This window comes from Ascaphus truei, chromosome 2 (assembly GCF_040206685.1).
Source record: "Ascaphus truei isolate aAscTru1 chromosome 2, aAscTru1.hap1, whole genome shotgun sequence".
Lineage (NCBI taxonomy): Eukaryota > Metazoa > Chordata > Amphibia > Anura > Ascaphidae > Ascaphus > Ascaphus truei.
In genome coordinates, this window is record NC_134484.1 from 379,557,220 (window position 1) to 379,629,308 (window position 72,089).

The 72,089-nt window shown below is 42.9% G+C and overlaps 1 protein-coding gene across 2 annotated transcripts; it reads left to right on the forward strand.

Annotated features, from left to right (window-relative positions):
* The first annotated feature begins 7,703 nt into the window (after positions 1–7,703).
* LOC142488741 (ferroportin-like) lies at positions 7,704–32,909 on the forward strand. 2 transcript variants are annotated; one of them, XM_075589117.1, is made up of 9 exons: positions 7,704–8,085; positions 8,852–8,960; positions 12,298–12,365; positions 13,434–13,593; positions 17,650–17,765; positions 20,169–20,295; positions 28,402–28,656; positions 30,136–30,849; positions 32,452–32,909. In XM_075589117.1, the coding sequence occupies exons 2-9, from the start codon at positions 8,861–8,863 to the stop codon at positions 32,721–32,723; spliced, it is 1,812 nt and encodes a 603-aa protein (XP_075445232.1). In that variant the 5' UTR covers positions 7,704–8,085; positions 8,852–8,860; the 3' UTR covers positions 32,724–32,909. The 2 variants fall into 2 exon arrangements, with proteins under 2 accessions (XP_075445232.1, XP_075445231.1); XM_075589116.1 differs by lacking the exons at positions 7,704–8,085; positions 8,852–8,960; positions 12,298–12,365; positions 13,434–13,593 and adding an exon at positions 14,727–14,856.
* Positions 32,910–72,089: the final 39,180 nt, after the last annotated feature.

Sequence of the window (72,089 nt, forward strand, 5' to 3'; positions counted from 1 at the left end):
GTATAATAAAGCTTCATTTTATGTAGTGTTGGCATAATATGAAGTGTAGTACAAAGTCGGTTCCTTCACCCAAATTCATTTTCTAAATTCATAAAATGGTAAATCATAAATAGTATATTGTATTGTATTGTATGTCTTTATTTATATAGCGCCAAAAGTGTACTCAGCGCTTCACAAAGAATACAGTACAGGGAATTATAATCATACAATAAGTGCAGCAAAACCAGACAATAGGAAAGGAAATCCCTGCCCCGAAGAGCTTACAATCTAAGAGGTTTGATGGGAAACTTACAAAGACAGCAGGTGAGGGAGTAAGTGCTGTAGATGGCAGTGCTTGGTCACAATGGGTGGTAGGAGTTACTGAGTGTGGGACAATAGCCATGAGTGCAGGCTATTGGCATACTTGATTTGTGGGGTGAGAATTAAGGCTGTTCAGTATTAAATGAAAAGGTTAACACCATTTACAGGGGAAGAGATGGCAGGGAGGCATGAGTGAGATCAGGTGTGTATATCTGGCTTCAGGCTATGGGGAGATCCCCAGCAGCGGGAAGGAGTACATAGAGGGTGTGAATATAGGATTTGTGTGGGTGTTTTTTGTTGCGGGGTATAGAAGTTGTTGGGAGAGAGGTGTATAAATAATGGTGCAGTGGGGAAGTTGGAGAGAACAAAGACATTCACAAATGTTGTGAGAAAACAGTAAACAGAAAAAGCAGTAGGGAGGGCATAGTAAGATGCAGGAGGAGAGACTTCACAGGTAATGGAGGATAAAAGTGAAAAAATAATCACAGATGTTAAAAGTGAATGTCTCACAGTGGCAAAGTTGTAATGCAGAGTCCACATCTTCCTCCAATCTTCACCTCCAATTTCAACTCCAAAATTAACTCTTTTGGACACTTTAGGTATGACACTTAAGATGTGACTCTTTTGATGTTACATAGCCATATGGCTCATAGCCAAGTTAGGCTGAGGCCCCAGTGCCTCCGCTGCACGCGCGCCTGCGAGGCTGCTGGCGCGTGCAGCTGATTCCCCAGTCTGCAGTGAGCTGCAGGAAGAGAGACTGGGGGGGAGGGGGCGTGGCAGGGGAGTGACAGGGGCGCGGCCATGACGTCACCTGGCAGGTTTGCCCTCATTGGCTGAACCGCCGGGGGGCGTGGCCTAGCGCTCAGTCACGAGTCCTGCTCTCAATTCTATTGAGAGCAGGAGAAACTCTCACCACAGCGCTGCGCCCCCCCCTCGCAGCGGGCCCGGCACCATTGAGGGGAGGGCTCTCGTCCGTGCAGCGTCCGCCACAGCGGGCATTGCAGTAGCATGCGGGGCCTCAGCCTTACACTGATTTAAGTACCATAATCACAGGCATTTGACTAACACTTAAGGGAGGAGTTTGCCTAATCAACTCAGACATACCAAATAGTTAATTAGATTATCATTTCTCTCTCAATTGATTGGAGTCAGCACACAGACACATACCAAATAGTTAGATTATCAATTCTCTCTCAATTGGAGCAAGCACCTTCACTCAGTATAAAACAAAAAATAAAACCACATGAATAAATTGAGACATACAACTTGAAAAATGCTGCTAAATAAACATTCTTTCTTATGCAGTGTATTCTAGCAATATGAATGTATTAATTAGGTATTTATTGGAAGAATGTTACCACGGCTGCTAATGTTTGAATTCCATCTCCTTATCTGTTAATTGGAACAAATAACATCGTGTTTTTCAAGGCAAAGAAACCAATAAATTATACAAAATCAAATGGTTTATCATGTTAGACTGTTTCCTTCAGAAATGACGAGGCTGACCTACTTGTAGCAATAAAAGCAGCTTAATGAGGGTATGATCTGAACAGTTACTCTCTAGACTGAAATTAAAGAACATATGTTACTGAGTAGGGTTTGTAAAGAAAAAACGGTTAGGGGAGGAGGAATTGCTGCTTTTTTTCTATTCAGAATTAAAACCGGCTGGCCCTCCATAACTGAATGTGCTATTTTAACTTCCAGAGGACCACTCCCAGTTTCCGAGATTCTTACCTATGGGGCAATAGAAAGCCACAGCATCATTAACAGGATGATGTTGCAATTTCTTATTGGATGACTGTTTAAATGTCTAGAAAGTAACACTGGCAACTAAACGGAAAGTATCTCGGGAACCAGGGGACGCATGGAGGTAAAAATATTGATGGTTAGCTCTGGGGGACTTCCTGGTTTGAATTATGTTAAAAAAAAAAAAAATCAGTACCCTAAATGGGCGAGATTTAACTTCTTCCCACGGTGCCAAGGATTTCAGGTGGGTGTTGCAAATCAATGCATCTGTCATCTATGGTAAGGAATGAACTAATCTAATCGCAGAGAATGTATTAAGCAAGCACTTCTATCTCTTTTTGTTAATTATTTAGGGTGCAGTCCCTCCTAGAAACTAACGTAGACCAATGGTAGTGATGCGTGACTTATTTCCGAAATCTGTCTCAGCGTCTCCCCTGCTGAAATCACTCCTGCTGAAATCACTCCCCTGGCTTCCTATCAAATCAAATCAAATTAATAATTGTAGCTCTTGCTCCACCGATTTACTACTGTACTTAACACTTGACTATTTTTTGCCAAGAACAACAATACTCTGCCCCTGCATCCGGCGCAAGCAACTGCCGCACTGAACAGCCGGTATCAATAGCCAAAGATGGGTCGGACATCTAGTTCCACCAGAGTGTCACGACCACTCTGGCACTTGCAATCACATGGGTGATTTGTCGCGTTAACAGAACGAAAGAGGAGCCTCCTCTTCCGTTCCTCTTGCTGTAAGATCATGTTGAGCGTTGAACACAATCTCCCCTACAAAAACGAGCAAGTCGATTATGATGTAGCTGTTGCATCATGGGGCCCCTGGAGTGCCAGACCCCGTGATATAGTACCTATGTCCTTGGACTCCTGAAGGGTTAAATGTCAGCGATTCCGTTTTTTAAAACCAGGAATATACCAAGCCCTAAACTGAATACGATGGGATAAACATTCATGAATAAAATGTATTGCCAATGGCGAATTAACAGCTGGCTCTGCACCCATATTACCCAAGCTAAATGTAACATCCTTATTCTCAAGCCAAACACCACATAATTAAAATAATAAAAGGAGAGAATTCCAAAACCAACCCATACCTTTCCACGACTATAGCCACTGTTCTGCACATCCGTGTGCCTTAAAATATACACCAAAACCAATCCCTCCAGAAAAATTCGCCATACTTAACGCCACATCAATCTTCCATTATCAATGTTCAAAAATGACTGCCGTACCCTCAAATCCTCCTTTAATGAACCTGGTAAACAAATACAATGGTGTGGCCAGAGCAAATTGTCGGGAAAATATTCAAAGATAGATGGTAGTGGACGCACTCAGTCACACTGGTAAATGAGGGGTACTTAGCTGCCGGTGCATTGGCTCTAGGGAGCTCCTGACGTCCCAAAGTAGTCCAGTAGGTAATGAAGAAACAGGCACACGGTCTTAATCAGCAACAAGAAGGTTTAATGTGCCATGAAAACCAATGTTTCGGCAGTACAATACTGCCTTTCTCAAGGTGAAGGCTCAACCCATAGGGAAAATAACCAAAGCAAAAGCTGAATTACATTATAAAGATTGCATAATGTGTAATGTTATTTTTCAAGAACTCAAAACTGTCTTTATCAGACCACGCAACCTATCGATTTGTTCCTGACAAAGACAAAATACTATATAAATGTTATCAATCTCGAGACCAACCAAAGTTAGTACCGTATCTGGCCTTCTGTCTTCCCATCAGTGTTTGGTACGTCAAACTGATTAGCAACTCTACATCATGATAACAAATGGACACAAGTCCCTACTACAGCTGGACCCACAAATAGAAAATTGTGCAGGTAGTGGACGACGCATGACAAATCAGTCATCTGAAAAACCAACTCTAAATAACTCAAAATATGAGCAAGATGTGGCACATCCCATGGGCAAACATACATCAATATAATACAAACATTTGAAACAACACCCCAGTAAATGAATCATAATGGATTGGTAATAAACAGGAGTCCGACTGGATATTTTTGCCATAAGAGAACTGTGACCACATTTATGTACAAATGCTGCAGAATTGTCAAAGGATGCAGAACTCACTGAAGTAATCTCAGGAGGAATCCCGTCATTCACTGATGCCCCATCCTGATAAGTTACATGTTGTATGAGAAGAAAAGAACCTGGCTCCTCAAGTACTAAACCCAGCAGAGAAATACAAAGACCAGAAATAGGCAAATAAGCAAATGTGTAAGTCATACGACCCGCCAATACATCCTTTTTTAACTTTTCATAGACTTATTTCAAATTCATTTTACAATCAAGCTGAACACACACAACATTAGGAAATCTAAAACTAAAACCTAAACAAATCACCTAGGTCCGGAATGGCTTTGAGCACAGCCCTTCCCAGTTAAAGAACGGTCTCCAGCTGGCAAGCGTAGAATAAAATAATCCTCATAAATAAAGTGGAGTAAAGTTGGAAAACGACAGGCCCACCTTGCCCTCGGTAAGATTCAGCCATAGCAATTAAGTAACTGCTTATTGTGAATATCCACTGGGAAGGGCGGGGGGGGGAGGGCGGGCTGGTCAGCAGTAATGGGGTTAGAGCTCAGAGAACAAGAGTTTTTTTATGTATATCTTTGTACTGACGGGGAATTGCTTAATCAAAATGCTTGCTCGGATTGTCAATATCACCAACGAAATACACATGGACACACCCACACCAATTGTTAGTCAAATATTGTTTATTGAAATACTTAGCTTTGGATTTCATATGCCGTTTACATCAGTCAGGATATTATATACGGTTTACCAGGGATACCCCCACATCTCTCCTCAGATGCCTGGTAATTAGAGTTGTTTTTCTGCGATCACGTATTCCCGGGCATAGAAAATTTCAGCAGCAGTTCTATTCGGGTGAAGTCCAACTTCTCTATTCCCAGGACAAAGCTTATATACCCTTTTCGCAGGAAAGAGGGGGGGGGCTCGCTTGGGGGGTGGCAAAGGTGCGGAGTCGGGGTCACAGGCAGAGGTCAGCAACAGGAAATCCACAGGCAAAAGGACAGGGAATACACAGGAACAATAGATAGGACTGTGACAGGAACAGAACCTTGCAGCCTTGAATAGGTAGCTGCTATGAACCAAGATTGCCGCAACAGCCAAGTGAGGGCAAGTTCCAGCAAAAACCAGGACCGGAATGCAAAACCAGACACGGATCAAGTGTAATCCTCACATTGGTGCAGCGGGCTATTCGCAAATGAGTTACGTTTTTACGATTTGTTTATACTTCTACCTCATGCTCGGCACCCTCCGAAAAGTTTCCCAATTCAAGGAACGCAGCCCGGATAGCTAACAGTTTTTTCTCCATAATAGTGTAATTAAGTTCAGCACTGGCCAATTTTCGCGACAGAAAGGCGATTTGGTGGATGAAGTAATCCATACGAGATGTTGGGGCAGAGCTGCTCCAATGACTGACTGAATCCGAAGCACCTGTTTCAACAATGAAGGGCTGCTGAGGATCGGGGTGTGTACAGGTACAGTAGTACATTTTTATTTTAATTCCAGAAAAGCGGTCTCAGCTTTGGTTTCCCAGGAAAACAAAAGACAGGGGTACAAAAGACAGTAATAATAATTACTTGGTTATTTAGTTAAACCCTTTGGCCAAAGCGTCGTCAGCCTGCATACCAAACATCAAGGTATAACCAAAAATGCAGGTCCTACACTACATTGTGAACCTTTTAACTAAATAACCAAGTAATTATTATTATTATTATTGAAGTATTTAAACTTTATACTTATTACCAGTGTTCGACAAACCTATACATTTGCTCGCCCCAGGCGAGTGGATTTAACATCGTGGCGAGCGCCTATTGGCCCAAGCAGCATACGTTTGGTACTAGGTGGCGAGTAGATTTTTTTGTGTGGCGAGTAGATTTTTTTGGTGATTTGACAACCACTGCTTATTACCATATATGTTTTGTCAATTGGATGTAGCATTGGGATCCCCTGTCGTTTGTTGTATACATTTGCCAGGCTCAGTAGCTCTCTTTTTTGACATAAATATATATTCATGACGTGGTGGCTGTAGGAGTTTGAGCTAGCTGGGAATGTGTGTTAATCAATTTCTGACTGGTAACAGCTGTATGGAGGTAGGTGGTATCTCCCCCCAGAGCTCACTCCTCCTCACCTTTTTAACTTGGGAGGTCTTTTCACTTTGCTGCAGGAACAGGACCTACTATGATTCTTCCCCCTCATACAGAGGTAAAGGGAGGGTTCACAGTGTAGTGTAGGACCTGCATTTTTTGGTTATACCAATTGTTTGAGTATCTTTGTTGGAGTTATATTGTTATCAATGCGGCAACTTTTTCTTTGGAGAATTACTTTATATTTGTAGGTCCGAAGGGTATAGATGTTTGTGTTCAATTAGTTCATAGATCAATAAAACAATCTAAAAGTTTTGGGGGTTCCATGAGCTGTTGAAAAATCAAAAGAACCAACAACTAAATAGTTTTTTCATGGTATTGAAATTGACTTGTTCGGTAAGGTTTATTATTTAGTTGCTGGTTATCAGTGGTGTTGTGAATATACTTGTTTGTATACTTAAAGACAATGACAATAATGCATCTATAAGATGATTCTTACGTAAAGCAAAGTGTGTCCCTCGCTCTTTTGTATTTTATTCGCTTTTTGTAAAGTTCTGTGGCATCAGGTTTCCCCTTTCGCTGACACAGGGACCAGCCATCCCCAGCAATGCCGGGCTCTTTGGCAGTGAAGATGTTAACAGGAAGCATCTGAGATCCACATAGTAATAATAATAATAATAAAAGGAGGGTGTCAGCAGAGCAGGTCTGAAAATGAATTCAGCTCCTCTGACATACAATGGCACTAAATGGCAGGCACACAATTGTTTGAAGTGTTACAAAAATGTCAGATCCTGGTTTGTTCACGATCAGCAGATAGCAGAGTAGATTGATCAAGGAGGCGCTGGTTCCTGAGACTGCAGGGTTCACAATATTTAGCAAGACTCTTAGCAGAACGGCTGCAAATATTCTTTCATGTTGAAACAATTTTGTAACTACAAATGTCCAAAAAATGGTTTGTACAAGCTTTTGCTATTTAACATTTGCACAAATATTCGGGAACTGGTGTAAACATTGCACATGTCTCTGGTCTCTCTTGCTGGATGTTGGCCAACCTAGGTCAATGGTACAAAGACCTGCAACACATTGCAGTCGTTGAAAAGTGATCAAATGAAATTATTTTGCAGGTTGTGCCAGCTTTTAAACCCCCGACATTAGATGTTTTACATTTCAGAATCTCACTGGTCAGTTTGGAGACATGCAGAATTACAACCAGTAAAAATATATTATTTTCTCCAAAACAAATCACTATTTGATAAAGTAAAAAAACATTTATTAATGCAAATAGTTTTTCCTGGTAAAATCCTACATTTTATTTGAAATTGATTTTATTTTTTATTTCTAGCGAAAACCATGAATTCTTAAATTGCTGTGCATTTTGTTATTTTAAATTTGCAATGCATTATATGACTCTCACTGCTTTAATGACGTTTTTGCCATATACATTTTTTTTCGCTAGCTCAACAGGTTTTTCCGTATATAATTAATTGATGTGGCACAGGCTGGCTTTTTCCCCCATTGTGTAATAATAATAAAATAGTCTCCGATTCTAGATGAACTCCCAGGCCTGCTTAATGCATAGCTTGTCTCCAGCGACTGCATTCCCATAGCTCAGAATGACCCCAGATACAGCACATTGTACTAGCCTGTCACGTGTGACAGAAAGTGCTGGCTCTCCTTTTCACAACAAACATGAAACATTTGCACCTCCAGCATTTTTACACAATGGGGTACATGTTAGCAAGTGTACATGTAAGTTTCCTAAAGTGATCTCATCTCTTTTCTTTTTAAATTTCATCTTTCCATGCATGGGAGGGTCTCCCCCCGCTTATTGAACAGTTTTCAGCAACCTTTCGGAGCAACACATTAGAACACATGAGAGTTTTGATTCTGCTTGTGTTTGGTGAGTACCAGGATGCTGTCCTTACAATAATGTCATGTGTACTTTACAGCTCTGTCTTATAGTCTGGAATCTGGATGTATAGTGTTTGGAGTTGGATAACAAAAAGTGTAACGTCGGCAGTGTGTTCTGGAAAACATGCATTGTTTTATTAGCTTTTAGTTTGCATTGTTGTGCTTACGTCCGTTAAATCTTAAGTAAGCAACGGATGACTGTTATCACAATGTATAGCATAGTAGTCTATGTATTTGCAGCACGAGTATGTGAGATATTTTAATGATTGGAACAGTTTAATAGCTCTGGATTACAATAAACAAATTTCTCGGATTTCGTCCAGTTTAACTGGAATTTTTTTCCCTACTGCTGCTTCTGTTAAAAATTCAATAGGTTACATTTTAATATATGGATTTAAGAAAGGAATAACTTAGTAGATGACTGTGGCTTCTATAGTGGTAATTCTGCAGACTGGCCAATATGTGAAAGGTACATATATTTCATAATATTTATTTGCCATTTATTGGACTGCAGGAACTTTTGTCAGGGATAAATCAGAAAAATTACATTTTCAGTTAGTGTAAACAGAAAATCTCCCAATAAACATGGAGACGTGACCAATATGTACAATGCAGCTCTCATTTGAGAAACTGGGATCAAATGTACAAGTTTGTGTTAAGACTGACAGATTTATTCATTTTGAAGTCACATTTTTTTCATACACTAAAATGCCTCAGTGTACAGTAATACAAATGTTTATTTGCTGTTTAAACAGTAAGCTGCAATGTTGGAAGAATTGGAAGATCTTGAGGGTCCTGGAAATGAAAGGGCAGAAGCACAGCCCCCCAGCACCAAGCCAACCAGAGGCACCAAGCGAGTATTTGGTAATTACAGATGGTGTGGGCATTGATATTTCTTTATGTATTTATCATGTATTTAGACAATGTAACCTTTTAACTTAAAATGCCATTTTATTTATTAAAAAACAAAAAAACCCTTAAAAAATAAACAAAAGCAACTATATGTCAGAAAAGAAAGCACATTTATGTATTCATCAATTGTTTAACCTGGAAATAATACATTGAGAGCTACATGTCATTCAAATATATCCTAGGCCCAGAGTTATGATAACAACACATGTTAATATATCATAAAAGAGTCATGTTGATCACAGATTGCACTTTAAATGATTATTGTTTACTTTCAGATGAAAGATCTGAAACTGGACGTAAGCAAAGTAATTACATGAACTGTTTAACTGCTGCAGGGTTTAGTAACACAATCAGGTTATAGATACTAGTCATTTAGAGCATCTCGCGATTTGTGCTGTGCTGCTTGCAATTCGCTGCTGCTGCCTTCTCAGCATTAATAGTGTGCTGTGTTTCAGGCTAAGGCCCCGCTGCCTCAGACCCCGCGCCCGTACTGCAGACAGGCAGCGCGTGGAGAGGCACTTGGGGCTTTTTCCGGTCCAAAGGGACCCTTTTTGCGAGCGGGGGAGGCGTGGCCAAAATGGGTGGGGGGGGGGCGGCCATGACGTGAGGGGGCGGGACCGCCCGTCAGCCGTTCAGCCCCTCAACTCCTCAGCCGTTCAGCCGCTCAACTGCTGAGCCCTTCAACTCCTCAGACAGAGACACGCACACACACACACCGACAGGCACTTACGCACTCACAAATACACACGTGGGGTGTGAATCGGAGCCCGGGGGAGCGGAGCAGAAGGGGGAATCGGAAGGGGGACCCCCCCCCCCAAGAGGAGAGAGTCTGTGGGAGGGAGCAGGGGGGACTTCCTTGGTGCTGCAGAGTTTATTTAAAATCGCTGCTTTCCCCCCACACTCTCCTCCCCTGCTCCTGAAGCCTCCCCTCCTCATTGGCTCACAGCCGCACCACGTGACGCGTCGCTGCTTGGGATTACAATTCTCTTGAATCCCCTGGCGGCTGACGCGTCACAGCGTGCAGTGAGCTGTGCAGCGAAGGGGGGACTGGGACCGGCTCGGGAGGATTCCCCTGCTGGTTGGGAACGCTCGTGCGGCCGCCCGCGCCGCCGGCCGCAGCGGGTCCCAGCCCTTAGTTTGCGTTCCTCTGAATCAAATGCATAGAAGTAGCTCAGCAGTGTAATATTACACAATCACACTGGAGAAGGGAAAAAAGAAATAAAAAAAAACAGCACTGAAGATCTCCATATTATTCATTTCAAAATACTGTCCTTATATAATACTTACCATGTACTGTAGCTGTAATCATACACTATTCTTTATTGCTCCCGCACATTTCACAAAACATTCGTACAGTACATGCACAGAGGTCTGGTACACGTTTATACAAATAATACCAGGTCTCGGAATTCATCTTAACAACAAAACATGTCATGTGTTTGCATTTAGCAAGGATAATTGATGCAAATATAGAGCCTCTCATTATCAATTGACAACCCTGCCTTCACGCGGCACCCCTCGTTTCTAACAAAATGGGCTCTGTCGACCCTTGGGCTTAGCGTCCCTTGGGTATATCCAGCTAAACAACTTCCACGGATCTTTTTAAAGTGACGTTTTCCGTGGAAGTCGCCTATACCCATCCGTTGTTGGTGAAGAGGCGGAACGTAAGTAAGTAAGTTTGCATTTAGAAGTGGGGGTACCACTCAGGAAATATTCATGCTTCTTATAGATCTGGGAATACTTGTTTGGCCTGAGCGCGGTATTCATTTAATTTATTTGGCTTACATGACGTAAAAGCCTAAACTTGATGAATAGATGTTGTTCTTTTGGAGCTTCAACAATTGTATTGTTATGGAATTTCTTCGGGTTTTGTGTTTGTATTTGCAATGCATGAAACAGTATTTGTTTCTCAGTTGGGCATTAGGCAGCAATATTTATGAATACGAAGAGTTTTTCCCAGGCCAGCTGACCTGAGTAACAAGAAAAAACATGTCACTATAGGTTAGAGCAGCGGTGCGCAAACTGGGGGGGGGGGTGGCGTGGGACATTTCTGGGGGGTGCGGCGGGGTCAGAGGCCCCGCGCTCTTCCCCGAGGCATTTAAATTAAACAATCTAGAATTACGTTGGCTACCTCAAGCACATAAAAAAAAATAACATTATGATAGGGTTGTCAGGTGTCCAGTATTGAACCGGTCCTGTATTTGGAAACTGTCCCGTAAACAATTAGAGGTATACTGAACATGTGTGTGTCCAGTATTACCTGTCTGGACATAGTGACCTGACCGGCTTGGGGGACCGCAGGATTTCTCTGAGCAGGGAGAGAGCAGGGCAGTTGCTAGGGGGCGGGGCAGCTTTCTCCATTCTGATTGGCTGCTGCTGGGTAATAGAGCCAATCAGGAGGTGGTGTCAGTAGCCTGGGGATGGGGCCAAGGAGAGGAGGAAACAGCATGGGAAACAGCAGAGAGGTGAGAGGATTTGTGTGTGTCACCGCTTGGCACCTTTCAGCATTGTGTCCAGTAGTTTTGGCGAAGCCACCTGGCAACCCTAATTATGAGAAGACGGCAAAACCTCTACAGCACACAACATGTAAAACACAATTTTTTTCAGAATATCTTGAAAACTATAAACTCTGGACATAAGCATTTTTCTAGAATATATATGTTAATATAATCTGTAGTTGTCCTAATTTGGGGGGGGGGGAATGCATTCAGATGTATTTTTCTTTACTTGGGTGCAACAAAAATCCACAAATGAAATAAAGTTGCATTGGGACAAATGTCCTCCAAATCTAACACTTCAGTCGTTCAGCACGGACATATGCAGCCTCCCAAGCCATAAAACTGCTCCGTGCCACACTATTTGGGACTCAAAGTTGTGTGTAAGCATATATACACAATACGACAGCATAGATATGAACTGCTTTTCCGACCCTTCTATATTCTAAAACTAGCGTTGAAATGGTAGATATGCCTCTGTGGACCAAGTGAATGGGCTGTAACATGTCTTCCAGGAATGGCAAGGGTCTTATAGAATAGCACCATTTAGTAAACATGGCCTTGTATGTCTACGTTATTTCACTTTGTGGAAATCGTTATATATATATTTTGCTAGGATTGACTCTAAAAATCTCCACGGCTGCATTTCAGTGACATTTCTCCCCGCAGTTCAGTGCAGGTTATTACTGCTAAGATAACTATTGAGTGTCCATTATTTTCAAGACGGTTTCAGCTGTTTTTGGAGACAGTCATGTTGGACGCTCATGTAACCTTTTTTGTGCTTCCTTTGTCAGGCCCAGCTTTAAACTACCTCATGGGTCCAAGATTTCTGGTCTATGTAAGCTGTGCACTATCAATATGGGTAAGATATGGATCATACATTACAGTGATATAATAAAAAGCTAATGAAACCGAGATATGCACCAACATGAGGGGGACAAAGCCTCTATTTCCATAGTGCTGAAATTATTATAAATCGTTATCACTCATTAAAAAGTCACAATCGCTATTAATTTAGACCTCATTATGTATCCCACCATGGATGAAATACCTTTAATTATTAGGGGGCCGGGGGTTTCTACCTTATTCCAAATGAAAAGAACAACTTAACCACTTGGCTGCCAGAGGAGCACTGCAGGTCCACACGGCAGCTAAAGGGTTAAATTACATTTATTTGATCAATGAAAATACATTTTTAAAAGGCTTCTATTTTAGTATGGGATGAGGCTCCTACACATGATTCAGCCAGATGGGGGTTGCAAAGACTGGCCCTGGATGAAGTTGTCCTTTAAATGAGCATTCTGGGTAACAAGAACGGGGGAGCTCAACTCCAGTCCTCAAGCCCCCTTACCTCCCCCCCAACAGACCAGGTTTCAGGATATCCCAGCTTCAGCACAGTTCGCTCAATCAGAGGTTCAGTCCAAGACTGAGGGGCTTATTGTGTAAGCTCCGTTAGCGCTTTGCCGTGCGTTCTGCAAAGAAAGCCCCATTTAAGTCAATGGAGCTTTCCGTGCAGATTGCTCGGGACAGCCTAACGGAGCTTACACAATAAGCCCCTAAGCCTCTGATTGTGCCCACCTGTGGTACAGCAAAGACTGATTGTGCCCACCTGTGCTGAAGCAGAGACTGATTGAGCCATCTGTGCTGAAGCAGAGACTGATTGAGCCACCTGTGGTACAGCAAAGACTGATTGTGCCCACCTGTGCTGAAGCAGAGACTGATTGAGCCACCTGTGCTGAAACAGGGACTGGTTGAGCCCCATGGGCTGAAGCAGGGTTATCCTAAAAACCTGACTTGTTGGGGGGGCTTGAGGACTGGAGTTGAGCCCCCCTGAACTAGAGGATGCACAGACATGTAAAATTGCCTGCGAGATAGGTCACTGTTTAGTTGGGTAATGGAACTGCCGTTTGTATTTTTTATTCTCTATTAGGGGGATCGCATGTGGCATTTTGCTATCTCTGTATTCCTGATCGAACTGTACGGACATAACTTACTTCTAACAGCTGTTTTTGGCTTGGTGGTGGCTGGCTCTGTATTAGTCTTTGGGGCTTTAATTGGAGATTGGATTGACAGGAAACCACGAAATAAAGGTATATTAAGTGTTTGTTTAAGAACAATAATCATATTTTAATCAGGCTACCTGTTGTACATTTAAAACCAGAGACGAACATGAAACACCGACAGAGCTCAATGCACATCCAGCAAAACTTTATACACGGTACAGTGCCTAAATATACATGTATAGATATCTATTAAATAAATGGTCTTTTAGTTTAACATTTTGGCCAAATTGTTGTAAGCCCCTGAGCCACTGCACGACAGACCACACCTCAAGGGTCCCTACATGGTGTGATGTCCGCGGTGTGTCTTGCCACAATAGACCCTCTAGGTCCTGGCAGGGACCGAAAGCCACGAGGGACACCGCCTTCCCCTCTCTCCGGTGCTACACAGAGCATACACTGAATAGAGTCTCGCGTGAACTCGATGATGTCAGCGAGGTTTCAGCCGGGGAGAGTTCACAGTGTAAACAGGAACTTGAATGTCTGAATGGCTGGTAGCAAAATGCTAGCAAAGCAGCAGGAGTGCAATAATGTAGATGAGTGCAAATAAAATATATATAAAACCAGAGACATAACATAAAACACAGACAAAGCTCAGTGCACATCCAGAAAAACCTATATACGGTACAGTGGCTAAATATACATGTATAAATAACTAATAAATAAAATGGTCTTTTAGTTTAACATTTTGGCCAAATTGTTGTAAGCCCTTGAGCCAAACTTCACGACAGACCACGTTCAAGGGTCCCTACGCTAATATAAATTCTTAATAACCTGTGCATTGCCAGGAAGAATGATTTATAATAAATCTGTCAAAATTAGTTGCAAAGTTCTAAGTCTGATTGAAGCTTTTATTAACCTGTACATTACCAGGAAAAGCACTCTGTATTAGAGTTGTCACAATCCCACTGCAAGCAGGCAAGTTCCCCTGAGAGTGGGAGATGCTATGGAGTGAGCTTTTAACCATTTATAAGTGGGAGGGGGTGAGCTTAAATTAATAGGAGGTTGCCACCCTCCAATCAGCTAAGACCAGATGAACAAGAATTGTAAAACATATAGAACACCCACAAGCTCATATTGAACCCTCATAATAACCACAACATATATATAAGCGTATGTGTCACAGAGGAGTGCTACTGAGCATGGCAATATAATACATCTCTGTATTCCTGATGGGACTATACGGACATAACTTACTTCTAACAGCTGTTTTTGGCTTGGTGGTGGCTGGCTCTGTATTAGTCTTTGGGGCTTTAATTGGAGATTGGATTGACAGGAAACCACGAAATAAAGGTATATTAAGTGTTTGTTTAAGAACAATAATCATATTTTAATCAGGCTACCTGTTGTACATCTTGTACAAAAAAACATATTGTTCAAAAACCTTTCAGCATAATTAGTACAGTTGGTATTCCTGTACAGTTCTTTTGTTTGGATGCTAACAGCCCTTATTATTAGTGACATGCGGGCAGAGTGTTAAAATCTTTTAATAGCAGAACTATATTAATTATTCTACCTTCTGTAGCGTTTGTGTCAAAATAAATAAAACATTTTTTCTTTATTTAAGAGTTGATATATTTAACTTTCACTTGTGCGTCTGTATGTTTTCAACATGTCCGCAAAACCTGCTTGCCATACGATCTACTATTACTACATTGCAGATTATAATCCCGTGCACAGCAGCACTTTTTAGCTTCCTATCCATTTTAAAAATGTATGCATTTGTGTGTTGATTTACATGATTTATACTGCAAAGACAGAATGCCCTTGAATGTGTTGCAGAAGCGTGCATCATTTCCCCCATATATATGTATACTGCACCGACACACTTTATTCGAGCAAATACCCAGTATGTACCTGGCAGATACCTGGAATGCGCCGCTCCTCACCTCTGACAAGCCCCGTTGCATTTGCCTTCCCAGCCTGGGTTCATGCCTGGCTGATGGGCGGCTGATCTGTTAAATGATAATGATTAGGATTTAATAGGCTGCAATGCTTCGCGTGTCTACCATATGGCATAAATTCATGAATTGTAATGCAGTATATATATATATATACTGTGCAGTATTGCAGCCAGCGGGAATAAAATGCTTCAATCCCAGCTTAGAAAATACCTCAATGCACTCGGGCAGAAAACAGTCACAAACCTCAATACACCCGGGTATACCCGAATTCGTGGGACTAGCCAAGCTCGAATAAAGTGTGTCGCCAGTGTACATTATATTGTCATGCAGAGGCTAAAATGCAGCAGACAAGGTCTCTGGGTAGTGGCTGGCAAATGGACAGCCAGTGAGTGTAAAGCCTGAAGTAAATAAATATAGAAGCAATAAGATCACTGAAAGATAGCTCATTTGCCCTTTGCCTGCATTACTGATCCTGCATTGTGGATCTGGTACTGTAGCAGGCCAGACACCTTGTGGATGAAAAGAAAACCTTTCAAATGGATCGGACGCTAAAACATGCCACACTATGAATGTTCCTTGCATGTCATTGCCCAAGATCACTGGTTACGTCCAAGGACTCCCAGTGATTAAAGTAGCAGTAAGAGAAGGTCTGTCGGAATAAGCTAAGTGATACCTCTTGTGCCCAATTCTTGTAGTCTGTCGCCCTGGGACTGTCTCCTGTCAGGGAAGCAGTAATGGACATTTCAACCAACGTGACTGCTAGATTTGTAGATGTGTTAATTACACAAACTCTTCCCATAACCTACCTGGGTGGTAATCAATAACATTTAATAATTGACTTGCAGAAATATCAAGGCTCTAATATTTATAAGCAGCTGTGGAGAAACACACAAACTGTATCTGCTTGCAGTTCTCATAGCGAGAACCAAAGAGAAAGTCATGAGCCTTGAATGGGCCCAACAATATAGTGTATTATTGTGCACAATCTGTGCGGTTCTGAATTTGTCACACTTGTTACTTTACTCAGCAGTGATGCAAAAACTCTTAATGAGAGTATATATCAGTATATTTAGCAGAAAATATGACAATTATGTTCATTGTTCACCACCTAATAATCAGTCATTGCAAATGTCACTGTAATTAGAACATTTAATCTGTGCCTGTTTGTTCTAAAATCATCACTTCTATTTGTAAAACTAACAAACATGCAAAATAATATAAATTACTTTGTATTTCCAATGGTGTTTTCTGCTGTTTTAGATGACGTAGAACAAGAGTTCTGTTTACACCAGGGGTGGGCAATTATTTTGGCGGGAGGGCCACTTGACAAGATTTGGTAAGTTTTGCGGGCCACATACGTAATGTAAAATCTACATTAAGTGTATGGCCCGCGAAGCGTACCAAAGCTCCCTTCACCAGCTTCTCCCCTACATACGCTTCTTCTCACCTCCATATCCCCTACTCTTTCTGTCTCACTTCCTTCACACTTTCTTACCCCCTCACTCACCGCCTCCTATTCTCTCACTCACTCTCCCAACTCTCCTTTCTCTCACTCTCTCCCCTTCTTTCTCACTCTCCCCTCTTCTCTATTAATCTGCTTCTCCATCTCTCTCCTCCCTGTCTTGCTCATCTCTCCCCCTTTCTCTCACTCACTTCTCTCCCCCTCTCTCTCACTCACTCTTCTCCCTTCTATCCCTCTCTCACTCTTTTCCATTCTATCTCTCTCACTCTTCTCCCATCACTCTCTCTCACTCTTCTCTCGTTTCTCTCTCACTCAATCACTCTTCTATCTCACTATTCTCCCCCCAATCTCACTCACTCTCCCCCCTCCCTCTTTCCCCCCTTCACACCCCTTCTCTCTCCCCTCACTTCCCTTCTCTCTCACTCTTCTCCACCCATCGCAGACCCTACCTGTAGAAGGCTCAATGTGTGTCCTTGCGTGGGGGTGACAGGAGCCCACCCAGGTGGTGATACCTTCCTTGTTAGGCCCACCTGGGTGGGCTCCCGCTGCGCTGCTGCCTCCGTCAGCCACACACCATGCAAACCAACCCGTGGGTCCTACTTGGCCCACCTCTGGTTTACACGTTTTGTTGGGTAGCTTTTGAGGCATGATAGTGCTATTTAAAACGTCACACTGCCTACTTTTGTAACTAGATTTATATTGCTATGTTTTCCTCTACAGTTGCTCATGCATCATTATTCATTCAGAACTCCTCTGTAACTGCCTGCTGCATAGTCCTGATGCTGGTATTCTCTTATAAAAATGAGATAGAGCAGATATGGCACGGATGGCTCACAGTAAGTCTTCTTTTTTATTCTTAATACTGAATTCCTTCTTTAAAATGTTTTCTCCTGCTTCTTGGCGTGCTGAGAGCCCCCAGCCCAATAGTGACAGACTCTTGATGTGAAGAACAACAAGGCCACGGCTATATTTTATAATATTAGATTGATTGTCTCTTCACAAACCCCCTGCCAGGCAGCCCGGCTGTAGTTCAGAGCCCAACGGCATCGCCACGGCTTGTGACTCCCGCTTCTACCCATATAAGGGGTAGCAGAATTATTCCACCGGCCCTAATGGGGGGGCAATTATCCCCGTATCCTTACACCTCTTGGACTTTCCCAGCCTGGCAGGTCAAATCCCCGCAGACAACTGTGACACAACCTATAACAACAAAACACATATTAGTATAACCGCCCTTTAAAATAAATAAATAAATAGAACAGCGACATATTGATATGTAATGTATATACAAACAGGGAGGGTGGAGGGAAATCCTGGTGTTCCAGAAGGGCCACGTGGGAAGAAGCTCCTCTCACCTCATGCCGGCCCCTATATACCCCTCTCCAACTCCCTACATGTCAAACCCCCTGCCCCCCGGGCTCAACTCCGTAGCTGCCTGGGGGAGTGGAGGGAAGGGGAGTAACCGAGAAGGGGTGGGGAGGGATCCCGCTCTCCACGAGAAGGGGTGGGGAGGGATCCCGCTCACCACGAGACTCCTGTACGACTTTTGATGTAAATGTTTCTTTTAAATGTAAGAAACCCTTTTTGTGGCTTCTTCCAGTAGACACCACATCCAGGTACTTGTAAGGGTTTGGGGTTCCAAAAATTCCTCTTGGGGGTACCTGTTATGGTAAAATGCATTAAAATATGTACGTAAAAGCAGCTGTCACTTTAAAATATGTCAACATTCTTGTTTTTCTTTCAATTCTCCATATACATACAAAACTAACTTTTAATAAAGCGTGCCAGGAATCATTGAGAAAGCGAAAATGGCTTTATAAAAGTTGAATGGCCAAAACCTGTTTATTTGGGGGTATGAGTTATTTATTTATTGAGCGTATCCCTTAGGGTTTAACTGAGCAGTTCCAATAAATAGTTTCACACCTGCTGACTCCAGGGCTCCCGGCTGTTCAGATTTATACTGATTTCTCCTGCAGCTCCGTAAACCTCCTGTGATCACCGATCAAACTTCAGCAACCGGTATATAAAGACAAATGTATTATCTAATTATTTTGGAGCGCTCCAATACTTCTTACTGTAAAAGTTTATGGCCTCCATTTGTTTAGAAAATATCCCCCTCTTGTCCAGCGAGGCGTTTAGTCTGTCAATCAATAGAATACGTAATAAGATATCAGCAATTTTGGCTATAGTAGGTGATCTGGGTCTTAGCCAGTTTATCCGAAGCTTTTAAAATTACACCGAATGTGTTAATATAGTACAGAGCTATTGCCCATTACCTGCCAGTATCCTGCCAGGACAGTCCAGCCACTCCAGGGCGTCCAATCAGCTTTTGACAGAGTTTGTCCAAACTGAGGTGTCTCCAAAAAGCATTGAGATGAAATTTGCAGAAAAAGATGATCCCACTAATTTGTTTATATATTACTTGACTCCAAAATGTCCTAATCCTCCTGCACTTCCAGAGACAACATAATAAATCTGCTAATTAAATTTTACATGTTGAACTGGAGCGAGAGGACGATGGATTGGTGTGTTAACATTTTTGAAACCGTCTAAACGATTATTGGACATAAAGTTTGATGCCATAGGAAGTAAGGACGTTACGTAATGCCTAACTTGCAAACACATAATAGAGGTTTTGTTTAACAAGGAACATTTTTCTTGAAGACTATTAAGAGGAAGAGCAAGTAGAGTATATTTATCTATAAAATTATGAATAGTAGTAGGCCAGATATGTCATATGGAACAAACTGCATATGCAACGGGCATATTACCTGGTGGGAAATTGGAAAATTAGTTCCTCCGTAGTCTATTGGCCCATAACCTAGTTACAGTTTTTCTATGCTTTTTATTATCTGTGATATTAGTGAACATGTATTGATAATTTGAACATCTTTTTTTGTAAGTATAGGGAGCATTTGTGATAAAAAGTGAGAAATAATTTAAATAAATAAATTTGTGATAAATAATTGTGAGAATAACTTGGACACTTTGTTAAACAATATTAAATCCTGGGAGCATAGTTCTCAGGGAAATAGCTAAGTATTGTAAGGCCAAGTCAAAAAGCAATGCAAATAAGGGGCATCCTTGCCTAGTGCATCTTTCCAGAACGAACGATTCAGATGTCCCCAAACGTGTAACAATTGCAGTTTTGATAAAGACACTTGACTACACGTAGAAATGCTGAATTAAAATAATGGGGAATTCCGACTTCACATTAACTTGTGTTTGCAATCAAACAGGTATTCTGTTACGGAGTGGTAATCATCCTGGCTGATTTAGCAAACCTTGCAAGTACAGCGCTGACAATAACTATTCAGAAAGACTGGATTGTGGTTATCACAGGAAATAACAGAAGTCAACTGGCTGGTAGGACGTTTTGAGTATATACTGTACATTTAATCTAAATTCTACACTGTGTGATATAAATCGTGTGCATTCAGAAACAGAGATATAATGTAAGCACAGATTTGTATCAAGATCAGGCAATAACAATATTGCAGAATTCATAGTGATGTTTGTGACTAGGATTAAGAAGTATAAGTAAACGCAGTATGTCAAAAAAATTGTAATATTTATTATTGGATAAAGTGTGCTAAAAAATAATAACCAATAGATAAAGTTTGTGAGACTTGTTTACTCTCTTTGCTTCTTTTTGGCCCCTATTCTATAAACTGCTATAGAGGAAACTAACCCATTGACTTCATTAGGACTTCCCGTGTGCTAGCACCGGACCAGCACTCTCGCAGTTTATAGAATAAGGGCTTTGGTTCTCCTTTGTGCTTTATTTCAAAGACAAAGTGCTCATGACATTTAGTACAGATCTTTAGCCCAAAAGGTTTATGCCACATCACCGTTTACACATGTATAATACTAACGACATATAATCAATTGTTATAAGTACAGATGTAGGACTTGCTGTCCTCTGCGTCACGGACAAAAAAGCAAACGTCAGCAGGACAGTGTCTGCCGCGATGCGGGGGTCCATGGGTCTGAATGGGGCCCGTTGTGGCATTAATTCTTCGGTGCCGTGTGACTGAAGACATTCAGTCTTGCTACATCTGCATTTGCTTCTCTCTGACTTGCAAACGGACGCAGGACAAGGGGTTACTAATCTCCTTCATACCCACGGAGTGTGTAACGTCTTTTTATATGCAGTATACTTTCATTACTAATACTAACCAGAGATGGGTGATGAATGGTGCTCACAAATCACTTGTATGCTCTGTGTGAATAATCAGATGGACTCCATAAATGTCCAGGGTGCTGTATAAATGTCCCCAAAAAGGCAGTCCATGCACAAAATAACCCAAGGGAGATAGGAACCTAATGATGTCCACCTGACAACCACATAAATGGCCCTTAATACTTTGCTCCCAAGGGAATAATATATTATGTAATCAATAGTACTAGCATAGGTAATATAGTACAGGGCTATTGCCCATTAACTGCCAGTATCCTGCTGGGACAGTCCAGTCACTCCAGGGCGTGCAATCCTTGAATGTAAGGTCAGAAGATATGGGTAGGAGGAGGAGCACAGCCGTGCTGCTGCTTCTACCCATATCTTCTAATACTAACCAGACCTCCTAAGTCATAAAACATATTTGGATTGCGTCTCTTTCATTTAGACATCAGTATTATTAGTTTCATTGATCAATAACTTCATAGTCATCAATGTGCACGTGAAATGTAAAACTCTGTTTGTTTTACAGTGGCTAGTAAATATGTGCAAAACCAATGAAATATTTAATCCCAATGCTGGAGGGACTGTTGTTATGCCGGATGTTTGCCCCATTAATTAATTCCAATTGTTCCAGACAAAACCCTGCCGGGATATTTGCACACACATGAAAGGGAAGAAAAAGAAAATGTTCAAATCCTTATTACAGAAATCTAATCACTATGAAATACAATACACATAGAACAAGGGGCCGCATTTACAGAGATGCAATTTACAGCCCATGTACTTAAATGAGCCCCTCCACCCCTGAAGAAGTGTGCGTTAGCACATGAAACGGTCGTCAGGTTTCGCGTGACGCCACGACGGTGATGTCAATGCGGGAGGCGACGCACACCAGGAAGCAGCATGCAGTGTGCAGCAACTGATACGGTTGTATAGCGAAGGCTTGTGGCATTAATGAAAGCTAATTTCTACCTTTGTATTTCACATTGCTATTGAGCTGGTATTTTATTTAGACAGATGGCTGTAAAGACACAAGTTACCATTTGTATTGTATTGTATGTCTTTATTTATATAGCGCCATTAATGTACATAGCGCTTCACAGTAGTAATACATGTGACAATCATATAAATAACAAATAATACAAATAACAGGTCATGGGAATAAGTGCTTCAGACATAAAAGTTACATTTGCGCTTAGGTATTATATTGTTTCTACACCCAACATGTACACACTACTTTACTGGGTTAGTATTATGTCTAACCTAGATACCTTACTATATTAGTAGTGCGTCATTGTAACAAACAGTCAGTCTTAACAGCAATTCTGCTGCATACTTCACAATATCCCTACCTAATGCAGCTACAATAATATCTGTTCAATTACCTGATTTCTATTAGTGGTTTATGTATTTGTATCCATCCTATCCCATCAGTTGCTTACAGGAGACGTTGTAATTGTGTACACACATTTCACCATAGTTACTTTGTGTACTGACTGTGTCAATATATTGATCCTGCTTCCGTGTAGATATATCTCTAAGCATTTTATCAGTAAGAATATTTAGAGACATTTATTGGTATTATACTTACCTGAGTTCAGGTTATCCAGTAGTATCAATCTCTGTGTCGCTTATCCTGGGGCTATTTATTAATCACTGTATATATTTATCACATGCGTCGTTGTTTAATAGTATCATTAATAAAGTTTTATTGTTTTTCATATAAAGTAATAGATGTTTTAGTCCTCTTGTCAGTTGGTATCTCTAGAATATTGCTATCTCAGCCTCCTTACTCACACCTTTTGCAACACAAAGAATATTGAGATTCTATGACTTATTAAGTCTTAATATACATTTTTCTACGCCTTGAGTGCAGTTGTGAGAGGGATCTAGTGTAAGGTTTTTGTCCTCACACTTTATGCATGATAGGTTCTCTGTGTCCCTATGCACCGGGTGTATATGTACTTAAGATTACTTGCCATTCAATTAGGTTGACCGGTCAGTCATCTATAGTTGTTTACTTAAATGAGCCCTAAGGTGCTTTATGGCTTAGGGTTGAGCGAGAGGCTTCTAGTTTTACGATAGTCTGAGCTATTACTGTTTTTAGACTCTTGTCCTTCTTGAAGATAATCTTTGTGTGTATAGTTAGGACGTCCCCTAAAACTGGATCACAGCATAAAATGTTCCAGTGTTTCCTGAAACCATTAATAATTAGTGAGAAAGCTCCATTGTATCTAGTAATGAAATTAACATTATTCTCATTATTAAAATAATTATTCTTAGTTTTCTTCCTAATGAACTCTGTTTTGTCCCCATGAAACTTCCCAAGAAGGGTTTCTCTGTCTAGTTGGGATGCTCGTTCCAGTGTTTTGGTCACCACATGTTGGTTATAGTCCCTTTGGATAAATCTCTCTTTTAATTAATTTGCTTGTACAGGGTAATCATCGTCCCTTGAGAAGTTCCAACGTATACGTTGGAACTGTCCATATGGTATATTTTCTATCCATTTGGGGTGATAATTACTTTTGGCACAGAGATAGCCAATACAATCAACTTATTTTCTGAAAGTTTGGGAGTGTATGTTACCCTCATCATTAAAAAGTGCAAAATCTAAAAATGTCATATCATTTGGTTGTAAAAATGAGACTCATGTCATTACTATTAAGGGACTCAAAAAGAGTTCTAACGTTGGGACATTGCCTTTCCATATACATTTGACATCATCTATATACTTTTCTGGACTGAGATATATGGGAGAAAGATATTGTTTTCCCAGATAAAAGCTTCCTTCCACAGTCCCATGAATAGATTCGCCATAGCTGGGTACTAATTTTATCCCATTGCTATTCCACATGTTTGCAAGTAAAAATCCTCCTCAAATTTTAAAAAGTTGTGGGCCATGATAAAATGTATACTGTTGATGATTAAATCTTTCTCCTCCTAGGCCATGTGTCTCTGGTTGCTTAGAAAATATCTTATTGCTTTAATGCCCAAGTCATGTGATATGCAGATGTAAAGAGCCTGGACATCACATGTGACCCATAGACAGGGCTGCTGACAAGGGGGGAGGGAGGAGGCCGGGACCGGTGGTTCTGGGCCCAGCTGCTCTGGACAGCAAGTTGGGCCCAGGCAACTCATCGGAGACTTTGAAGGTCCCCTCCAGCACATGAGTAGGACCGTCTCTCTCTTTGGTACATTGGTGGGCCTCTCCCTGGAGCACATTGGCCTCTCCTTACGGCTGTGTCCCTACCTGCAGGTAGGCCCATATGGTCATTTGCCCTTCTCAGTTCAGGACCTCCTTTTCCCTAGGCCTATACCGCCATACCTTCTGGCCCCTGAGTCCCATACCTACTCCTCCACCCTAGGCCCATACCTACTCCACCCTCCCAGGCCCATACCCACTGCCTCCGCCCGACTCCTAGGCTCATACCTACTGTCCCCTCCTCCAAGGCCCATACATGCTCCCCCCATCCCTGACCCATGCCTACTCCCCCCTCCCATGCCTATACCTAATGCCCCCCTCCCAGTCCCATACTAATCCCCCCTCCAAGGCCCATACCTACTCCTCTCCCAGGCCCATACCTACTCCCCACCCTCCCAAGCCCATACCTACACATCCTCCCAGGCCCATACCTACGCCCCTCCCTCCCAGGCCCATACCTACGCCCCTCCCTCCCAGGCCGATACATACTTCCCACCCTCCCTGGCCCATACCTTCTCCTCCCAGGCCCATACTATCCCTCCATTACCTCCTCCCTCGCCCACATCACTCGTTCTCCTCTCCCCCATAGCTCCTTCTCCCCACATAGCTCTTTCTCCCCTCCCCCCCCATAGCTCCTTCTCCACCCCCCCCCACAAAGCTCCTTCTCCCTCCACATATATAGCTCCTTCATCACCACCCCACATAGCTCCTTCTCCCGCCACATACATAGCTCTTTCTCCCACCACCACGTACAGTAGCTCCTTCTCCCCCTCCACATGGCTCATACTCCCCCACCACATAGTTCTTTCTATAACGAATCTATTAGGTTAAAAGACAACTTAAATGCACTCACAATGTTACATAAGGTAAAAGGATATCTGTTTGTGACCATTACGTTTCTGCTGCTCAGTGGTTTTGGCTGGAGTGACTCCTGTGCTGCATTTTTAGTGACATCACTCCTTAGCACTGCATTCCTTTTATGGATCGCTGACAGGGTCAGAACACACCTACTGTTAGATCTCTACAGATCAGGTCCTTCTAGGGCAAGCAAAACCTTTTCTCCCGGGAGCTACTGAAACGCAACAGAATATGTCATTATTTCAATTAGCGTAGCATACGAGCTCGGAGCTGTGAGAATTCAAGGAGGCTGGTTGTTGAATTGTCACAACTAAATTTTAATGGTTCACAAGCAGGTTTATATACACAAGGCAGGGACAAAAATACAGTTGTCATCTGTTACAAATATGGGTACACATCTAAATTTACATGTATCCTTCACATAATGCCTTTTCTGTAGAGCTTAAAACATTTAACTGCTGAGCAAGAGACATATACAATGGTGACTTATAAGGCAACCTTATCCTCTGTGGTCTTGTTTTAACAATATTTTGACAGGCATTGAACAGTTGGTCTGAAGCTATTTACGATAGCCTCCCGTGAAAATAGCAAGGCCAGCGTATTCTTTTTAACCTTATCAATTCCAGAAGATAGTCTTAACCTTACACCTACAACCTCCAACACGTTTTGCAATGGCATAAACAAGGCATTACAAGGCATGACCGTAGCAGGTCCTAACACTCACCTGGGTTAAAATTCTTATTTACCTGTATAATTACAGGAAGAATGATCGCATTGGATCTGTCGTAACCTGGCAAAATGAAACCTACCTGCCAACTTGGAAAGTGGGGTGGGGCAAGCTTAAACCTTGGGGGGAGGGGCCACTACCCTCCCATAAGCAGCCGAGACCAGCTGCACACAGTTAACAAAATACACAGATTCCCAACAAGCTCTGAGAAACCCCAACCATTACCACATTATATATATATATATATATATGTAGCCGTGACCCCCGATTCACCCCAAAGAGCGGGAGGTTGCACTTGCAGGCAATAGTTGCAAAAGTGCAAAACTACTTGCAGTAGTTGCAAAAGCCCGCGAAGGAGGAGAGTGTATTTGGCGGGAGGGAGCAGTCCCTTGACCCAGCAGCCCTGCGGGGAGGGTCAGGTGAGAGAGTCGAGCTAATTGTCTGAGGAGGTGCCGGAGATATAGGCAGTGGTTGCACGCACGTGGAGCTAGAGCTGGTTGGAGAGGAGACGGAGAGTCTGTGAGGGGAGGTTGAACCGCCCCGGCGCAGGCCATGTGCCCCAGGCCCAGTTAGCCCTGAGTCACCTTAGAGACAAGCTGAGCTAGGGATCGCCTTAGCGAGGTTCCTGTTCCCATAGTATCTGTAAGCCTTGACCGGGACTATACTGTCGAGAGGGAGGGCTCAGACCCCCACTGGTGTTGCCGGAGTCCGGGTGGGAGTGCCCCGGACCCTAGAGAGAGAGAGAGATAGATCGGTGTAAACGTGAAGATCGTGGCAGTCCCGAGCACCGGAGTGCTTGGCAGGTATTCCATCAAGTGCACCAACGGTACCATTCATTCACCCGAGACACAGTGGCTGCGCCGTCACCCATACACACACATAGGGCCTGCTGTGAGCGGGAGGACTAATCCGTAAGGATCGGACACGGGGTGGGATCACCCGGTGTAGGGTGTGGGAAGTATTGTTGGCGTCCGCCGTGGCGCATGTTGTGGGGCGTCCGCCGTGGCGCAAGATAGTGTTGGTGTCCGCCGTGGCACGCTATATAACGTATATACATATATATATATATATATATATATAGGAATGTTATGGCATGTAATTAACTGTGAGTTTGGTCTGCAAGTAAAAGAGGTTGGTTTTAGAACTTGGCTGTGTAAGTGTAATTCTTGCATATACGTCCTGCGAAGACCCACTCCCCCTTTGGCGGGAGCTGTTGCAGGGGGAGGCGCTGCACCCGATATATATATTGCGCGCACCCCAGGCTCTCTGTGGCAGAGACTTAGGCCCTGTGAGCCTGCAGGTAATACAGCACAGAGTAGCGGCTTGCTAGTGATAGGAAGCAGGGCTACATATATATATATATATATATATATATATATATATATATATATAAGTGTAAAAGGAGTGCTAGTGGGCGTGGCTAAATGTATACAACAAAAAACAAAAATGCCCAAAGCTACTTCCAATGTGACACAAATACACAGTGCAATAGCTATATATTCTCTTGTAAAAGGGTCATTTAGTTTAACCCTTTGGCCAAAGCGTCTTAAGCCTGCTGCCACTTACAAGGCATGACTGTAGCAGGTCCTAACACTCACCTGGGTTAAGTGAGTGCGATCATTCTTCCTGTAATTATACAGGTAAATAAGAATTTTAACCCAGGTGAGTGTTGGGACCTGCTTATGCCTTATAAGTGGCAGCAGTCAATAACATATATTTTTGGATCTGCCTCAATGTTTTTAACATACTTTCTTATATTTAATAAAAAAAAATAGAATAACATATATAACTTTCTATGAGTTATTTATTCAAGCTGAAAATTGCATTTTCATATACTAATTTTCAGGAAATTAATTGTTTGGATAGCCTCCATAACAAAAATTAAAATTAAGGTGTTTGATTTAAGTTATGTTAAAAGATTGTAATGTATTTGCTTCTGTGATTATTAGAAGGTGAGAATCTGCTGAGGATTTTTGAGTTCTTTAGATAATTGATACATTTTTCTTCATTAGAGTATTCACAATTGACATAAACTCAGCAGTGTTCTGATTGTGAGCTTTGGAATAGTAACAGTTTTTTCCTTATAATAAATAAGGCAAAATAAACGACACCTTCAAAGTTTGCTTTCTTTTTATGCATCACTGTTTCGTGCAACACCTTATATAATTGGCACTGACAGTGAACTAGCTAGGTTACTAAAACGTTACTATTGTGTAAACTATTTCATTAATAATATTGAGACTCCATCTCGTGTATCCTTCAGTTGGAAGGTAGCCCTATTGACTGTACAATCTCACCGTATATTGCATAAGATAAAATAATGCATCAGTGCTAACAGTCCTGCAGAAAGCTGCAGTTAAACAATGGTGGCCATTTTTCGAGTCCCTGTGAAATTATTCTGCATTATTATTCCTCCATTATTTTCTTCAATATTTTTTCATTAAATTGCAATATTGTCATTATGACGTCATTTTTTTGGTTGTTTTCTCTGTTTTTACAACCAAGGAATGAATGCAACTGTGAGAAGAATGGATCAAGTCATTAATATCTTTGCCCCTCTGTCGGTGGGCCAGGTCATGACGTGGGCTTCTAATGTCGTTGGCTGCGGTTTCATTCTCGGATGGAACTTGGTCTCGCTGCTTGTGGAATTTATTTTCCTCTCCAGAGTTTATCAAATGGTACCTGAGCTGGCTATTAAAGCACAGCAATCTATAGGAGAACATTATCTAGAAAGACAACTGGAACTTATAAATGTGCAAGGTAAGTCACGGTGCAAAGAAACTCACAGAAGCTTCATATATGTGCAGAGAGCCGAAGAAAACAAACTTAAATGATTAAGGCTCATGAGGGGAATTGAGCACTTGATCATTTTAGTTGATTTTAATGGAGACACAGCAAGGGTTATTTATAAAATGTGTCCAGCTACAATGCTTGTTCAATATCCAGTTTTTGCACCAGATTTGTCTCATTTTTGCAGCTGGAAGAATATGATAAATGTAGGGGTGTTTAAGTTTTAACCCTCGATAGCTACCAACAAGTCAAGTTTTCAGGGCAAGAAGAAAGTTGCCTTAGTTATAATTATAATATAATTTGTTAAGTGTGTGTTAGATAAATCTTGAAGAGCTGGCCTGTTGGAAACCCTTGATGACTGAGCTTGCGCACACCTGAGAATAGTGATCGTGAAAATTCAGACGTTTTACATTTTTTGTATACAGTATTTCTGAAAAATTCAGTATAATTGTTTTAACCAGCCTATCATGCTAACTATATAACATTTCACAATAGAGTTATAGCAGCACTCCAATAAGGGGTCATTCTGGGTAGTCTGGGTGCTCAAATCCACCTATGGCTCAATGTTCCAGGTCTGGCTCCTAATACAGTATCTAAGAAGTAAATAAGGGAAGGCACAGAATAGCTTATAGCACAGTTACTTCTGTATTCAAATTATATCAGGAGCAGGTTCAAAAGTAGTAATGTTTCAGGGTTGCAGCCAATTCTTCACATGGGTGAGGTTGTCTGAAGAAGGAGCTGCGACCCCGAAATGTTACTATGTTTGTTCCTGCTCCTGATATGATTTGAATACAGAGGCAACTTTGCTATAAGCTACTGCATGCCGCCCCTTGTACCTGTAACATTGTGTTTGCATTGTAGATGTGTATTTTTTCTGTCTGTTCCTTTTTTCTTCTCGGTATAAAAGTTAGTTACGTGTACATGACCATCATCCCAATGAATCCCCTTTATCATTTCCAGGTAGTTGTATTTTATGACAGTAGTTCAGTTCATGTTCTGTGTGTGCAAAAAACAGAATGATAGTAATAAATACTATTTGCATCTGAAAAGTTGCCAAATACTTCCAAACTAGAAGTTTCTTTGCAACCCTATTTGTTTATTGTCATTTGTAACAATAGTAACAATATGTGAGAAAATGAATTCGTTTTTTTTTTGTTCAAAATATATTTTTTTATCCAACAGTTGAAAACACTATTTATTACATTTTGTTGGGCGTTAGTTGTCACTTCATGTATGACGGTAAACACCTCAACACTTATCACCCTACCCAAAATGATATGCCATTGCTAGTTTTGTTTTAACAGTTCAAGTCAAGCTCTGGGTCTCAATCTCTCAATGTCGGTAGCTGTAGTATGCTTGCTTAGGTAATTGAACGGAGTAGGTTTACATGCTGCACACTTACAATGCTTATTACAGCCACAGTTACTAAACCGCTTAATGTTTTTGTAGGTGATCTACCTATTTGCTCAGCTGTTGGTGACTTCATTACCACACCAGCTGACCCCAGCGAATCAAATGAGGAGGAACCCCGAAGCCCAGAAACACCAGCAGAGCATACTTCAGTCATTCCTGTTTGCCTTAGAAAAGTGCACAGGATATTGCGTACGTGTACAGATGGCTGGAAATCATACTACAGACAATCTGTCTTTTTAGCGGGTTTGGGGTTAGCCTTCTTGTACACCACAGTCCTCGGCTTTGACTGTATCACCACAGGTTATGCCTACACTCAGGGGATAAGTGGCTCTCTACTTAGCATACTTATGGCCGTATCAGCCATCTCAGGATTAATGGGCACGTTTCTGTTTACTAAACTGAGGAGACATTATGGCTTAGTGGTCACAGGAATTATATCCAGTTGCCTTCATGTTAGCTGTTTAATGCTTTGCGTATTTTCAGTCTTTGCCCCGGGAAGCCCTTTTGACTTGGGCATTTTTTCTGTTCTCATGGGTAAGAACTCTTCTTTAAACAGTGAGAAACTGCATCAGAACCAGCTCCATATTTATCCATCTCAAGGGAATATCAACCAACCTATCCTCCCAGACCGCTCTTCTATTCACTGGACTAACAATACTGTGCTGTTTGAGAGTGTACATGCCGGTGACCACACAGAATCCTACATCTCAATCATATTGCTGTTCTCAGGAGTAATACTAGCAAGAATTGGTGAGTACTCAATCAACTCTTTTCTGTACTGTTAGCCATTTCTTATCTGCTCTCCATTACTCACTTCATAATATCAACCGATATATCCCCCCCGCCCCCCCCAAAAGCCAGAACCTGTTTAATTATCTTTATTTTTTAATTTCAGCTGTTCTTACTCTTTTTCTAACAATAGTGAGAATTTCTCATATTTTTATAGTTTCGTAAAATATTGTCTGTCTCCCTTTATGTGACGTGTCAAGATTTAACATGCTTAGCACCACATATGACATGAACTCAGTAGCATGGAGTGATGGCAGGATTATATTCAGCTGCTTCAATGTAGAACCCAAGTTAACGCCTACACTAGGGATGTACACACGGATTTGGTTAAGAGTTGAAAATGGTCCCTATGACCAGGGCCGCCAACAGAAATCATGGGGCCCAGGACAAATGAAAGGAGCAGGCCTCCCCCCCCCCCCTCCCAAACACAAAGCGCACCTGCCACGCAAAACATTTTTTAGCGCACAACTTTTACTTAACTCTTTTCTTATTGTAATATGGAAAAAAACATTCCAATGCAATCTGTTTATTTTAATATTTTCAACAAAAGACAAAGATACCCAATGCTACATCCAATGTGACGAAAGGCCTGGGGTTGATTCAGTATGGGCCTGGTGGGCGGGGGGTTAAGTGTAGGCCTGGGGGGTGCCGGTAGGGCCTGGGGGGGGTGGAGGATGCCAGTAGGACCTGGGATGGGGGGCAGAGGATCCGGAGGCCTAGGGCAGGGCCCGGGGGGCTTTGAGGGAGGGAAGAAACGTGGCTGGGGGGTCCTGCAGTCTGAACCACACCACTACCGGACGGCAGAGAGTCTGCTGCAGACAGCCGCGGTGGACAGCCAGGACAGAGTGCCGGGAAGGTAGGGGGGAGGAAGGAGGTAGGGGGGGAATGTAGGGGAGGGAGGGAATGTAGGGGAGGGGGGAAAGGTAGGGGGGGACAGATGGACGAGACACGACAGTACAGAGACAAACACAGAGTATACTGTACACACACAACAGTACAAGGTGATACAGTCAGACAGTATAGATAACAGTATTTACTTGTGTGTGTATTTTGAATAAGCAGCTGCACAGCCGGGAACATTCAAACACGTTTCTCCCGCCTTTGCAGTTGCTTATATTAGCTACTAGTCCCGCCCATGAGGAAGGCCCTGATTGGATCTCCACTCCTCAAATTTTTTTCTGACACGGGCACGACCACACAGGGGGCCCGGGTGGCAGGGCCCCCTGACTCACTGGGCCCGGGACGCCAACTCCGGCAGACCCGCCCTGTTGGCCGCCCTGTCTACGACACACAGAAACTGTGCTTTTGAACTACATCGGTACGTGTGCATGGGTTCATTATATTGATCTGCACATGTGAAAGAGAGAGAGGCAACCTTTTCATAAATCTGGAGCTTATTCGGCCTGTTTGGTTAATATTCTATGTTGCTGCACTGTTATGTATGTATGTACTTATTTTCAATTGTTCTGTACATTTTCAAGCTTTTTTTTTCTGGCTGTAAGTACAACTAGTACTGCACGTTTACATCTCAGTGATGGTTTATTGTGCTTTTCTTACATGTAGGTCTCTGGTCCTTTGATCTGACAGTGACTCAGCTTCTTCAAGAGAATATCCCAGAATCGGAACGGGGCATTGTAAACGGGGTGCAAAGCTCAATGAATTATCTGATGGATCTAGTCCATTTCATCATGGTCATTTTAGCTCCACAACCTCAACAGTTTGGACTTCTAGTTATCATTTCAATTCTGTTTGTGATAGCTGGACACACAATGTATTTTTTTTATACCAAAAAATATAAAACAAAAGAGAGGGAATCACTGAATACTCCTGCCTGATAGTCTCGTGATAGCCAATTTTTAAACAGATAACACTCTTTGTAGTATAAGTATAATCTTTGTAGTATGAGTTTTTAGCATGAAGTGTTGGATAACTTTCACAACCTGTCCAATGTTCACCGAATCTGTTCCATTTCTTTTTTTATTATTATTTTATACATGATCCACCCTATTCCATATACAGTTCCTATTTACTTCACTGGAAATAAAAACAAATATTATTTAAACTAACACATATACTCCATGCCTGTTTTATTTGAATAAAAAAAAGGGGAGGGGGAGGTGCAGAGCATGCGCATTTTAAGTGAAACTTCTTTGTCTTTTGGCACTGGTTTGTCACAGATATTGTATTTGTGATGGTGATGTTTATAATTAAAAATCAAAACACAATGTCAGTGACAAAATGCAAAGAAGTTTGACTTAGAACACGTGCTCAACACACACCTATGTTTTAGCTGTTTGCACTTCTATATTTATACTAACTGTGAATTCCTCGGGTTTGTCTCTGTGTTTGTGTGTATGTGCGACTGTGTGCGTCCGACACTGTGTGCATGTGGTGCGTGCGACACTATATGCGAGTGTGTGTGTGTGTGTGTGTGTGTGTGTGTGTGTGTGTCAGTGTGTGTGACACTGTGTGTGACAGTTTGTGTGTCAGTGTGTGAGTGACACTGTGTGTGACTGTGTGTGTGTGTGTGTGTGTGTGTGTGTGTGTGTGTGTGTGTGTGTGTGTGTGTGTGTGTGTGTGTGTGTGTGTGTGTGTGTGTGTGTGTGTGTGTGTGTGTGTGTGACAGTTTGTGTGTCAGTGTGTGAGTGACACTGTGTGTGACAGTTTGTGTGTCAGTGTGTGAGTGACACTGTGTGTGACAGTTTGTGTGTCAGTGTGTGAGTGACACTGTGTGTGACAGTTTGTGTGTCAGTGTGTGAGTGACACTGTGTGTGACAGTTTGTGTGTCAGTGTGTGAGTGACACTGTGTGTGACAGTTTGTGTGTCAGTGTGTGAGTGACACTGTGTGTGACAGTTTGTGTGTCAGTGTGTGAGTGACACTGTGTGTGTGTGACAGTTTGTGTGTCAGTGTGTGAGTGACACTGTTTGTGACTGTATAGGCTTGGAAAGGGTTGTGCCGGTGACCTTATTGAGAAGGGAGGGGGCCCACCTGTGCAGCGGAGTTCGGTGTGAGGCATAGGAAGGGCTCCAGGCATCTGATCAGGGAAGTTGTGCCCGACGTCTGGTGTCCTGCGCATGCACGCAGCACTTGGCGGTCATGCGCATGGTGCCGGGTGGTCCCGTGCATGGGCACCGGCCACGCCATTAGAGCGCTTGCGGACATGGGCTTCTGCGCATGATTGGCAGGATTTACAACCTCCTCTTCTGCTACATCTCTCTCTCTCTCTCTGTCTCTTTCTCTCTCTCTCTTCTCTCTTCTCTCTTCTCTCTTCTCTCTTCTCTCTTCTCTCTCTCTCTCTCTCTCTTCAAAAACAAAAACCGTGAAGTTAATCGATTCTTTAAAGTTTTTTTTTCTTGTTAAACTACTGTATAATACTTGTACAGCAACTCACAGCTTGACACTACAGCTAAACACTGCACCTAATGGCTTCATCTTGAAGCTGCACCTCTATTTATACCTCTCCTCCTCCCCCTCCTTCACGAATCACAAATCTTTTATTCTAGTTATTAATCCATTCACGGAGTTTGTGCTAAAAAATCCGTCCACTGATTTGTCAATTAGGGATTTTGGTGAAAAATACGAAATTGCGGATTGATCTTTTTAAGGCTGATCCGAGGAAATCCGCATGCTAAAGGAACTGGTCAATTCATGGCAGATCCAAAACCGGAAAAAAATTCCCCCATCTCTGGTGAGGCCAATAAACACCACTTCATCTACCGATTCAGATGAAGAAGTTCAGCTCTGGAAAAGAGCAAAAATCTCCAACCAACCTCATAAGAGGGAAAAACTACATGGGACAAAAGGAGATTTTTTTTTCCTGTTTGGGGTAAAGAGGAATACATTTCCAGGAGAAAGTGTAGCAGAGGCCCGTAGCTGGCATACAGCTCATACCAGATGCTCTGCACCATTTCCATGTTTTGTACAGGTTCCCGGAATTGTCCTCTTAGATGAGGAGCCTGGAGCTGGCTGTTCTTCCTCATCTTCTGCCTCAATAAACTGGGACTCTGAGAAAGTTCAAAATCGACAGCCTCTAGCGATGGAGGGAAATGGAGTGACATACAAATGGGTAGGCAGGGACAACTCAGTATGGCAGTGACAACTCCTCCATCAAGAGTTTATAGTAATAGATGGGCCATTGAAGAGGAGTCTGAAGTACTGTATATGGTTTTACAACTTTGGCTACTGTTTCATTCCCTACTGATAGGTTGGATCAACTGTTATGAACTATACAGTTCAAAATGGCTGACGCTACTGGTTTTTTTTTATGCTAGACAAGGCAGAAAGATATGGTATTCAGGGACCCCAGCTGTCTAGGAAGGTCATGTTGGTCTCAAAGCTTGGCTATATTAAAGTCTGTAAGTAGAGACTCCTTAATTATAGAGCAGACATTTAACTACGTCACCAGTGCCTGTTGGTCCCATTGGTTATGTGAAGCAGTATTATCTCTGGTTCAAATCCAGATCAAAGAGAACTCTTTGATAAAGTGCAGAAGCCTGAAATGCGTAAGAGATTTTACTTGTCCACTACCATGATGTCGATCATGCAATAAAGGATTTTTATTCATTCTGGTGTATAGCCCCTGCATTTGCTCTGCTGTGCTCCGCTTACCTCCTGCAGGATTTCTCTCATTTTAAGTTAAGGCATTTCACGTCCAAGCACTAAAATATATATAAAATGCAGACCTTTCTGGGTCAACGGGACAAGTCAATGAAATATGGGACAATCCCATGTATACGGGACATCTGCCAACCGTAGTTTAGTTTTAGCTCTTCGAGATAATAATTAGACATACAGCTATTCGACGCTGAGATTATCAGACATTACTACAAATGAATTTAATCTATTTCTTTATACAACGTAGAGTACTATCTGGATCTTCTGTTGATTCAGGTTCAAAAAGTGGTTACTGTTCGTCTGATGGAATCTCTGGTTCAGCTCAAGAAATGGTCTTTCGCAACTGCTTCTGGATATCCAACATCTCTGACTCTAAAGAGTCAGATACTATGGACCTGGCCTTTGGGCATCCAAATCCACCGTTCACCTGGGTAGATAAAGATCAAGCACAATATCAATTCTTGGCAGTGGTATCTGTTTTACCTTCTTTTACATTGATCTATGTTTGTTGCGGTGAAATACAAAGTTTCCTGTAATTATGTTACTGTAAAACAGGTGGGGGACACCCGCTCAGCCAGAGAGTAGGGGAGATGAGGGTATGAGGGTGCACTACGGGTGGATAGGGTCAAAGACAAAACTATGCCAGGGAATCTCTCCTAGAGGAAGCCACCAAATTATATGCACTCACTAATCTGTGGATAGGCAATAGGGAAGAGGCTGGGGTTCAGGAGGAAAGTATCTCAGGGTATCGTAAAAAGATAAGAGTCCCAGACACAATATTGTAATATTTATTAGTGGTAGCCTCCATTGCCTACACTCTGTGCACCTTTTCCCTGCCTAAAGCATTGGAAGCCCTATTAACCCCATGTACCTTGGGGCTTTGCTAACTAATGCTTGCGCCTACTCTCGGAGTGCATGTCATTTGGGGGCTTCCTCTCTGCCAACTCTCCCTTTTGAAGAGATTCCCTGGCATATTTCTGCAATTATAACAAAAGAAACAAAAAACAAAACAATATTCAAAGTCTCATGATTGTATTTTGGCAACAATTGTAAAAAAATACCTACCTTCTTTAGTAGCAGCCTAGAGCTAAATACCACCCCATAAAACATCTACAATACTACCTTGCCTTTAAAAGCCTAAATTGTAATCACTATTTCCATCTGATTCTTGAATTAACCTTTTCATCCAACCTCTCCCTTTAACACAAAAAAATGTCACCCCCTCAGCACTGTCCTGACTTGGACAGTAGCCAAACATATCTGTCTTCCTTAACCAATTATACTATTTTGAGTTTCTATAGTCACTCACGGCCGTGTCATTCGTTGTACTAACAAAACGTTATACATGGTTATACAGAACACAGAAGATGATAAATCCTGCTAATTACTGCCATTAGCTAAACAGATTTTACAGAGCTTTCTTTTAATTGGCCCTTCATCCTCCAAACAAATACTTATTAGCAGGGTCGTATAGCATTACATTGCCTAGAGACATTTACTCAGGAGTAAAAAATTATATAGCACTACTTACTAAACCATAACCTCCCTTTGCTTTGGGCATTGGTCCTATAAAATCAATTTATATTGATTTCTATGGCACATATGAAATGGTAACATTTCACGTTTTTTTTAACTATACTAAAACAACCTAGGAATATGAATCACTCATCTGGGCATTCTACCAATTGTCTTGGTGTATTGACAATCTTTTCTCTGCCTACTAACAAAATATATTTTCTCATTATAATTTCATCAATCAGTGGGCATATATTTGATTTGATATTCCCTTAACCCAGGAGGTCGCCAACCTTTTTGTGCCAGAGGGTTACCCTTGAGCATTCAGGAGTGGCGGGCAGGCACACAAGCACACACATCTTGGGAGGTGGGCCTCCAATGTGCATCGTTCCCGACTTGCGGTACGCAGCAGCTGTCGGCAGTACTGCGGTCTTGGGCTCCCACAAAAGGCTTGGCGGGCGCCATGGTTGGGGATCTTTGCCCCAACCTGTCCCAATAGCAACATTTTAAAAGTTCTGGCTTTTGCACAGGATTGACACTTAACCTAGAGTCTTGTAGGGCTGTCAAAATATACTGCAAATCCCTGAATGTCAATAAGATACCATACCTGATTATTTTTCCAAGCTTTCAGTAAATCTTAAAGCATTCAATGCTAGAGTGATATATTTCACTCCTGAAACAACGAGTCATTTCTTCACACAATTCACTGTGAGCTCTATAAACAAATAAACTAACAGAAAGGGAGGGGAAGCCCTTCTTGCAACACAGGACACAAATAAGACCAATCCATTCTTAACAAAATAGTTATATGTGATCCTAAAACAAAAAAGTATACCTTTTTGTAAAATATACTCTCTCCTTTAGTTTGGATCAATAGATAACAATTGACGAAGTTGAGAAAAAGTACATTAAGGGGGGGAGGTCTGACATAAACAGCACTGGGATCTGAGAAGCCATATTAAGTCAGCATCCATCTTAGGTGCCTGATATTGTCATCCCTTTTGTCTATTGTCTGCACGAGTGTTGTTTTAAAAGACACATTTTTTTCTTCTTTCTGCTCCTTAGTTTTAAGTGATAATAAGCTTTTCAGCTAACCACAAGACCTTGGAGATGGGAGAAATGTGCCACTGTTATGAAAATAAAACATAGATAACAGACACATCTCACAGTCAGGGGGAGGTTCTAATGGTCATATACACCCTTTCTCAGAAATCACGTATATAGAGAAAAAGTCACTGGCTTGAATAATAGTATGAATCTTACAATTATGTTATTAACTCAATGTTCATATTCATATTTTGTTTATCTTATACGCTTATGTAATGACGCACACGCCACCTCATACAGGGGGCGTGGGCTTAGTATTTTTGGTATAAATATGGCTTGTAGGCCAATATGTCGTCAGGGAAGTTTTATTTTGAAACTTCCTTCTATGTGTGCACATGTTCACAAAATAAACTCATTTGTTATTCTGCAATAATCCTCAAATGAGATTTCTTTATTCACGCTTTTTACAGATGGCGCTCCGAATAGGAACCCAAATATACCGGAAGCTGAGCACTTTAAAAAACCACTCCTCGGTCACTCAAACCTGAGCGCTCATAAGAATCAAGGTAAAAGGCACCTTTTGAGGAAAGCCTAAGGTTAAAAAATTGTTTTGAGTGATGTGTAGAGAGCCAGGTTTGGAAGGGTGTCTCAATCTAGTTGACGGGTTACCTAGCAGTTTCAAATGAGTTTATTAATCTCTGCTCCTGTATCCATTTTAAAGTGTAAGAGTTGTAATGTTTTGTTAGGGACTAAGGTGACAGTCCCGTTAAAAGTTTTGGTGTTTTGGTGATGAAGGTGAGTGTTTGTATGCTTAAGGGATTGTTTTCAAGATTGTCATGACTTTTCCTTGATTGTGTGTTTACTCTATTTACCAATAACATACCAAAAGAATTGTACATGATCAATTAAATTTGATTATTGTATCAGGAGAATTGTACATTTTCAATTAAACTTGGTTATTGTAACAGGAGTTGTACGCAATCAGCTTGCGCTGGTTACTGTAGCAGGAGAATAATGGGAAACCAAAGTTCTCAAAATTTGCCATTAGAGGTTGTGTCTGCAGACAAAAATAATAAAGAATGGATACAGAGAACAAAAAGAGACAATATAAATATGTTTTGTTGGCCAATGAAAATAACGAGAGGTAACTCTCAATGTATTACTTCCTGGTAAAATATTTTATAAATAAATAAATAAATACATGCAAGTTCAAGTGAAAAAACACATGCAAGTCCCAGTGAAAAACACGCCACCCCAAGGTAAAAAAGTTTGTTTTCAATAAATTACTATGGAAAGAAGCGTGAACCTATGGGCAGCCGCACCGGTTTTCTTATTCGTAAGAATGCGAACGCAAGGGCTCATAGTTGAACCTTCTAACTTTCAGTAATCCCTGTGTGTTTGTGGCAGTACAAATCTTTGGATTTTATGAGGTTTTTGTGGCTAAAGTCATGCATGGCATGACCGGCTGACGGAAGCGGCAGAAATCAGGTGTGCACGTATCAGCTTTTCCTTCCATTTCCCCACAAGCAATAAGTGGTCATAAATCATTTCCTGATATAAACTCAAGTTTCGGTGCCGGCAAGTAAAATTGTTGTGCCCTTAATGGAGATTTGTTAGATGGATTTGATACCCTAATGAATTTTTCCTGAATGATTACCTGTGTGAAAGATAAACCATGCTAAGTATCACGTGTACACAAATCACCATTCAAGAACTTGCGAGTACTTACAAAAACATGAATATTATTTGCTCACAATGAAGTCTAAATTTTTAAAAGGTTTTAAAAGGTGTACATCAAATATAGAAGGATTAAAGAATGCGGGAAAGAATGGCCATATATTCAGCTCTGTCACTGGTGAAAGTTTAAAAGGTTTATTCGTTTTGGCCAGGCGGATAAGTTTTTTAAAACCAGGAGATACAGTATTCTTTTTTCCTTCTGCTCAAATGTCTGCAAGAAAGAGATCAGAATAACAGCAGCACAGATTGTGCCCCCACCTTTTTCTTCAGCTCGAGGAATGTACAAAAGATAAGAAAGTTAACTCAAAAGCTCCGGAGCATCAAAGTAGTTTTAAATTTAGGCTATTTATGAGAATAAAGAAAGAGAAGGGAACTTTTATTAATTGAGTTGCAGGATGAAATTGTTTATAATAGGGGAGAAATGTTTTTCTTTTATTTGTTCGTTATTTTTGTGATGTTGTTTGGCTGTGTATGAGAGAAGTTCTTGTATTTTGTGTTCTGTTTTGTGTGTAAACAGCAAGGATGTAGAGGAGCACAGCAGCGTTTCTCAGCAGCATACCAGCTAGTGGATCACCAAAAAATGAGGGTAACTCCAAACAGGGATAAGTATTAAAAAAGTGATTTAATGGTCAGTACAAAAACAAACAATGGTAGGAACGCGTAGGTGCGTTCCTACCATTGTTTGTTTTTGTACTGACCATTAAATCACTTTTTTAATACTTATCCCTGTTTGGAGTTACCCTCATTTTTTGGCGATCCACTAGCTGGTATGCTGCTGAGAAACGCTGCTGTGCTCCTCTACATCCTTGCTGTTTGTGTTTACCCTGAGAGGACAGCATGCTGGAACTGATCCACTAATCAAGGACACCACCAAGGAAGGTAAAGGGCTTCGGCCCATTATACTATTACCATCCAGTGCTGGACTGACTGAGTTATTTCCCCAGGGTGTAGTACACTACTATTAGGAGACCTATTTTGGGGTACCCGCGTGGGGACCACCAGGCCTCTAGTTTCTCACCCTGGGATGTTATGGATTATACTCTATGTCCTTGAATTTGGATCTATTATGGAATATGGAAATATTATAATTATAATGAGCTACTCATGGTGATGCACCAAAACACTACTTACCTGTTTTGTGTGTAACCAGTAAAAAAACATTTCAATTTTATTTCTATAGGATTAGGATATGTTTGGGATTATTTTTTTGTTTAAAAATGCTGGTAAAAGCTCAGAAGCATTGTTTGAATTATATATTGTATTGTATGCTTTTATGTATATAACACCATTAGTGTGCATAGCGCTTCACAGGAGTGGTGCACGTCGTAATCATATAGGTATCAAATGGTAAAGGTAATATCATGGAATAAGTGATCCAGACATAAAAGTAACATTAAGGAAGAGAAGTCCCTGCTCTGAGGAGTTTACAATCTAATTGGTTGGTAGGGAGAGCGTCCAGAGACAGTAGCATTTGATTAGAAGCCAGGAGAGGGATTTCAGGAGGGGAAACGCAGAATCAGAGTTTAAAGAGTACAGTGATTCTGTCAGCAGCGTTTAGGATAGATTGTACTGTAGGGAAGACAGGTGAGAGGCAGGAAGGCTGGATAGCAGGGGATTACAGTAATCAAGATGGGAGAGAATGAGGGCCTGAATCAGAGTTTTAACAGTTGAGCAACAGAGGAACAGGTGTATCTTTGTGATATTGTGGAGGAAAAAGCAACAGGTTATAGAAATGTTTTGAATGAGAGAGAAGAATATGAGAGGAGTTGAGTGTGACCCCTAAGCAGCGTACTTTGGCTACTGGATAAAAGATTGTACTGTACTTCAAGAGTAATATGGAAGGAGGTAGTAGGGCCAGGTTTGGAAGGAAGTATAAGGAACTCTGTTTTTGCCATGTTAAGTTTAAGGCGAAGGAGGGCCATCCAGGATGAGATAACAGAAAGACATTCAGAAACTTTGGTTTGTACAGCAGGTGTAAGGTCAGGGGTTGAAAAGTAAATGTGTGTCATTGGCATAGAGGTGATATTTAAACGAAAAAGATGTTATTAGGTCACCTAGAGACAGTGTGTACAGAGAAAATAGAAAAGTGTGGTCCACAGAGGCAAATGCTTCAGAGAGGTTGAGTAATATGAGCAGAGTATAATGTCTTTGGCAGCATATAGGTCATCAGTTATTTTAGTGAGAATTGTCTCCGTGGAGGGAGCAGTGCAGAAGTCAGATTGCAGAGGGTTAAGGAGAGAATGGGTGTTGAGAAAAATGGAGCAAGAAAGAGAATATAAGACAGTTCAGTAGTTAGAAAGACAGGTAGGGTCAAGATTGCTATTTTTAAATCATGGTATAACTGTTGCATGTTTGAAGGAGAATGGAAAGGTATCAGAGTAGAGGGAGAAGAGGAGATCAACAGTGATGGCGACATTCTCTTCTGAGACAGTGGAAAAAGAGTCAAGGAAAGCAGGAAGCGGTGTAGGATAGGAGGAAACAGAGGGGATGTTCTGATGTATGGATTCCACCTTTTCCTTAAAATAGTCAGCAAAGTCCTGAGGTGAGATGAAGGAAGTGTTAATGTGGGTTAGAATTGTGAGTGTTGATTAATGGAGAGAAGTAGGTTTGTTTAGCTTGAGAAAGGGCAGAGTTGAAACAGGATAGCATAAATTTGTAGTGAAGGAAGTCTGTGAAAGTATGAGAGTTCAAACAGAAGGCATTAAAAGGAACGAGTGGAGGGAGATAGCATGAGCGTGTGGGAGCTATTTGTGTGTTAAGAAGTGATATAACCTCATCTATATAAAAGTCCCGTTATTTAATTTTTGAGAGGCCATAAAAAATTTAGTTCTTAGGGCTCTGGATAGAGCTCCATTTATCTAACTTTAAGCAAAAGTTCCAATCCAATAATTATTATTTTGTTTATGAAGAAGCCGTTGTGCCAGTATCTTATCTGTTCAGGGTCATTTGGCGAAACGCCTAGAAACAAGTTGGCTTTGAAATTTTTTATTTTTTAGTCAAATGCGGAGTGTCTTTAAAAATATAAAGCTGACTGTGTACTCGGCACTATGCAAAGAGATTATATTACAAGACATTAGTGTGAATTCTTATACAAAATCATTTGTCTATTAACTGAATATGTAATGTATTTTATAACTTTTAATCATTTATTTTTTTCCAAAGGTGTCCATAAGCAGGAGTTATTGTCAAAATTGCTTTGTAATCTAGAATGGTTTGCCAGGAAGTGGTGAATTGGGAGTCACCACTCTGGGTTTTTGGGTGTGTCTTGTGCATAGGGTTAAAAACAGGGGATACAGAGTTGCAAAAGCAGTTACATAAGTGAACAGAGTATACATTATATACAAGGCATTTCAAACTTTTAGCAGAATAGTTACAGTGGAGTGTTTGGGTAAAAGCCAGATTGGGATTGGCTAGGGAAATTTGTATTGGTAAAATAATTGCTTAATTGGGAGTGGACATATTTTTTCCATGACTGTGGATAGTATTGGGAGAAGAGAGATTGGCCTGTAGTTTGAGACAGTGTTTTTTGTCCCCACTTTTGAAGATTGGGACAACTCTGGCAGTTTTCCAGGTCTTAGGGATATGGCCTGCAGACAGGATAGAATTAACTATGGAAGCAATTTAATTTGGCAATGGCTGGGGCACCAAGTCTTATGAACTTAGATTGTAGCAAAGTCAGGTTCACATTGGCGACTTAGTTTTAATTTGAGGAACATTCATAGGGAATACCTCTGTCTATATGTGTCTGCTAAGACAGGAGTAAACACATTGATACAAGAATTTATTCCTAGGTATAAATTATCTCCCTATGAGACACTTATGGGATGACGTATGACTGACTATTAGTAGTCCAAAGGAACAAATTAAGGACCATGTTATTGGTAATAAAACAATTAGTAAGTATTGTATGCAACTAATATATTTTTTGAGTCTCTAGGACAAAGTTGAAAGTGCACCTACTCGAGACGGGGTTAATAGTCAAATATTTCCTACGCAAGCATGTTCTTCATCCCAGATTAAAAGGCCCATACTAACCACCAATACAGCAATTAAAGTGGCAGAGTTCTTTTCCTGGATCCAAAGCACGTAAAGCTCAATCCAGCTCCACCAAAGACCAATGACATTTTCACTTTTCTTCTTTCAAAGACTCAATATTTTAGTTTAGAGTGTGTTTAAGTTAGAAATTTAAGATGTATGTACAATTGGGCATTGATGGGAGGATTGGTTTCCTGGAAACGTGGCTTGTGAATGCTCTTGTATGTGTTTTGGCAGTACTCATCACTCTCTATGTATGTTAGGTGCAGCAAAACTTTGATCCAGAAGTGTGTTGCACCTCCATCGAAAGGAGTGGGTCACCCAGGGGCGTGTGTCAGCCACAAGGAAAGGATCATAAGTCAGCCATTTTGACCATCTCAGACATTTTGTCTGTTGTGATATTCTGAGTGAATGATGTATATAATGCGTGCAGGGGTGATGATCATGCATTCGCTTCCACAGATACCATCCCCCTTCAATTCTCAGTAATAGAATGTTGTGATGATTCTGAAAATATATGACGATAGAGATAGATGCCATTTCCTTTATCTAGCAACTGCATACCCAAAGAAAGGTTGCTTGCATAAAATAAGGTTTTTAGTATTATGTGTATAATTTCTGTATTTTCCCATTTTTTTAAGCCAGCCTCTTTAAAGGGTGTATCACACTCTAGGAACAAGAATCAATTTATGGGTCGTGTCTCCACCAACCAATGAAACCTGTGTAAAAATGTATGTTCAGTCAGATAACAATTTACAGGAAGGATGTGGCCTTAATTTTGCAGTTTTTAATTTCATCATTAAACCAAGAACAGGTTCAGATTAGGCTTATGGCCTTACAAAACAGAATTGCTTTAGACTATGTTTTAGCTTCAAAAGGAGGGGTATGTGTCTTAATTAAGGAACAATGCTGGGTTTTCATTCAAGATCAGAGTAGCAGTGTACAGCATGAACTAGATGAAATACAAGAGATTCAAAAAAGGCTTACAAAGGGAAGTGACACAGAATATCACCCCTTGGGGTTAGGTGAATGGCTTGGATCACTTGGAGTAAAAAGTATGAATGCTTTGCTGTGTGTGTTGGTGTTACTGGTTGTCATGTATGTGTGTGTCACGTGTTGCAGAGGTATGATCCACAAATGTGCTACCCCCTCTTCCAATCTGATGCCACTCTTTGCAGATGCCAGAAACAGCAGTCCCTTGAAGAAAGAAGATGCCGATCACAGTTATTCAACTCCAAAAGACATGTTGGCCACAGCGCCATACAAGACTATGACAGCAGGAGGTAACCACCCTCTCCCTTTCACTCCGGTGTATACATACAAACACTATCAGATGATGGAGCACCCCAGTATACAATACGAGTCTGTCTATGTGTCCCTGGACTAACATCATAACCTTAATTCTCAAAAGCAATGTTTTAAGAATAAAAAGGAGGGAACTGACGAAGTTGAGAAAAAGTACATTAAGGGGGGGAGGTCTGACATAAACAGCACTGGGATCTGAGCAGCCATTTTCAGTCAGCATCCATCTTAGGTGCTTGATATTGTCATCCATTTTGTCTATTGTCTGCACGAGTGTTGATTTAAAAGACACATTTTTTTCTTCTTTCTGCTCCTTAGTTTTAAGTGATAATAAGCTTTTCAGCTAACCACAAGACCTTGGAGACGGGACAAATGTGCCACTGTTATGAAAATAAAACATAGATAACAGACACATCTCACAGTCAAGGGGAGGTTCTCATGGTCATATACACCCTTTCTCAGAAATCACGTATATAGAGAAAAAGTCACTGGCTTGAATAATAGTATGAATCTTACAGTTATGTTATTAACTCAATGTTCATATTCTGTTTATCTTATACGCTTATGTAATGACGCACACGCCACATCATACAGGGGCTGTGGGCTTAGTATTTTTGGTATAAATATGGCTTGTAGGCCAATATGTCGTGGGGGAAGTTTTATTTTGAAACTTTCTTCTGTGTGTGCACATGTTCACAAAATAAACTCATTTGTTATTCTGCAATAATCCTCAGATGTGGTTTCTTTATTCACGCTTTTCACACAATTCTACAGGAACCACAGGAGGTTAAATAAGATGGGCAGGTCAAGTGGCATTCGGATTGGCAATAGGTATGTTAAAGTCTCCAAGGATGACAGTAGGTGCATCAGAGGCAAGGAAGCCAGGATGCAAAATTGCCATGAAATAGAGATCTGTGCAATAGATGAGGGAAAATGGTGGAAAAAAAGACGGATGGCGTGGACTTAAGGATGAGAGGGAGGGGGTATGACATTAAAGGTGCAACATGGGGAAAGTAGTAGGCCAGCTGCTACACACTGATCAGGGGGTGTGGCTGAGAGGCCACCATAGTGTGCCACAGAAGGGCTGGTGTCTGAAGGGGTGTGCCAGGTTTCTGTAATAGCTAGAAGGTTGAGAGTTGGAAATGAATAGGTCATATATTGCAGTAAGTTTGTTGCAGGCATCTCGTGTGTTACATAAGGCAGGGGTGAGCAAACTGGGGGGCACGACGGTTGCCGAGGTCCCGCGCTGTTCCCCCAAGCCATTTAAATTAAATGCCGGGGGAGCGCGTGAGGCCTCTGCAACTTCCCTTACCTTTGGCAACGCGGCATCAAATGATGCTGCCGGGTCACGTGACATCACGTTGCCATGGCAATGTGACCCTGCAGCATCATTTGCTGCCGAAGACAAGGTAAGGAGGGGGCGCAGACGGAAAAGTTTGCGCACCCCTGACATAGGACACAGGTAAAGAGAAGGGATAGGTGCAATGGGGGTGAGGTAGGAGTTATTAGCAATGTGTGGTGAGACTTTGGGGCAGGGTGTGAGACGTGAAAGGATTGGGTCAGGATTTGGGGCACGTCGCCAGAGTTCGAGTAATAATAAGGAGAGAAAGAGTAGGAGATTTAGTTGCAGGTTTAATTTTTGGGGAGTATGATGCAAGAAGCAGATGGCTGAACAATGAGGCAGATGACAGTAGAGTGGGACATGAGGAACAAGGGTTTAGGGGTGAAAGCGTGGGAGCTAGTGGTAGAGGAAAAAGCAAGAGCAGAGGAACTACTGTAAAGCAGAGTTTATTGAAGTCATTACTTAACATGATGCTGTAGTATTTCCAGTTGGCATGTTCAGTGCACAGGAGCACAAAACAATGGACGGCACTCTAACACTCTCTCACAGCCTCCCAGTGAAAAATGATTCAAAGTGACACACAGGTGCTAAGGTGAATCTAATAAATTAAAGCAAATAGGTATATATGTGACTTAAGTCTACAATAATAGTGCAAAAAATGATAAATATAAGAGGTAAAACCTCAACTCACCCCTTAAAAAAGACTGTTCCAGGTATCTTGCCAAACGATTTTCTCCAAAATGTAAGAGGAGAGCGGTGGTTGTAACCATGTAAGAGAAAAATTCACATAGTGAAATAATGTTGTGCAAAGGAAAATTATTAGAAATAAACCTCAAAAATGTCTACTCACAATGGAGCAAATAATTAAGGCAGTATCCCAATCAGTGGCAACGATATCTCAAGCTGGGGTGTGATCTTAGGTGGTCCCAGTGGATCTCAAAGAGAGAAAACAGACCATGGTGCATATAGAAAAGTACAAATGTATTTTATATAAAAGCTCTCACAAATCAAGGCTTACACTTTGGCCAAGTTCAGAAAGCTAGAAAGGTGTCTCAGTAAGGCGAGATGCGATTTCACCACTTCGTGTGTCCATGCATCTGCCCGCGTCACTTCTAGTTCCGGTCGTCTGGGGCTGGTCTGCTCACTAACTCTGCAAATCCCACTGCTGAGCTCAAACACAGCTTCATCATCAGGAGTAATCAGATTACTCTCTGAGATCCACTGGAACCACCTAACATCGCACACAAGCTTGAGATATCATTGCCACTGATAGGGATACTGCCTTAATTATTTGCTCCGTTGTGAGTAGACATTTTTGAGGTTTATTCATAATAATTTTCCAACATTATTGCACTATTTTAATTTTTCTCTTACATGATTACTACCACCGCTCCCCTTGTTTTTGAGAAAAATGTTCAGTACACAGGCAGCCGGGGCCACAGACAGATTTCCCAAGGCCCAGGACTAGTTTCGCCTGGGCTGCGGTCTGCCTCTCTTGCCAGTGAGTGCCGGAAGCTGGGAATCACTTCCTGGTGCACCCAGCGTGAGAGGACGGTGTGGGGGAAGAGGCAGACAGCAGCTGGGGAGAGCCGACTACGGCAAGTAGATGCCCGGCAGCTGGACGCAGCAAGGCAAGCCCCCCCACTGCCACCGGGTTGGGGACACATGTCCTGGCTCACGACAGCAGCCCTGCAGGTAGCAGCATTAGGCAGTGGTAGGGTATGTTATGAGGTTGCAGAGGTAATTAGAGGAAAGGAATGATGTGCATTAAATGCGATCCTTGGCCCCTGCTATCAAAGGAATCCCGGATATCCCCGTCCACCAACCCAGTCTCAACTCCTTCCTCCCCCCACATCTCAACGCCTCTTCAATCCCTTCCCTTCCTCTACCAGGATGTCAGACATATGGGGGAGGACATGTGCAAAGAGGGAGTTAAGAGAATTTCGATGACTTTACAGTTGTTTTTTAATTGGATATTTATTTCAATACATTTATCATTACAATTTTTTTTGTTGTTATCCCTCATCCCTAGTATGGACTGGAGCACAGCCATAAATATTTATGCCCTAATTGCCAGATTTTGGAGAGTTTGATGACCAAAATATAATTAAACATGGCTTTAATACAGTGAGGAAAGTAATACTCAGGATTTGAGGAATGCATTTTTAAACTGCTACACATAGGGTGACCAGATGTCCCGGTTTAGCCAGGACAGTCCCGGTTTTTTAATGCCTGTCCCAGCTGCCAGACAGTCTTTAAAATGTCCCGTTTTTTTGTGACTGTCCCGGTTTTGACCATAAGAGCAGGGGGGGAGCAGAGCAAGAATGCAGGGAGAGCGGAGGTCATTTCTGAGCTGCGGAGCCCCAGCAGTGAGACCCGGAAGTGTCGGTGAGAACTTCAGGTGTTTGCTGCCAGGGCACAAGATGGCTTCCTCCCACCCATGCAGGTAGGGTCCAGAATGGGGGGGACACAGTCACTCACACAATGGGGGGGGGGAGGGAAGAGACACAGAATGGGGAGAGGCAGAGACAGCATGGGGAGAGAGACACTGGCACAGCATGGGGAGAGAGACACAGAGACAAAGCATGGGGAGAGAGACACAGAGACACAGCATGGTGAGAAAGGCACAGCATGGGGAGAGACACAGAGACACAGCATGGGGAGAGAGACACAGACACAGCATGGTGAGAAAGGCACAGCATGGAGAGAGAGAGACAGAGACACAGCATGGTGAGAAAGGCACAGCATGGGGAGAGAGAGACAGCATGGGGAGAGAGACACACAGAGAGACAGCATGGGGAGAGAGAGATAGAGACACCGCATGGGGAGAGACAGAGACACAGCATGGGGAGAGAGAGACAGAGACACAGCATGGGGAGAAAGACACAGGCACAGCATGGTGAGAGAGACACACAGCATGGTGAGAGAGAGAGAGACAGCATGGTGAGAGAGAGACACAGCATGGTGTGTGTGTGAGAGAGAGAGAGAGAGACACAGCATGGTGAGAGAGAGAGACACAGCATGGTGAGAGAGAGAGAGAGACAGCATGGTGAGAGAGAGACACACACAGCATGGTGAGAGAGAGAGAGAGACACACAGCATGGGTAGAGACAGAGAATGGGGGAGACAGAGAGAGAATGTGGGAGAGACACAAAGAATGGGGGAGAGAGAGACAAAGAATGGGGGAGACACAGAGAATAGGGGAGACACAAAGAATGGGGAGACAGAATGGGGGGGGGAGAAAGACACAAAGAATGGAGGAGAGACAAAGAATGGATGACACAAAAAATGGGAGAGAGAGACACAAAGAATGGGGGTGAGAGACAGAATGGGGGAGAGAGAGTGACAGAATGGAGAAGAGAGAGACAGAATGGGGAAGAGAGAGACCGAATGGGGGAGAAAAAGAGACACAAAGAATGGGGGAGAGAGACAAAGAATGGGGGAGACAGAATGTAGGGATGGGGGGAGAACGAAAATGGAGGAATATGGGGCGGAGAGACAAAGGAAGAGGGGCACAGTTGGTGATACCATTTGTTTTATAAATGTTTTTTTAATGTGTCCCAGTTTTTACTTTTGTAAATCTTGTCACCTTAGCTACACATACTGTATATACTATAATTAGGACCCTCAATGTAAAGATCATGTTATGTGGACAGGACACTACTGAAAAAAAAATAAGTCAGCACCTCTTTTTCAACGAGTGTTTATTTAAATAAAGCTGCACACAAATATATTGAAATAGGTCTTGGCACCAATAAGGGGAAGTACTGCTTTCCTACAAGCACAGTTGAGATGAGCAGCAGGTGTAGCTCAGCTCCAGTGGGTCTCTGGTCAGATTCTGTATAGAAAGGTTCCGGAGGCGGGAAATATCAGTCTCACTGTGGTGCGATTTCGGTTGAATTTATTGACAGGTGTAGATGGAGTCTCGGTCCCACGGCAGCTTAAAATTGGTGGCAGGGGAAAGAGGGAGAAAGGATTACAAAAGTATAACTTTTTCAATTTGTGGGGGTGGGGGGACAGAAACCAATTACTGTTGTGCATCCATAGAACGTTATTTACTCTATTATACCAACACAATCACATATTGCCCTGAAAATATACTGTCAATCACTATTTATTGATCTTTACCAACAGTGATTAACAGGAATCAGAAACTGCTTTAAAAACTACTTCATTCTTGTTTCATCTATTCTTGTTTGAATTACATAAATTACTATGAAAGGCATTCACAATCTACAAACCTTCCTATTTGCTAAATGATTTGGTAAGGTAACCATGCATGTGGTTTACAAGATAAGCAACTCGTTTATGGACACTTACAATATTGGAACATGCTTCTGTTACTTAATCTCGTCAAGGACACAGGACAGTTCCTTCTTTTTTGTAATTCATTTACATTACTACAACTGTTGCATTCACCTGTGAAACAAATGAAATTGCATTTCAAAGTGAGTTTTACAAATGCATACAAGAATGAGCAGAAACAGAAAAAAAAAAACACACACGGTTGTGGGAAACCAAATACCGTTTTTCTTAAACGCATAAGTCATACAGCTTTAAAAAAAAAAATGTGGGCTTTCGAAAGAAATGAATTGCATGTTTAAATCTGGGCTCCACTCCAAAGCTGTTCTACACGTGGTGTAGCATTGTAAGCCAACAATTAGTCTGGTCAAAATGTTATCCCCCTATCAATGATTACACTTAAAGCAGCAATACTGCATTCTCTACCCACACCTCTTTTTTATTTTTCTTATTTGTAGATAAAGCCTGTGACAATGTATAATTCTACATTCTTACCTAGGCGGGCAATCGTTTGGTGCTCCCGTTATAAATCCTTATGGTATTACTAACATAATGGCTGCTTCAGTCAGTGCAAGACTGCGCTTATAGTGCCAGCGACGTGACAAAAACAAATGCATTGCTGCCGTCGCGTGCGCTTATAGTAGAAGCGACGCGATTGCTGGAAGTCAAGTCAATTTGATTTTTCCAGCGAGCACAGCGTGACCGGCACTATAAGCGCAGCCTAACTCAGCAGCTACAAGTAGTACGGCAACATTATCTATAGTTACAGTCTACAGCACAAACTGCTGGGAATATTGGCAACAAATTATTATAAACAGGAAAGTGTTAGAATGAACTTGCACTGCTGGGGAGGTGGGCTAAAACCTGCTATAGGAATCAAAGGAGGCATTAAAACTCATCAAAAGTGGCATTAAGAGTGGAATAAAAAAAAAAAGTAGTAAATATTATCTAATACTACAGAACTGATTTACTTCCTGGTGCACCCAGCACATATACGATTTCACATGTTTTGCTGCTTTAAGTCATCTACAGAACATCTACAAAACTTCTTTATAACCACTTTGGTAAATAGAACAAGCCCAATAATGTGACTAAACTTTGTTCTAGTCTTCTTGTGTACAGAAACGTTTTTAAAATTGTTTGTAAAAACTTCAGAGTACTGTCTGTGCACAGCAAAACTATCAATCCTTTTCAGTGCATTTCTAGATCTTAAAAGATTTACCTGGATAATACATAATCTTTACTGACAGTGTTTTGTCACCAAGGGGTGTCTAGGACAAGCCTTAAGGGTGACTTGTGAGGGGAAAAAAAAAAGTATGAGAGATTAGTGCAGTGATTTTCAACCAGGGTTCCCCAGGCATGCCTAAAGGGTTCCCTGTAATTTTCTGGTAATTTGACATTTGTATCAAATACAGAAGAATTTACAATGCGTCTGATCAGAGTTGCTATTAGAGATGGTTGGGGGTTCCTCAGAATTTCACTTAGGGTTCCTTAACCAAAAAAAGTTGGAAAACACTGGTTTAGTGTATCCATCCAAATATTAAATACATGTATTCCTGGAAAATAATGGAAAGTTTTGCATTACATTTAAAACTACAGAAAGCCTGAATTTTATAATTACACATCTATAATTACATTTTTAGTGTTCACGATAACCAATAGTAGTTATATTGTAATGATTATGTATTAGAAGGGGGAAATAAATTGCTTCCTGGCTCCAAATAATGGTAAATCAGATTAATCCCAGAAATAACATCCTTCCCATGCTTACTTATTTGGTATATCCCTGTGAACCTTTCCGTTCTATAAAGATGTCCAACCTTTTTTTCCAAGATATCTATTGTATCTGCCATCACAGTCTCCATGGGTAATGAATTCCACATTTGAACTGCCCTTACTGTAAAGAGACCATTTCTTTGTTGTTGGTGAAATCTCTTTTCCTCCAATCTTAAAGGATGACCCTGTGTCGTTTGTACTGCCCTTGGGAGGAATAGTTCTTTTGAAAGTTCCTTGTATGGACAACGAATATATTTGTACATCATTATCATATGCTCCTAGACGCCTCTTTTCTAATGGAAACAAATCTAATTGAATTAGCCTCTCTTTAAGTCAGACCTTTCCATACCCTTTATTAATTTGGTGGGTCTTCTCTGGACTTATTCTAGTTTCATAATGTATTTTTTTTATGGAGTGGTGCCCAAAGCTGTACTCCACATTCAAAGTGTTGTCTTAGTGGCAAAATTATGCGTTTTTCTCTGTTTTATGCAAGATATTATCCTATTTGCCTTTGCAGCTACTGCCTGACATTAAGCACTATTGCCAAGTCTACGGTCTACAAGCAGTCCTAAATCCTTCTCCACCAACGATTGACGTAATTTTGTCTTATTTAATTTGCAAGTAGCCTGTTAATTCTCATTTCCCAAATGCATTACATTTATCTGTATGAATTCTCATTTGCCATTTACCTGCCCACATTTCCAATCTATCGAAGTCCTTCTGGAGAGAAATGACATCCTGCTCTGATTTTAGTATCTTACATAAATTTTGTCAAAAATGGAGACTTTGCTCCTATGCCAAACTCATGGTCATTAATAAAAAAAGTTACATAGTTGTGTGAGAAAACCACATTCCAAGGTTCATCCAATAGTCTGGCCAGTAAATTACTGTAATCCTTAAATGATAATCTGCCAATACTAGTAGAAGCAGCATTAAACAGCAATCTTATGGCTCTCAACATTTTACTTGTGTAGCTTCAGGTAAATCCTTTTAAGCATCAATTAGAGGAATTCTCTTTTCAGATGCACATTAGTCATCACTGGCTACTTGCATCTGTGTTTGCGTCCCTACGAGCCTTTACAACATTTCATATACAGAATGTACACCAATTCAGCCTTACCATGATGATAACGCGGCAGCATATCTCATTAATCAGCACTTCCAGTAAGTCCACGAGGGTAAGAATGCATGTTCAGTGGAGAATAGCGTGCTAAAGAAAAAAAGAACAGTAATGAAGACTTTATAGACATAGGAGCTTAATATACAAAGAGCAAAGCAGGGCAATTGGCTAAAAATGTCCAGACTTCAAAAGGTGCATTTCTGTCTAGGTTTATTTTTATTATTTTTTGTAAATAGGTGGGAAGTGGGGGGGTTCTTCGAAGATGAACCGCAGTAATTTCAGCTCTGTGACCCCCTGCTTCCTGAGATTCTTTCCTCCTGGTGGTACACCACCACCTAGGCTTCTGTTAATTTTTCTATTACAGTTTTTTTCTTTTGCTAGAAAGGTCATTTTTAAAAAAAGCATAAAAATGCAAGGTGTTAGCTGAAAGGAAAGCAATGCCTTTTGGTGCACACCCTATTTTAATTCGCAATGACAATTTATCATTAACAAAGTCATTTTGTTTCATTCCTTGGATGAAATATCGGTGATCATGCATCACTGAAAGGACAGATTAAAACTTTATCTTTTATTGAAGAAATCTAAAATAAATTCAGCTTTGTGAAGATAGAAACTAATTAAGGCAATTGATGTAAGAGGTCCCTAAAAGGTCCAATAAAGCAAGTCATCAGAACTTACAATATGACAGGATTTATTTAATATTCATCATCAATAATGGAGACAAAAGAAGAATCACTCTGTTTTGATTCCTACATACCAGCGTTAAAGCGCCCCGTTTTAACAGTGTATACATTTCACAGGGATCATTGTTGAGTGATGCCTCAAGAGGCCTAGTTCGTTCATAATTAAAACTACTATGTTTACAGTTGTCTTCTAACAATTATATTGTCAGCTTGAACTCGGTAGCTTCGGCTCCTTCAGCAATACGCTGAAGGGTTTCTTGGCAGTGTCAACACAACAAATACTATTTAAACAGGTCTATTCAGCCAATGAAACCCCCGAAGAAGCCTCTAGGTGGCGAAACACGAGTCGTGTTTCACACGTCCGACGTATGCAATTTCGGCAACAGCAGTCTGGAGCTCCTGGGTGCCCCTGATTTATCGGAGTCGTTCTAGAAACCCACCGAAGGATATCAGGCATCACCTCCACACTGCCCCTTTCCTATGAACCCTTCTTATGGTAGTGGATGCATGATGTGGTATTGGAGCTAATGAACTGTGCATTTTCATTACCAAGCCAGGATTTTATATAGGGTTAGGCAGATGGATTTAATATTAATCCTATATGGGACACCCATTACTTGTTGTTCCAAATTTGGAAGAGATTAGTAACAGATCACTGCATTATCCCCATTAAGTCATTGGTGGGCTACTTACTCGGTTATTCTAAGATGCATTATATAACATTGATTTATCTCAGCCCTTGCAGTTTTTTAAATCACCATAGCGGTCATTACTGCAGGAGTGTAACTTTAGTTCACTTTGGGGGTTCTGTATGTGTGTATTGTTACACCTGTGTGTACATTTGTTGGTAACAGCATCATATCATTACAAGTGCCTGTTACCAACTAGTTAAGCATACAACTGCGATCCCCACACAATTAACATAGGTTTCGTTTGTCAGCCATCATTAATGTGGCACAACAGGGACCTCTTATATCAATTGCCTTAGTTTCTATCTTTACCAAGTGGAATTTTAGATTTCTTCAATAAAAGATAAGTTTTAATCTGTCCTTTCAGTGATGCATGATCACCGATATTTCATCCAAGCAATTAAACAAAATGACTATGTTCGTGATAAATTGTATAATTGCAAATTAAAATAGGGTGTGCATCAATTAAGAGGCACTGCTTTCCTTTCAGCTACGCCCTGGCGTTACATACAATTCCAATCCTCTGGTAGCATCCCCATAACATTAGATTTTGATTACACCTATTTTCTATGTACTGTAGTCAAAAAAGCATAAACAAAGATAGATGTCATGCTTTAAAAGCAGCAGCCCACAGTGCCATTATCTACTAGAGTCAAATAAACAACTTTCCAACACATTTTTGGAAAATCTGATCCTGTTGGAAATAAGCATTTGAGACATTAAGTGTCCAGAGGGTGAAATAACATCTCTCCCAGAGGCCAGTGCAGTCTAATGGTAACGTCAAGAGCAAGATTTAAAAAAAAAAACAAAAAAAAACATGATTTATAACATAGAAAAACAAGTAAGCTTTTCTTTAAAATAGCAGGAAATTCTCCAGGAACAAGATCCTAACATTATGCAATGTAAAAGCATACACCAAGCTTTGGGGCGAGAGAGGGGGATTGCTAAATCAACAACCTGTGCGACTCAATGCATTGTATTGAGGGTCCCTCTTGTGGCAAAGGGATGAACAATAGTCCCGTATGGTAAGTAGCCTCAGGTAAATCCTTTATTACATCAATTAGAGTCAGGAGTACAGTCCTCATCATCGGCTACATACACCGTGGCATATGTTAATAATAACTTTACTTCATATAGCGCTTTTCTCCCAATGGGACGCAAAGCGTTTCACAATTACAGTATAGTGAGCGGTATGCAGCACATAGGAATTTAGACCCATTTTGCCAGGATTTACATTTCTTTAAAAAATAAAAAATAAAGAGATCTCACTTACCCTTCTCCAGCACAGGACTGGCATTTTGCTCCAGCATAAACCTTGAGTAAAGATACCACAGCAATCAAAAATAATTAAAATTAACTTACAAGGTATGGCCAATATTTCTGAAATTTCCTTCCATAATTCCATCATGGAGAATCATGTCATGATACCATGTTTTTCTGATTCCAAAGACGATCTCCACGAGATACCTCTGAAATTAGTGATTTTATTTTAGAATTAGCCATTTTTAATAGTAATTATACAGCCCAGCACACCACCAGTATACAGCTGGAATACTTTATTCTACAGTTCCCAGACAAAGTAGGAATGGCCAGTTCCCAGGTAGAATAACAATGCTGGTCTCTGATTGTTCTTTCTGCTGCTGTCCTATGACTGGTTGTTACCATGTCATGTTTTCCGCCATCGCGCTACAAGCTGAGCGCCGGGAAACGCTCATGGGCACACACTGGACCGCAATGTGTTTGTTCGCGAGTGTGAGCGGCCTTAGAGATTAATCTCTCCCAGCAGAAATTTTTTTGAGACAGCAGCACTACCTGTGATTTTATTTATTGGCATTATTCACCATGTATCACTTATTTCACTCAGCACATGTAGTTATTATTTGTAAATATTATTAAATGCCAAGTTTTAGCCTAGGTGTGCACCATTAAATGTACTCTTTAGATCAGTGTTTCCCAACTCCAGTCCTCAGGGAACCCCAACAGGTCAGGTCTTAAGGATATCCCTGCTCCAGCACAGGTGGGTCAGTCAGTGGCTCAGTCATTGTGACTGAGCCACCTGTGCTGGAGCAGGGATATGCTTAAGACCTGACCTGTTGGGTTCCCAGAGGACTGGAGTTGGGAAACACTGTTTTAGATGACTCACTGACTCCCAGTCAGCTAATCTACCTGATATTGTTACACCTGTAAGTACATCCAAGCAATGAAAAAAAAATGGACTATGTACATGATAAATTGTATCATTGCAAATTCAAATAGGGTGCCCACCAAGAGGCATTGCTTTCTTTTCAGCTACCCCCTTGTGTCACATACAATTCCAAGCCCTCGCGTTACATACAAATACAATTCCCCATAACATTAGATTTTGATTATACCTATTTTCTATGTGCTGTTGCACCAAAGTACTCCACTTTCCTAAGAGTAAAAAAGCATAAAGATAGATGTCATGCTTTAAAAGCAGCCCACAGTGATCATTAGCTAACGTAAAATAAATAAATAACTTTCCAACACATTTTTGGAAAATCTGATCCTGTTGGAAATAAGCATTTGAGACATTAAGTGTCCAGAGGGTGAAATAACATCTCTCCCAGAGGCCAGTGCAGTCTAATGGTAACGTCAAGAGCAAGATTTAAAAAAAAAACAAAAAAAAACATGATTTATAACATAGAAAAACAAGTAAGCTTTTCTTTAAAATAGCAGGAAATTCTCCAGGAACAAGATCCTAACATTATGCAATGTAAAAGCATACACCAAGCTTTGGGGCGAGAGAGGGGGATTGCTAAATCAACAACCTGTGCGACTCAATGCATTGTATTGAGGGTCCCTCTTGTGGCAAAGGGATGAACAATAGTCCCGTATGGTAAGTAGCCTCAGGTAAATCCTTTATTACATCAATTAGAGTCAGGAGTACAGTCCTCATCATCGGCTACATACACCGTGGCATATGTTAATAATAACTTTACTTCATATAGCGCTTTTCTCCCAATGGGACGCAAAGCGTTTCACAATTACAGTATAGTGAGCGGTATGCAGCACATAGGAATTTAGACCCATTTTGCCAGGATTTACATTTCTTTAAAAAATAAAAAATAAAGAGATCTCACTTACCCTTCTCCAGCACAGGACTGGCATTTTGCTCCAGCATAAACCTTGAGTAAAGATACCACAGCAATCAAAAATAATTAAAATTAACTTACAAGGTATGGCCAATATTTCTGAAATTTCCTTCCATAATTCCATCATGGAGAATCATGTCATGATACCATGTTTTTCTGATTCCAAAGACGATCTCCACGAGATACCTCTGAAATTAGTGATTTTATTTTAGAATTAGCCATTTTTAATAGTAATTATACAGCCCAGCACACCACCAGTATACAGCTGGAATACTTTATTCTACAGTTCCCAGACAAAGTAGGAATGGCCAGTTCCCAGGTAGAATAACAATGCTGGTCTCTGATTGTTCTTTCTGCTGCTGTCCTATGACTGGTTGTTACCATGTCATGTTTTCCGCCATCGCGCTACAAGCTGAGCGCCGGGAAACGCTCATGGGCACACACTGGACCGCAATGTGTTTGTTCGCGAGTGTGAGCGGCCTTAGAGATTAATCTCTCCCAGCAGAAATTTTTTTGAGACAGCAGCACTACCTGTGATTTTATTTATTGGCATTATTCACCATGTATCACTTATTTCACTCAGCACATGTAGTTATTATTTGTAAATATTATTAAATGCCAAGTTTTAGCCTAGGTGTGCACCATTAAATGTACTCTTTAGATCAGTGTTTCCCAACTCCAGTCCTCAGGGAACCCCAACAGGTCAGGTCTTAAGGATATCCCTGCTCCAGCACAGGTGGGTCAGTCAGTGGCTCAGTCATTGTGACTGAGCCACCTGTGCTGGAGCAGGGATATGCTTAAGACCTGACCTGTTGGGTTCCCAGAGGACTGGAGTTGGGAAACACTGTTTTAGATGACTCACTGACTCCCAGTCAGCTAATCTACCTGATATTGTTACACCTGTAAGTACATCCAAGCAATGAAAAAAAAATGGACTATGTACATGATAAATTGTATCATTGCAAATTCAAATAGGGTGCCCACCAAGAGGCATTGCTTTCTTTTCAGCTACCCCCTTGTGTCACATACAATTCCAAGCCCTCGCGTTACATACAAATACAATTCCCCATAACATTAGATTTTGATTATACCTATTTTCTATGTGCTGTTGCACCAAAGTACTCCACTTTCCTAAGAGTAAAAAAGCATAAAGATAGATGTCATGCTTTAAAAGCAGCCCACAGTGATCATTAGCTAACGTAAAATAAATAAATAACTTTCCAACACATTTTTGGAAAATCTGATCCTGTTGGAAATAAGCATTTGAGATATTAAGTGTCCAGAGGGTAAAATAACAGCTCTCCCAGAGGCCAGTGCAGTCTAATGGTAACGTCAAAAGCAAGATTTAAAAAAACAAAACAAAAACATGATTTATAACATAGAAAAACAAGTAAGCTTTTCTTTAAAATAGCAGGACATTCTCCAGGAACAAGATCCTAACATTATGCAATGTAAACGCATACACCAAGCTTTGGGGCGAGAGAGGGGGATTGCTATGTCAATACCCTGTGCGACTCAATGCATTGTATTGAGGGTCCCTCTTGTAGCAAAGGGATGAACAAGTAGCCTCAGGTAAATCCTTTATTACATCAATTAGAGTCAGGAGTACAGTCCTCATCATCGGCTACATACACCGTGGCATATGTTAATAATAACTTTATTTCATATAGCGCTCTTCTCCCAATGGGACGCAAAGCGTTTCACAATTATAGTATAGTGAGCGGTACGCAGCACATAGGAATTTAGATCCATTTTGCAAGGATTTACATTGCTTTACAAAAAAAAGTTAGATCTCGCTTACCCTTCTCCAGCACAGGACTGGCATTTTGCTTCAGCATAAACCTTGAGTAAAAAAACCAGAGAAATCTTTAATAGTATCAATGGTTGAAAAAGCAACATATACGTGTATAGCACCAGTCAGCTACACAACACCACCATTTTATAAACCGTACAATACAAAGAACATAATACAGATGGGAAAAGACCAGTATAACATTGGTGGAAAGGAGTCCCTGTCCTGCAGAGCTTGCAATGTCACCGGCATATGGAGAAACAGAAGCCATAAGAGCAACTGTGATTGCTTTGGTTACAAGGTGTACAAGAGTATACTGTAGCTTTGTGTGTTTATTAGGATTACCTTCAATTTATAGTGTAGCAGACAAGCTACAAGCCTCCTAATCTTATAGGTACTATACTAATGCTCATAAATGACATGGGACATTTCTATATAATTAAATGTACAGTAACTGGATGTATTGTGTCCCTCTCTTTGTCAAACATTCAACAAGAGTATGGAAGCATTTTATTTGTATTTAGGGGGTAATGGGACAGAATGTAGCACGGGGCTTAGCAAATACCCTAATTGTAAGTGGATGCTGCAAACCATAAAAATAATATTAGGCCAGGGTGAGACGCGCGCTCACGCGACGTGACATCAGCTTCTGCCCAAGCATAAGCGATTGGCTGTCCTGCTCACGCGGGAGCCTGCCACAGATGGAAGGTGGGCGTGTCAGACTAGAGTTGGGCGTGCCAATGACGGGAGGACCGTGACGTCACATCCCCCTCTCCCAAAACCACAAAGATGGAGCTCTCAGCAATTCAGTTAATGGCTTTACTTGAGGCTAATAGATTTAAAGATGTGGGTACTGGATACCAAAGAAACCAATGTACATGAACTGTATATGGCTCGTGAAACACGTAGGGAATTTGCTACGTTATACAAACAACTGCGTAAGCATGAGAAGCGTTTTTTTCAGTACATGCGAATGAGACCACAAACTTTTGATTATATTTTGTCCCGTATATAGGACACAATAACCCCTGTCCCAACAAATTTTGGATACACAATTAGTGCGGAAGAAAGGCTAATGGTCACTCTGAGGTTTGTTGTAAATCTTGTAATATTAATTACGTTGTTGATGTTTGATTCCGTTTTGAATGTTAGGGTGGCGGCGATGGTGAATACTGCATGTGTGTCCCCGTTAGCTAGGTGGTTTAGTGTGCTTTGTCCGGTGGGGGGAGGGGGAGGGGGGGGGCAGGGGTATATGTAATGTGTAATATGTAATGCAACTTATTGAATGTTGCTGTCATGTGATTATAAAAGGTCACATTTTTGTATTTAAATAAAAATTTTAAAACAAATTTGATCATGAAATAAATATTTTTAATAATCAATATCTTTATTTTCCATTACAGATTTCTATCGACAGGAATATCTTTTCGTGGCCTAGCCTTTTCATTCAAGATGGGTAAAAGCACAGTTGCGAATATAGTTCATAAGACATGTGATGCTATTTTCAATACCTTGCTGGCAGATCATATGCCATTTCCTATTGTTCCAATGTTGAGTGATGTTGCGCAAGAATTTAATAACAAATTGAATTTTCCAAATTGTGTTGGATGCATTGATCGAAAACACATTCGTTTGAAACACCCAAAACAGTCAGGAAGCATGTACTTCAATTACAAGCATTGTCATGCAATAGTCTTACAAGCAGACGCAAAATTTTAATGTATAGCTATTGACGTGGGTGCATATGGGAAGCAACGTGATTGGGGCGGGGGGAGTTCCGAGCATCATCTTTGTATCCTCTCATTGAAGATAAAACATTGCAATTCCCTTTCGAGGCATGCTTGCCATCAAGTACAACAATCGTACCTCATGTACTGCTGGCAGATGAGGCATATCCTTTATTGAATTATTATGAAGCCGTATAACCAACATTTAACAAAAGAGCAATACAGTACATATTTAATTATTGACTATCCAGAGCACAGCGCTGTGTGGAGTGTGCATTCGGTATAATGACCTCTAAATGGAGAATCCTGTTAAAAGCAATCGAATCATCGCCAAATGCTAAGAATATCGTGAAATACATTGCTATACGGCGCCAGTGATGGGTCAGCGATGGACTTTATTCCTGCAGTGTCTAATCATCTTCACAGATCAAGAGTGAATAATGCACCAGGAAACAGCCAATGTATCAGAGATTGTATTAATGCAGAGTGAGCTGTTCCATGGCAAAAATGTTGTTTGTCATTGTTTGAAGTCAGCAACAAGTACTAATTTTGCTATTGTTTTGATGTATGTAATAGTATAAAAATACAATAGTTGGTATATAGTCTATTGTATTATTAGTCCTTGTTAAAGACAGCTACAACGTCCTATTTGAGAAGTTGTTCATGTATGTTCTATCAATACAATTTCAATGGTTAATATCTTTCCATTTTATTATTGAAATGCAGCGCTAAACAGCGCTAAACTAGTTGCATTGGGAAAACAGACATGGTTTTAAAAATATTATCTTTTGATTAAATAAATAAATAAAAGTTTGTAACATATTAACCGAAAGATAAATAACATTAGAATGTTTTCAACTTGTAAACTAATCAAACAAAAGAAGGTATTTTTATTTCTTGGATTGGAATTCTATGACTGCATTTAAGGCAGCATCAGCTATAACTTGTCGTAAACGCAACTTTGCAATTTGGTCTAGTTGGTTTATATACGGAAGGAGGTATTATACAGGTTTTTTTAAACGCATTTGATAACCGTTCCAGTTTTGGGGCCTCTCCGGTTACCATTTCTTTTGTGAAAGCAAGAGCAAGCCTTGATTTCTTTGCTGTGGGCTCTTGTGAAGAGGAAGGAATAGAAAATGAATCATTGTCAGTTGTCACGTCCCCAGTTGACTCCATCATTGGTTCCAACGTGTTAACGCAGGTCTCCAAATTAGATGATGTCCTAGCAGGCATGATTTGGTCCTGCAAGAACTGCATCATAGAAATAAAAAGGCCAGGAGGAAGAACCTTCGCTACTTGGGGCTGAATTACTGGAGCGTGGAATCTTCACTTTTTTCAATTTTCTCTGAAACGAATGTCGCAGATTCTTCTGCTTTGACTTGCTTTGTTTGTCTTCAGACAGCTGCTGACACGTCGCTATGGTAACGCGGCGTCATTTGACGCAGGGAACAGAGGTAAGGGGGGTGGGAGGTGGTGTGAGCACCAGGGGCGCAGCTGCAAAAGTTTGTGCATCCCTGACTTAATAATTTTTAAATTATAAAGTGCATACTAAACAATGTTTAGCATTGTTTATTTAACACCAACATGCTACAGAACAAAATCAAAGCACCGAAGCAGTCACTGTTATTCATTAAATTGATATAAATTATTCTAAAACATACAGAACACTTACAAGCTCATATTGAACCCCCAAAATACCCACAACATATATATAAGCATAATTATTCTATCCTTAAATCATTTATTTACTTACATGGAAGGCCCATTATTTCGGATATTTGCTTCCATAGTTTGTCATGAAGATTTCTGTCATGGCACCATTTGCTTTTTTGGTTCCATACAGAATCTATCAAATACTTCAGAAATCAGCAATGCAATTGCAGATTTATCCATTTTATGTTGTAATTTAAGTGCTGCAAATCACACCAACAAAGTTTAACAGCACAGCACACCACATCCGAAATTTCCAGTGCTTAGATTTGATTGGATGTCATAATGCTAGATTTTCATTGGTTTTCCAGGCTGCTGCACTTTGAGTGGCTCTTCCCTTGCCATGTGATCAGCCCTCGCGCCGGAAAAACAAATTCTACTGTCTCCCCAAGCACAGCTCCGGTCTTAGCACACGTGCGCGCAACAGCACTTAGGACGCGTCCATCAGGAACAAGGTATTTCAACGCGCTAGAGCGCGTCTCTACACCCTGGCCGCGGCCTAAAAGATACAGTTACCGTTGCTCCTGGTCCAGGAAAAACCTGTGAGAGAATCCATGTAAATATGGAAGAAGGGAAGAGAACCAGGTCTGAATTCCATAGTGCCCTGGTTATTTTCCCTTCTTCCATATTTGCGTGGCAAATACAAACCAGTTTTGCAGAACAGCAAAGTGATAATTGCCGATAAAGATGTGACTGCCTAATGAAGTTTAATACTCAAAATAGAGGAACCAGTTCATAGGAAAACATTGCCATAGTTTGTGTGGCTATCTTCTATTTGGTAGTATTTTACAGAATGAGCCCAAGTAGAGGAATACATAGCCCCCAACCAGATCAGGGCAACATTTGTAAACACCCTTCTTGGACTAAAATGTGTTATTCAGGATAAACACACCCAACCCAAAACATTGTATTACCATGGCCATCTCACACGGACTCAAATCCAACCCCTCATCCCCAATACAAGAAAAGGCTCCTTGGCGTTTTCCCAAATTAGAGAGAAGAAAAAAAGCGCATAAAAGAAAAAGATCATGTTTTAGAAGACCGCATTGATCATCTCAAAGTACTGTAATAAATATATATATATATATATATACACACACACACACACACACACACACTAGGCATTGTAAATATTAAGTGTTCAGGTGGTTAAAATAAAGGGCTCCCCTCAGTGCAGTCTAATGTTACCATGGCAACCAAGACCGAGATGAAGAAAATCATGAACAACCTCACCCCCACAAAGTAAACGTTTCTTAAAGATTGCAGGACCTGCTCAAGAGTCAAGATCCCAAGGCCTCGTCTATGGTTGCGGCGTCAGTGCGCGCACGACATCACTCGCGCAAAATCTGCACTGCAGGCAGGAGGCATCGGAAGGCGTGGCCGTGACATCACATGAGCGGTTCACCCTCATTGTCTGAACCGCTCACGTGACGCAGCAAGAACAATGTTAAAAGTCTGTTCAAAACTGGTGCGCGTGGACGCATCGGTCGCACGATCTGCGCGCTCAATGGACAACCCTAATTTGTTTTTTGCGGCGCACGCCACCACTATAATAACGGCCTAACATCACAATGTAAAAACCATACACCAAGCTTCGGGGCGAGAGAGGGAGATTGCTGCTTTAACACCCTGTGCGGCTCAATGCATTGTTTTGAGGGTCCCTCTTGTGGCAAAAGTGATCATGAACAATAGTCCCGTATGGTAAGTAGCCTCAGGTAAATCCTTTATTACATCAATTAGAGTCAGGAGTACAGTCCTCATCATCGGCTACATACCCCGTGGCATATGTTAATAATAACTTTATTTCATATAGCGCTCTTCTCCCAATGGGACGCAAAGCATTTCACAATTACAGTATAGTGAGCGGTACGCAGCACACAGGAATTTAGACCCATTTTGCAAGGATTTACATTGCTTAAAAAATAAAAATAGATCTCGCTTACCCTTCTCCAGCACAGGACTGGCATTTTGCTTCAGCATAAACCTTGAGTAAAGAAACCACAGAAATCTTTACTAGTATCAATGGTTGAAAAAGCAACATATACGTGTATAGCACCAGTCAGCTACACAACACCACCATTTTACAAACCGTACAATACAAAGAACAAAAGAACATAATACAGATGGGAAAAGACCAGTATAACATTGGTGTAAACAAAACTGTGTGGTGCTCTAACACAGACCTGACCACTTGCTGGGTTTTTTACATAATAAACATAATTCCATATCCTTGAAGTGTCCCACACTATAATGGACCCTCTATAGATTGTCACACCATATCCATTGCATCAATAAACTGGAAGAGCAACACCTCTTGATTGATGAATACTCACACTTGCTTGTGTCCAGTCTTATACATTGAATAGGATTTCTGTGGTGTGAAAGGAGCAAATCACTCACTGTTAGTAGATGGGTCTTCAGTGGGTCTTTTTCTTCACAGGTGTGCAATATGGAAAATAGCTGAAGCGCTCAAATGCAGGTATATCTCAAAATGATAATAAGCCAGACCACTGTACCAGGGTACTAACAATTGATATAGTACCTATTGTGTCATATAATGGGTACTATCCTCCTGAAGACAGGTGGTGTGTGGTGCAACCCACTCACCATCTGTCTCATCGGCAGGTTCCCCTGAAAAATATGCAAATACTCACATCCTGGTAGGGCAGGCAGGCAGGCAGGCTGTGCAGCTACTCAATGCAATACAGGGAAAAGGGAGACCAAAAAGCGCACCGCTGCGACGTTCGAAATGCATTGGATGGGTCTTTTGCCACATTAAAGTGCCCTTTTAATCATTTTTTTGTCCTGGTTTCTTCCTGCTCCGTTTGTGCTGGTGCGCTTTTTGGTCTCCCTTTTCCCTGCTCTTCACAGGTGTGTGCTGCCGGTTCTCCAGAATTTCCACAGGTTCAACAGGGAGAGATGGAGCACTACAGGAAAAAACTGCTAGAACCAAACTTTATTAATATCATGTAACGAACAACAATAAAAAAACTTAAAATAACTAACGTCATGTAGTAGAAGTACTAAATAAAGTTATTTTAAGTTTTTTTATTGTTGTTCGTTACATGATATTAATAAAGTTGTTGTTTTGGTTCGTAGACGCGCTGACGTCACCACTCTACCCTGCGCAACGGGCGCAACTCGTGGGGCGTCATGGCAACATGGCGCGCTCCTCGTGACGCAGCTAAGCGACGGGTTAGTGGTGAGGAAAGGCGGGAAAATGAACCTATATCAGGTAAGGGGATTATTCAGAGGATATGCACCTTGAGAAAGAGCGGAAGCTCGAAACGCGTTGGTGGGGGCCCTAGGGCTCATTTTTTGTGTACTCTGATCCAATAAACCTTTTTATTGGGAACACACTCCCTAGCAGTTTTTTCCTGTAATGCTCCATCTCTCCCTGTTGAACCAGTATAACATTGGTGGAAAGGAGTCCCTGTCCTGCAGAGCTTGCAATGTCACCGGCATATGGAGAGACAGAAGCCATAAGAGCAACTGTGATTGCTTTGGTTACAAGGTGTGCAAGACTATACGGTAGCTTAGTGTTTATTAGGATTACCTTCAATTTATAATGTTGCAGAAGAAGCTACAAGCCATGGTCGTTTTTTTCTAGTCTTGTAGTTACTATAGTAGTGCTCATAAATGACATGGGACGTTCCCATTTAATCAAGTGTACAGTAACTGGATGTATCGTGTCCCTCTCCTTGTCAAACATTCAACAGTATTGAAGCGTTTTATTTGTATTTAGACGGCAAGGGGGCAGAATGTAGCACGGGGCTTGGTAAATACAAACCAGATTTGCAGAACAGCGAAGTGATAATTGCCGCTACAGATGTGGCTGCCTCTTGAAGTTCAATACTCAAAGGAACATGTTAAAAGGGAATACATTGCCACAATTTGTATTGGTATCTTCTATTCTGCAGAATGAGTGCAAGTAGAGGTATACATAACCTCCAACCAGATCAGGGCATCATTTGTAAACGCCATTCTTGGACTAAACTGGGCTAGGCCGCGTTTACAGCGCCGGCGACACGACTGATGATGTCACCTGTCGCCATTGCGATAATTATATTTCAAATTTAGGCGACGTCGCTGGCTACAATGCCAGCGACGTCATCAAGGGGGGAGGCAGAGGGACGGAGTAGCTCCTGAGACCGCCGCCGAAAACAATCAAATAACAGTGACTACCAGATTTTTGGTAGCACTATCGCTCCGTCGCGTGCACTATAAGCTCCGACGACTGTGATAATGCATTTGTTTTGACGCGACGGTCGTATCGCCGGCACTATAAGCGCAGCCTTACTCAGAAGCCCACCCAACCCATCCATTGCATTACCATGGCCATCTCACACCGACTCAAACCCAACCCCTCACCCCCAATACCAGAAAGGCTCCTTGTTGGCGTGTTCACCCAAAAATAAAATAAAAACGCATAATTACAGAGCAAAATATTTCAAATCAGGGATCGAACGGATCACTCAATGGAATCTCTAATATTCAGAGACAGTCCCTGCAATTCATTAGACAGAGCCATGCTGGATGGATTAATGCAGCCACCACGTGCACTTACTCCCTCTCCCAGAACTCGGGCCCGGGACACAGCGCACGCGTAGACACCCAGTACTCTCCCGGCCCCAAGCTGCACACAGCGGGGCTGGGGATCTGGGAAGGTGGGTGCGCACAGCGGGGCTGGGGATATGGGGAGGTGGGTGCGCACAGCGGGGCTGGGGATATGGGGATATGGGGAGGTGGGTGCGCACAGCGGGGCTGGGGATATGGGGAGGTGGATGCGCGCAGCGGGGCTGGGGATATGGGGAGGTGGATGCGCACAGCGGGGCTGGGGATATGGGGAGGTGGGTGCGCACAGCGGGGCTGGGGATATGGGGAGGTGGGTGCGCACAGCGGGGCTGGGCATATGGGCAGGTGGGTGCGCACAGCGGGGCTGGGGATATGGGGAGGTGGGTGCGCACAGCGGGGCTGGGGATATGGGGAGGTGGGTGCGCACAGCGGGGCTGGGGATATGGGGAGGTGGGTGCGCACAGCGGGGCTGGGGATATGGGGAGGTGGGTGCGCACAGCGGGGCTGGGGATATGGGGATATGGGGAGGTGGATGCGCACAGCGGGGCTGGGGATATGGGGAGGTGGATGCGCACGGCGGGGCTGGGGATATGGGGAGGTGGAGGCGCACGGCGGGGCTGGGGATATGGGGAGGTGGATGCGCACAGCGGGGCTGGGGATATGGGGATATGGGGAGGTGGATGCGCACAGCGGGGCTGGGGATATGGGGAGGTGGATGCGCACAGCGGGGCTGGGGATATGGGGAGGTGGGTGCGCACAGCGGGGCTGGGGATATGGGGAGGTGGGTGCGCACAGCGGGGCTGGGGATATGGGGAGGTGGGTGCGCACAGCGGGGCTGGGGATATGGGGAGGTGGATGCGCACAGCGGGGCTGGGGATATGGGGATATGGGAGGTGGATGCGCACAGCGGGGCTGGGGATATGGGGAGGTGGGTGCGCACAGAGGGGCTGGGGATATGGGGATATGGGGAGGTGGATGCGCACGGCGGGGCTGGGGATATGGGGAGGTGGATGCGCACAGCGGGGCTGGGGATATGGGGATATGGGAGGTGGATGCGCACAGCGGGGCTGGGGATATGGGGAGGTGGGTGCGCACAGAGGGGCTGGGGATATGGGGATATGGGGAGGTGGATGCGCACGGCGGGGCTGGGGATATGGGGAGGTGGATGCGCACAGCGGGGCTGGGGATATGGGGATATGGGAGGTGGATGCGCACAGCGGGGCTGGGGATATGGGGAGGTGGATGCGCACGGCGGGGCTGGGGATATGGGGATATGGGGAGGTGGATGCGCACAGCGGGGCTGGGGATATGGGGAGGTGGATGCGCACAGCGGGGCTGGGGATATGGGGAGGTGGGTGCGCACAGCGGGGCTGGGGATATGGGGAGGTGGGTGCGCACAGCGGGGCTGGGGATATGGGGAGGTGGGTGCGCACAGCGGGGCTGGGGATATGGGGATATGGGGAGGTGGATGCGCACAGCGGGGCTGGGGATATGGGGATATGGGGAGGTGGATGCGCACGGCGGGGCTGGGGATATGGGGAGGTGGAGGCGCACAGCGGGGCTGGGGATATGGGGAGGTGGGTGCGCACAGCGGGGCTGGGGATATGGGGAGGTGGGTGCGCACAGCGGGGCTGGGGATATGGGGAGGTGGGTGCGCACAGCGGGGCTGGGGATATGGGGAGGTGGGTGCGCACAGCGGGGCTGGGGATATGGGGAGGTGGATGCGCACAGCGGGGCTGGGGATATGGGGAGGTGGCTGCGCACAGAGGGGCTGGGGATATGGGGAGGTGGATGCGCACAGCGGGGCTGGGGATATGGGGAGGTGGATGCGCACAGCGGGGCTGGGGATATGGGGAGGTGGGTGCGCACAGCGGGGCTGGGGATATGGGAAGGTGGATGCGCACAGCGGGGCTGGGGATATGGGGAGGTGGGTGCGCACAGCTGGGCTGGGGATATGGGGAGGTGGGTGCGCACAGCGGGGCTGGGGATATGGGGAGGTGGATGCGCACAGCGGGGCTGGGGATATGGGGATGTGGGTGCGCACAGCGGGGCTGGGGAGATGGGGAGGTGGGTGCGCACAGCGGGGCTGGGGATATGGGGATATGGGGAGGTGGATGCGCACGGCGGGGCTGGGGATATGGGGAGGTGGATGCGCACAGCGGGGCTGGGGATATGGGAGGGTGGATGCGCACAGCGGGGCTGGGGATATGGGGAGGTGGATGCGCACAGCGGGGCTGGGGATATGGGGAGGTGGGTGCGCACAGCGGGGCTGGGGATATGGGGAGGTGGATGCGCACAGCGGGGCTGGGGATATGGGGAGGTGGGTGCGCACAGCGGGGCTGGGGATATGGGGAGGTGGGTGCGCACAGCGGGGCTGGGGATATGGGGAGGTGGGTGCGCACGGCGGGGCTGGGGATATGGGGAGGTGGCTGCGCACAGAGGGGCTGGGGATATGGGGATGTGGATGCGCACAGCGGAGATGGGGAGGTGGATGCGCACAGCGGGGCTGGGGATATGGGGAGGTGGATGCGCAAAGCGGGGCTGGGGATATGGGGAGGTGGATGCGCACAGAGGGGCTGGGGATATGGGAAGGTGGATGCACACAGAGGGGCTGGGGATATGGGGAGGTGGATGCGCACAGCGGGGCTGGGGATATGGGGAGGTGGGTGCGCACAGAGGGGCTGGGGATATGGGGAGGTGCATGCGCACAGAGGGGCTGGGGATATGGGGAGGTGGGTGCGCACAGCGGGGCTGGGGATATGGGGAGGTGGGTGCGCACAGAGGGGCTGGGGATATGGGGATATGGGGAGGTGGATGCGCGCAGCGGGGCTGGGGATATGGGGAGGTGGATGCGCACAGCGGGGCTGGGGATATGGGGAGGTGGGTGCGCACAGCGGGGCTGGGGATATGGGGAGGTGGGTGCGCACAGCGGGGCTGGGGATATGGGGAGGTGGGTGCGCACGGCGGGGCTGGGGATATGGGGAGGTGGCTGCGCACAGAGGGGCTGGGGATATGGGGAGGTGGATGCGCACAGCGGAGATGGGGAGGTGGATGCACACAGCGGGGCTGGGGATATGGGGAGGTGGATGCGCACAGCGGAGATGGGGAGGTGGATGCGCACAGCGGGGCTGGGGATATGGGGAGGTGGATGCGCAAAGCGGGGCTGGGGATATGGGGAGGTGGATGCGCACAGAGGGGCTGGGGATATGGGGAGGTGGATGCGCACAGAGGGGCTGGGGATATGGGGAGGTGGGTGCGCACAGCGGGGCTGGGGATATGGGGAGGTGGATGCGCACGGCGGGGCTGGGGATATGGGGAGGTGGGTGCGCACAGAGGGGCTGGGGATATGGGGAGGTGGGTGCGCACAGCGGGGCTGGGGATATGGGGAGGTGGATGCGCACAGCGGGGCTGGGGATATGGGGAGGTGGGTGGGCACAGAGGGGCTGGGGATATGGGGAGGTGCATGCGCACAGAGGGGCTGGGGATATGGGGAGGTGGGTGCGCACAGAGGGGCTGGGGATATGGGGATATGGGGAGGTGGGTGCACACAGCGGGGCTGGAGATATGGGGAGGTGGGTGCGCACAGCGGGGCTGGGGATATGGGGATATGGGGAGGTGGATGCGCACAGCGGGGCTGGGGATATGGGGAGGTGGATGCGCACGGCGGGGCTGGGGATATGGGGAGGTGGATGCGCACGGCGGGGCTGGGGATATGGGGAGGTGGGTGCGCACAGCGGGGCTGGGGATATGGGGAGGTGGATGCGCACAGAGGGGCTGGGATATGGGGAGGTGGGTGCACACAGCGGGGCTGGAGATATGGGGAGGTGGGTGCGCACAGCGGGGCTGGGGATATGGGGAGGTGGATGCGCACGGCGGGGCTGGGGATATGGGGAGGTGGGTGCGCACAGCGGGGCTGGGGATATGGGGAGGTGGATGCGCACGGCGGGGCTGGGGATATGGGGATATGGGGAGGTGGGTGCACACGGCGGTGCTGGGGATATGGGGAGGTGGATGCGCACGGCGGTGCTGGGGATATGGGGAGGTGGATGCGCACAGCGGGGCTGGGGATATGGGGAGGTGGATGCGCACAGAGGGGCTGGGGATATGGGGAGGTGGGTGCG

Bases quoted from the DNA above. Each gene is read 5' to 3' on its own strand.
- LOC142488741 (XM_075589117.1), top strand. From the start codon at position 8,861: ATGTTGGAAGAATTGGAAGATCTTGAGGGTCCTGGAAATGAAAGGGCA. The intron at 13,594-17,649 runs GTATATTAAGTG...TTTCCTCTACAG, and splicing joins CAGGAAACCACGAAATAAAG to TTGCTCATGCATCATTATTC. The intron at 30,850-32,451 runs GTGAGTACTCAA...TCTTACATGTAG, and splicing joins AGTAATACTAGCAAGAATTG to GTCTCTGGTCCTTTGATCTG.